The sequence below is a fragment of the Taudactylus pleione genome, unplaced genomic scaffold (genome assembly GCF_031769625.1).
Source record: "Taudactylus pleione unplaced genomic scaffold, aTauple2 ptg000906l, whole genome shotgun sequence".
In the NCBI taxonomy this organism is placed as follows: domain Eukaryota; kingdom Metazoa; phylum Chordata; class Amphibia; order Anura; family Myobatrachidae; genus Taudactylus; species Taudactylus pleione.
In genome coordinates, this window is record NW_028285307.1 from 1,248,269 (window position 1) to 1,320,357 (window position 72,089).

The following is a 72,089-nucleotide window of genomic DNA, read 5'->3' on the forward strand; positions in this document are numbered from 1 at the left end:
ATTGGGGTCACTTTTTTGGGAAAACAAATGTAAATTTATTTTATTGTACAGTACAAAGCTGGCTGCTCACATAACAATTCATCTGTCCTGGGAGGATAGAAGCCAGATAGAGGTGGTGGCATTCTAGGGGATTGCCCATCACTGTTGCCTGGGAGAGGGGAAGAGACTGGTGTAGGCGCAGCTGGGTAGGATCGCCGATCACAGCCAGTGACTGTGGCGCGGAGTACTGAGGGCGGCAGATGAACCCCTGGCAATAAATGGCAACTTGTTGCTTTTCAGAAGCCGGCCATGGATTTGTTGGATAGGTTTAAGATATATAGTCTAGACCAGTGGTTCCCAAACTTTTTTGAATCACGGCACCCTAGAGTATCAGCATTGTAGTCACGGCACTCCTTGTTTAAGTTTGTTATTGATAGATTAAGAAACATTTTTTATAAAGTAGTAAAGTGAATTCAATTGTGATTACCTGTCATCCTTAGGATCAGTTATGTGGTGGTGGACAGGTTTCCACTTCTTTTTGCCCACATATTTACATTAAACTGACCTTAAATAGTTTCATTTGGTTCTGCACCAGCAACCTCAGGCGCCCTTGCAAGTGTCCCGAGGCACTCCAGGGAGCCACGGCACACAGTTTGGGAACCACTGGTCTAGACTGTTAATTTATAATAAAGATTTGATATACATTTGATAAATGGGCTGCAAAATGCAGCAAGATTTTAAGTAAAACGTTACTTGCACTTCATGTCCTGCATGCGTGGGGCGGTGGTCTGGGAGCATGCAAGCGCGTGATGACATTTAGTGTTCAGTTATACAGAATCTGCTATAACCTGGGATAGTACACACTAAGGTAAGGGGACAAGAAGCACCAATTTCCACCTGTCATAGTGTCAGACTAGCCCCAGTCTGGTCTGCGTGAAGTAATAGGCAAACTAGGTCTCAAAATGAGTTGCATCTTCCTTCCCCTATTTGTTCAAGCAAGCTATGTGCTAGGCTGCTTAGCGCTGGGCTCTCCCTAACAAAGATGAGAGTTAAATACTGTTGTGGAACTATAAGTCTAAGCCAGCCTTGTCAGCAATTGCCTTTCTAAACATACTGTTATACATACAACCACAAGTGCCAGCTTGTCCATGGCTGCCACAAAATCTTATAGAACATGGAGCTATGAGCTCCACAAGTATGAAAAATGTCATACATGATCAGTGCCTTGCATCTGGTACACAGAAATTTATTGATTCGCCTAAGACTATTAAGTTCATTTGAGTTGACAGCTTAGCAGTTCCAAAATGCTCACCACTGTAGCCAAGTCGAAGGCCAATCTTGAGTTCCAATTGACATTCTCCAAAAGGGCCAGTTCCATCAAATGTTCATTATAACATTGAGTATTATACAAGATAATGTACTTCTCTTAGAAAACAGGGGGACCTTTCGTTGTGCATCTATGTGTCTCTCACTGATGAATGCTCAGGTACCACCATTACTCATCATTACTATTATTGTAATACTTTAGAAATGGTGAAATAAATAAAATTAACTAACATCTTTTCACACTGCGTAAACCTGGCATAGAAGCAACAAAAGCTGTCCGTCCAAACTTGTGTCAAGGAGAGCATACAGAAGTACACAGTCCATAGGTCACATCCGCTCTCCAAAAGGCAGATGATCATCCAGGGTAACAGTCTTCTCAGTATTCAACAGGTGACACTTTGGGAAGTATTGGAGAGAGACCTAGCTTCCTGCTGAGAAAGCCAATTGGCAAAACATGCACCAATGGAAGGGTAGGGGAATTAGCTGTGGATGGCTTATCTTCCACCCATGTCCAGAAGCATTTGGTGATCCCATGCCTGCACACAAAGCACCTACCCTCAGGCACTGCACTCCCTCTCTGTTGCTCTCTGATAGCACTAGTTATTATCTTGGTGGCACTGCATTGTTTAATACAACAGTGTACCCAAAACCACTCATGCAATAAAGCAGAAGCACCATCTTACCATTTCCGCAGATCCCACACCGATGTGCTGCTCTCTCATTTTGCAATCCAATTCATTGCAAATTGCAGGACAGTAGAAGTGGTGCATGGATTGTGTGACTGTTGTGTGACTGACAATTTTTATTAACAATGTGCAATGATACACTGAGCTCATTGAAGTGATATTTAGTGCATACAGTACACTTGTGTCAATTGATAGGCACAACCATTACATAAGCTATTAGCCATATGAAGAGAGAGGCTACTTAGCCATGATGTGGCAGACTGTGTTTAGCACTGTTAATTATCTGCTGTCTGCACCTTTTCGAATTCTGGGGAAAAAATGGGTATTGTTTCAAGCATAGGGTAAATTATCTGTATGTGATGTATTTTACACATTGCCAACTAATTGATTGCACTCTCCCAATGGCCTAAACAGATATTAATGCATATGTCAGGTAGCTTCAACAAGAATACCCATCTAGGTAACTGTTCTGTGTAGAATTGAGAGATTATACAGAATTTTGGTGAGGGGCTACTCAACTTTGATGTGACAAACTGGGATTAAATATGGTTAATTATCTGCATTACATAACTATCCCATTCCTGATCAAAAAAGGTATTACAGTATTCCAAGTACCGGGTACCTTTACCACAGTATGTGCTGTGTACTGTACATATTCCCAATTATCCATTGTACACTCTAATCACCCCAAACAGACATCAAAGTATGCGCCAGGTAACTACAACAGTCATATCCATGTAGGCTATCACTCTGTGTAGAACTGATTACTGAGACTTTACAGAGTTTGAGAGTGATCCCCAAATGTAAGGTGCTATATTATATTATTTCAATGGTGTGTGCAAATTAATTAGTATGATTTACAATCTAATTATATGCTTCCATTAGAAACAAAAACAATACATTTCTAGTGGAAACCAGCATTATTTTCTAAATGTATATGTGAAGCCTACATAAAATATGACTTGATATATGCAAATGTAGAAATTGGGATAAAAAACAAATATATTTTGACTGAATTATCTCAGTAATATATCTGAGCATATCCATATTTCACCACCACCTCTCCGATAATTGTTCACTGTCTAGTAGCTCGTTTTTAATAATTTAATACTTGCTTTAAAATGACTATACATTAAGGACACACATAGTTTCGCCTAACTTATAAAGCCTTATAGTTTTGTGTACAATTACAATTCTCCATTTTTATGTGCAGATAAAAATAAAACTTATGTTTTAATGAACTAACTATCTGTATAACAGTAAGAGTGCCCCTAAGCAAAGAGTTGTCTTCTCTACCTTCCTTTTCAAGATAGACTTTTTGTTTTATGTTTGGGCTACATATCTGCTGGGGAGTACCACCAACAGCTTATCTTGAAGGGATATCATCATAAATATTAGAAACAATGTTGGTATAAATAAATATTTTTTCCAGGAATTATTTAGTCCTTTTCAGAATTCCTCATTCCTTTTGTAATATTCTTAAAGACCTGGGAGTTTGGTCCTCAAAGATGGGGAAAATAAATATTTTGAAAATTAACATACTCTAAAAGGTGGTCTGCATAATCCAGATGGTCTTGTGAGAGTCTTTTTCAATGTATTTGCTGTACACCTGAAGATTGTCTATCCCTTTATCTTAAGTGGTAATAGGTCCAGGTTGAAACAAAAGATTTGCTTTAGGCACAAAGATCAAGGGGTGTTGCAGCAGTCCATGATACCACCACATTATTTTGGAGTAGTTTTGGAGGGATGTGTCAAAACAACAACCCCCCGGCTCACCGTCCTCCACAGAGGAACACTTGCACCGGATCATGACACTCTGGCAGGTATGGACTCTCTCCTTTATTCCAAATATTCTCAACACAAACTTCATCCATTCTTCATCAGAAGATGTTTAGATAGACATTGTGATAAGGGTGGGACAACTTGTGGTCAATGGAAGATTAGCATATTTCCACTAACTACAAAAAACAAATCTTTCTTCAAAGACAGGAAATGCGAAGTTTCAAACAACTACAATGTTTATTGGGCTCTATAGGAAGCCTGAAAGTCATAGACAGTAGTTTGAAACTTTGAATACTCAAAAGTTACACATGACCCTTTAGAGAGTAATTTTAAACTTATTACTCCATGTTACAGAACCTTGGGACAGAGACCTAACAACAGGGACAATTGCCCTGGTCCAAAGTGTATCAGACAACACATGGTTGCTCCTTGAATATTTTTATCAAAGTGACCCACTACAAACTTCTAAATTGGCCATTCATATAGTTTTCCAAACGCTCCCCCCCCTCCCCCAATGGGTCCCCTTTAAAAATGTGGTGTTTACATTACCCCCTTCACCAAATTTATCAGACACTCCAAGGAGAATTCTAGGGAACATTTTTCTGGCTGACTTTGGTTTCTAGCCTCTCACCCTCATTGACATACCTATATCCAAATCTTAGCTCTTTACCAAAGCATTTACATAACATTGCCAGAGAGATGGTTTACAGTAAGTTGACTCCTGAATTGCACCCTGATGAAAATTGAGTAATGGTGGACAATGGACAATATAACCCTGTAAGCAATGGAAAATTCTGAGACTTTCTCACAACCTGGTTTGGTTAGATGGACTTCAATGATCCCCAAGACCTTGCAAAGGTGATCCATGGAGTCTATTTTAGAAAATAATACTCAGCATCTATTTTAATATGTTATGAACACAACTTTTGTAGGTGAACAAAGGGTAAATCTGTTTTTAATAACTGAAAAATCCTGCCTACTTATATGATAGTACTATTTGTGATAGTCTTAAATGATAAAATTGATACCTGCATTTTTTATCTATTCTTCTGTACATTAACAGATTAAGTAAAACATTATTTCTAAAGAACATTTAATTGATTGAATACTGGACGTGTGAATTATTTTTTTCTAGATGAATTTTAACAACACAACTGATTAATGCAACGTTATTGAGCCCAGGAATTTATATGCACCTTATTGTCTAACTTTAAATTTTCTGGACATAATTAATATAAAACATAAAACAAACAGATAGATAGTTTAAGTAGATTGTTTAATTCTGGAAAGGAAAAATAAGAACACATTTTTATAATTTATCAATTGTGTTTGTCTACTTTCAATGAATTAATCAGTTGGGGTTTTGCCTCTATGTTCCCAACTAAAATAATTAATTATACAATTGTTATCCAACTTTAATTTGCTTCAATTAATCCTTTTCATTATTCAACTATTCTAATGATGATGCCTTCCCTTAAAATGAGATTTATGTCTACCACCAATGTGATTTTCCTTGCTGTCATGTTCTGATTTCATTCCAATGTGTTTTCCTTGGTGACCATGTACTTGGAATGACTTCCCACCGATATGGTGTTCCCGGCTGTCATGTTCATGGGATGACTTTCCTCCAATTAGTATTTTCTGGTGACCATGTACTTGGAATGACTTCCCACCGATATGGTGTTCCCAGCTGCCATGTTCATGGGATGACTTTCCTCCATTTAGTATTTTCTGGTGACCATGTACTGGAAAGCCTGTGGCAGAAAGATGGATAGTTGTTTTATAATCATTTTTTCATATTTTTATTAAAATTGAATACACAAATCTAATAAGGTCTGGCAGCTGAAACAATGGAATTATAGATAAAGGGTAGACAGGATTCTAGAAAGTAACTCTAATTAAGGTTTATGTTTCTTTTAACACCTTAGAGGTACCTTGAACATTGCAAAGCCATTATGGCATCTCTGTGACATCTAAGGGAGTGAGGAGGAAGAGAGAGATGGAGGGAAAGTAAGGATAAAACATGTGTCTTTTGAGTATATTTGTGCATGGGTCATGCCACTAGAGAGGATTCAGTAAGTTAAGTGTGGTAGCAAGGGAGGTGGAAGAGAACGGGGCAAACTGTGAATTACAAAAACAAAGTATGATGTGGGAGTAAAGAGTTCAATTGGGATTAATGTTCCAAGAGCTTTGGCTTCTTGTTACCCACCTGGCTAGGCTTACAAAATAATATTTTATAGTAGTAAAAAGCTTTGTTTTGTATAATGACATTATTATTATTATTATTATTATTATTATTATTATTATTATTATTATTATTATTATTATTATTATTATTATTATTATTATTATTTCTTCACTAATGGTGTTTATGAAGATGAACCAATTATCTTTTGTTTACATTTGCTGCTAACTCACAAATTAATAGCACCTATTTTTGCTCTTGGTATATACAGTACTGTATGTATAAAACAGCATTGCTTTCTTTCAGAAAAATCATCATGGTTTCCTAATAGTGGCAGTTTGATTTCTCTTGTCTCAAGCAGTCAGTAATTTCCTGGCATATTCTAAATACTTAAGACATAAGAAAAGTAACCTCTTATTTTAAATGAAGACTTGGTTATAATTTCATTGGTTTCTCTTATTGCTAGAAAAATATTATCATTGATTATTTATTAAAAAATGTACATTTATTTGATATTGGTTGGATGCTGATTTGGAAATTGTATTTGTTCAGATTTTATACAAAAATGTTTCAACACTATGTACTACCAATGCATAAACACAGAACTTGTGTCTTGGTCCCCCATCCCTATAAAGTGAACAGAGCTCCTTCTGTGTGCATAATGTGTTTCTCCTCACATGGAGGCCTTCTCATCCAAGTGAGGAGAAACTCATTTAGGACACAGAAGGAGCGGCCATTGCTCTCACCATTGATTGGAGACGCCGGAGAGCTATTGGATTGCGCCAGGTCTCCTGACAGAGAGCCGCACAGTGTGGTTGCAACAGACAGCAAGCGCCTTCGATACTTTTACTCACCAGTTCTGTGATTATGCTTATGGAGGAGTCCAACTATATTTAAACGTTGATTTGGGACTGTGAGTATATGGATTCCAGATAAAGTCTGAACTATTACTATGTATTTGGAAGAGCCTTAAAACATCATCAAATATATATTTTGCTACATATATAGCACACTGCAGTATTGCCAGAGTTACTGCTCTAAATCTACTGAACTGTAGCAGATTATAATTCAATATAATTTTTTGGATTTCTTTGGAACTATCTTTCCAAAACCAAGTGGTTCATTCTCATGTTCCTTGAGAGTTTTTATTTTATATTGTTTATTTGTATTATTATGTGCATGTATTATGTTTAAGGAAATGTATTTTAATATGATTGTCGTATGGTAATTAAAAAGGAATATTGTATCTCTATATCATGGTGTGTCTCAATAGCTCCAATACATATATTTATTTTTGTCGCATTTTGTGCTGAGAGGATTGGCCAACTCCTCTCGTAGAGGTGTGCAGCATTTGACACTTAGTTTTTATACACCACTGCTGGCTCCAGGTCGCTATTACTTTGTTGTTGTACTACCTTTTATCCATCCTACAGCCTAGGAGGGACTTGTTATACTCTAAGTGCAACTGCTTGGGAATTTCCTACCACTGCATGTGAATGGTCAAACACAATTGTCTTCATTTAGCTAAAGACTGTTAGTTCTATAACCAAATACATTATTTATTTATTTATCAACAGATATATATATATATATATATATATATATATATAAATATAATAATAATAATAATAATAATAATAATAATAATAATAATAATAATTATTATTATTATTATTATTATTATTATTATTATTATTATTATTATTATTATTATTATTATCATTATCCTTTATATATATATATATATATATATATATATTATATATATATATATATATATATATATATATATATATATTTGTTAAACCTACTGTACAAGTCCAATTACACTGGGAATTACTGTCTACATGCTTGAAGTAATCCATGAAATATGTTCTTATTTTTTATGTTTAATAATAACTTACAAATGGCTCATTGCTTTTAAAATGAATTCTGAGTCACCCTGTAAACTGAGGAGGTTTTATAATTCATACTCATAGGCTATCGTCTTTCAACTGACAACTCTAATAGAACTGTAAGCTAAATGAAATAATGACAGTCTTATTAAAATTGTCTTTTACCACATGCTCAAGTGAGAGCTGGCTTCGCTGAGCATATACTAAAAAGTCCTATAAGCATGTAAGGGTTTGTGCACACAGCCCACTCTGCATGGTGAGCGCACTATACCATGACCTCAGAATAGTGCTGTATTGATCACCATGAGCATTGCTTTATCTATGCTCACTTGACAGCTGGACAGACCAAAAATAGAGGCTGCCCAGTGAATACATCATCAATAGATTTTTCCAGGCAGCTAAACTTGCAGCGCAAGGCAACGCACTTCAGGTAAATGTGTAATTGCCAGTATGTTCTTTAGGGCACACTTACCCACTCTATACACAGTATTTACTGAAGGTTCTTCTTCATCTTCATCTAGAAATTCTAAATATAACAAACATACAGAAATGTTTACAAAAATGCTATTTTGCATTATGTCATTCTAAAATCTCATTCCCAACAACATGATTTCACTGTGGTTATCCTGTCTGAAGGGTCTTGACATTAAAACAATATACAAATTGAATAGAAAATGTTTCCTTCTATGACTCTGGGCCTGATTCAGACCCGGTCGCAAGCACTGAGTGCTCGCAACTGGGTCGATGTTTGCCCACTGGGCATGCGCACAACGGAGCCGGCTCCAGCATGCGCATGAGCGAGACCCAGCTAGCGACTTGTGCTCCAATGCTCTGGGTCTCGCACCAAAGGGGGTGAGCTGTCGATGGTGAGTGACAGCACACCCCCTTTGGTGGGCAGGCCGGGGGGTGGCTTCACGAATGGAGGCGTTCCCAAGCGAATGCCTGCCATTTGTGGGCAGCTCCACTGACATCACAAGTGATGTCAGTGGGAGAGCTTCCAGCTCTATTAGAGCCAGAAGCTCTCTGGGGCTTGTGGCCACGAGTCCCTACCACAAGGGTCTCATCACAAGCCCGATGGTCGCAATGGTCTTGACCATCGCGACCATCATTCTGGCCACTCGCAATAACTGTGGGTGGTCACCCACAGCTATGCAAGCGGCCAGGAGGCCAGCCAAAAAAAACTGAAAAAAAAAAACGCCCAGATTCAGAGCGAGCACTCTTTCAGAGCGTTCGGCTCTGAATCAGGGCCTCTGTTCTAACCTTCATCGTATAATAAGAAATGCTCAAATTTCTTTGAGAACTGATCTCTGCAGAAATTTTAGAAAATTTGAGGTAAACTCTCAAACTTTAGATAAACTTAACAAATATATTGCCCCTCCCTTTTAGAATGTTAGCTCTTTTGAGCAGGGCCCTCTACCCTCTTGTGTTTCTCCCTACTCTATTTTCATTTATCTCTTACTCCCCACTAGGGCAACTAACACTTGGCTGCTTATGTGGATGTAAAGGTCGCTACTATATAGCTATGTTTATTATCCATGTCCGTGTCCTGCATTGTATTGTATTGTACTGTAAGTTGCTGGTTACTTATTTGTTTATGTACTTTGTAAGGCGCTGCAGAACAATTGTGGCTCCATATAAATAAATGATAATAACAATATCTAATTTCCATAGTTTATGGCAACCTTTGGTAAGGATGGAGACTTATGCTGGCTAATATACAGATGGATTTATGTTTATATGAGGAGGTCTCTAGGATTGTGAACAGCTGTGCTGCTATGAATTTATGGTATTCTGGAGGTAAAAACATTTGTGCCTGATTGAAGCGAGATAAGGTTTAGGAGCGTGAGAAACTTGCTGGTAATTTTTGGTTTGGATTGAGGTTTTCATCTGTGGGGGTGTCCCGCTAAGGATTCAGTTTAAGGAAGGTGGGAAAAAGTACTGAAAACTTGTTGCATGCAAGTGGTGTATACCGCTAATTACTGACTTTCATTCATACATTTTAACAAGTAGTATTATCCACCTATGTATTACACCATAATATGATATAAAGAGAGCTAATGATACTAATGAGAATTAAATCATTAACAAGATACTTTGTGGGAGATGTACTAAGACTTAGTGGTACATTTACTAAAGTAAGAGTTTTTAGAAGTGAGTTTTAAAAGAGATGTTGCCCATAGCAACCAACCAGATTCTACCTAACATTTAGCTAGCACGTTCTAGAAGATAATAGCTAGAATCTGATTGGTTGCTATGGGCAACTTCTCTTCTAAAACTCACTTCTATAAACTCTCACTTTAGTAAATTTACCCCTTAGAGTTTGATAAATTGGAGAGTGATAAAGTACCAACCAATCAGCGCCTAACTTTTATTTTAACCAGGGGAAACCAACAAATATATCAGCAAAGGAATAGTTGAATAACAGTGCTTGTATATATTAACCATATGGAAAGTGTACAGTAGTTTACTAATAACTGGAAGAAATGATGCAGCATACACTAATAGCAATCAACCATTATTTCAGCTGCAGAATCATTGAAATAATAGTACATATGAATTAGAGATGTGCGGGTTCGGATTTACTCGGTTCTTATCGCCATTCTACCGCAAGTTCGGATTAGTTCGGATTTATTTTATTGGCTATCCAAAACACGTGATAGCCGATAGCCAATAAAATGCCATTTTGAGATCTGAGTAAATCCGAACCCGCTCATCTCTAATATGAATATATAAATTAGAATACATGGACTATCTACATTAAGCTACTAAGGGCATGAATTTTTCAACAAGTTTTATTAATCACAGTGAGTGATAAAATGCGCTGTGAATAATAATGGTGCTCCAACCAATCAGCTCCCAACTGTCATGTTTGAAAAATTACAGTTGTGAGCTTATTGGCTGGAGCACCAATTTATAATGCACAATGAGTTTTCTCACTCTCTGTGAGTGATAAAACTCATTGGTAAATCAGGCCCTAAGTATGAAAGACACGATGGTAACAATTTAAAAGTGCAACAGGATCACCATTACATAATACTTTTTTTTTGTAGAGCACCAACCAATAGAATAGAACTAGCAAGTTGCCATAACAACAGACAGCTTGCTATATAGGAATTACAAGCCAGACACTGATCACATGACCCTGAGGAAGCTCTGTGATGGAGAGGAACTAGTTGGTCAGAGAAGCACACACAGACTGGGACACAGAAGGAGCATGAGCCAGCAGTTACCGGTAGCCACAACACACCTCTGTATCCCATCTCGCCAATGGCACCAGGCTAAAGAGAGGATGCACAGGCTGCTAGTCACAGAGCACTGTGACTCACCAAGCTGAGCCTAAAACTGAAGTCTTCAGCTAGACCAGATTTTACCTTATTCATGCACACTGTAATAAGCAACGTAAAGAGACATCACTTTGCGACAAGACTATTTAGAAGTGAACGGTGTCCATATATTTTTTTTATATTTTTTAAATTGATGAATAAAAATCTATTTTTGCACCTTCAAGGAACGGCAGTTCATTCAAACTTGATGCAGCAAGAAAGCCACTGAAGATTTGCCAAAGACTACAATTAAGGCTGCACAATATATAAAAAGCACTTTTCCTTACACGGATTTAAGAACCTTCATACAGCAATATCTAATAGATTTACCAACTCTGCACAAATGTTTTAAAGAATCATTGCTTATTTAAATTAACCATTGCATGATTGCCTTAATTGTGTATTGTTTTAGTTGTTTTGCTAATGCACAATATTGGCATGTCATTTAAAGAAATTTTTTTGTTGTAAAATACTCCAGAGTAATATTACTAATTTTGATTAGCACCAGGAGAATGAGGAGAGAGAGTACTTTATGTACAGGAACGTAGCTTAAACCCCTAGGGATTTGAGTGCACAGATAGGAATCAGTATAGTGGTATTGATAGGGTTAAATTTGGTAAGTTTTTGTCAGCCTATTAGGATAGTGTAGGTCATACTGGTGGGAGGAGTTTAGTGATTTAGTTCAGTGTTAGGCAGGGCTCTGCATCTTCTTTTTCTTGGACTTTCAGGCAAGTACAGGATATTTGGGCTGTGATAAAGCCTTTCTTTATACTTTAGCTTCCTACTTTCTTACTTTCTCTATTCTGCCTTTCTGCTCTGCCTTTCCCTCTCTCTATCCTAAGTGTGCTGCCTGCAGTAGTATAGTAATAAAATTCAACCCCCCCCACCTCCTCACCTTAGTGCTTGCCGAGATGTCCAGGCCCCGGCACTCTGCACCTATACCAGCACGTTATGCAGAGTCCCTAGGGACTCTCACGCGCAGGCAGGCCTCCTCTTGTCCGGCCGGGGAGAGGGAGCTGAGGGTGTCTTTCGGCCTCCCCCCCCCCCGCAGACGCTCCCCCTCCATCACCAGTCACCGCAGCTCCAGCTCCAGAGTCTGTGGATGGCTCCGGGGTTCAGGGCCAGCGGGGGCGTGGGCGCACGCTGGCGTCCTCTCCCAGCGATAGCGGCAGCTCTATTCAAGCTGCCCGCAGGCAGGGTAGGCGCCGGCGGGCTCCCGCCTCCTCCCCCGATAGCAGCTGGAGCACCGCTGCTGTACCACATGGTAGGGGAGGCCGCCGGCGGGCTCCAGCCTCCCCACCCAGTAGCGCGGCGGCTAGCGCCAATAATAAGGGGTCCCGGTTGCTCGTGGGTGTGCGCCCACGGGCATATGAACGGCCCCGTCAAGGCAGCAGTTTGGCGGCCAGGTCCTCTAGGGACGCCGGCGCCATTTTATAGGCAGAGGGCGGTGGCCATTTTGGCTTACAGAGGTCAGGGTCAGAATTAGGAGGATCTCCTGATCCTTCAGGATCCAGTCAGGGTGAGGAAGGTGCTGTGTTCCCGCAACGACCATATGCCAGGCGGGGTGATAGGCAGGTTAATATGCGCGTGCATGGTTTAAGGGATTGGGGGTCCTCCCGTCCCTATGCTGCCAGCCGCACAAGTGCCCCTCAGGCCATTAGTACCCCTGCTCCTACGCCCTCCCCAGAGTTAGGTGCACTGACAGGAGTGTTGGTGGCTCTGGTAGGTGCACTTACGCCTCTATTACATAATGCGAACAGGTCCGGCGGAGGGGATCAGACTCCTGCGTTACAGCAATTGACGCCACTTGTTGCGCAGTTGTCTGCGATGTGTAGCCTACCTGCACCTGTGACAACCACCATTTCTCCTTCTCCTCTGTCTCCTCCGTCTCTCTCTTCCTTGCCGGTTGGTACCAGGCCCTCAAGGTCTGGTCCCACCACACGGGGTGGGAATGAAGGGAATGTGAACACGTTGTCGCTGGCCTCCTCCTCTGTTGTTGCAGGTCTCTCCGGAAGAGGTGTGGAGGAATCCGCATCTTATAATTCCCGGAAGTCATTTCGGGTGGCGGATCCGGTCGTTCCTGAACAGTCTGGCGTTTCTGCATTGGGTTCGTTGGCCGAGGGTCACAGATCCAATGACACCCCACAGGATGAAGGGGCATCCACTTCGGGTGAGTCGGATAGTGAGTGGAGTGAGGGGCAAGTTAGCTCAGAATCTAGTGATACATCCACTTCTAGCGGAAGTCGTAGGCATCACCGTCGTAAAGCCAAGCGGCCGCGTCGCTCACGTGCATCTAGACGGTCACGTCGCCGCCATCGGCGTCGTCAGTCCTCCAGTGAAAGTGGGGAGTCGGATATCAGCCCAGGGGACATCGTCCGCTGTGCTAATACGGCAATTCTCCGTGGGCTAAGGCCACGTATGCATGAGAAAATTAATAAGGGCAAGTACGTTGATGTGTTTGCTCTTATGTCCAAATCTTGCAAAGCTTTAGCCGCTGCAAAAAAGAAAGGGGGCATCGGGGAGGATGTCCATCGTTCTTATATAAATTGGCTCAATGGCTTTTATGTTTTTGCGGGCTGTTACCTTAAAACCCATCCGGAAGAGGCCATGAACGTGATACGATACCTTCACCTGATTCAGGGGCTTTTCCGTATGTCACGCGGCCCTGTATGGCGATGGTATGATGAGGAGTTTCACCGCAAACAGTCAGGTGTAAAAATTATGGATTTGGGGTGGAAGGACGTGGAAGTCTGGTTGGAGGTAACACAGCCCGCTCGTCTGACCACTGAGGTATCTTCCTGACAGAAGTCCGGCGGCCAGGGAGCCGCCCAGAGTCGTTTCTCTAAGGTTCCGGCTGCCAAAGGCCGTTGTTTTGCTTTTAACAACGGCAATTGTGCAGCGGGAGCCCGGTGTCGTTTTCGACACCACTGTCTGCGTTGCGGTGCCCCCCATCCAGCCAAGGAATGCCCCAGATTGCCTGCCCCTTCTTCTTCCGCTGGCTCCAGACCTACTGGGTCCGGTGCCGCTCCATAAAGCTCCATCGCCAGTCTGCGTGGAGGCAATCCGTAAGTGGTTGTTTAAGTACCCATTGCGCGAGACGGCGTTCTTTTTGCTTGATGGCTTCACCAAGGGGTTTCAGCTCCCGGTGGTGGGTAATGTGCTGTTAGGAGAACCCAAAAACTTCTGTTCAGCTTACCTATTGCCGGGTATTCTGAAAGACAAAGTGGCCAAGGAGGTGCAGCTGGGGCGCATGGCTGGGCCTTTTGCTGCCGTCCTTTGCACAATTTAGTTCTCTCTCCAGTCAGAGTGGTGCCCAAGAAGGCCCCTGGGAAGTTCAGGTTGATACAACATCTATCCTTTCCAGCTGGGGGGTCGGTGAACGATGCCATACCCGAATCGCTAGCTCGGGTTTGTTATCAGTCATTCGAAGATGCCCTTAGTTTAGTGAAATTAGAGGGTACGGGGGCCTTGTTGGGTAAGGTCGATGTGGAGTCTGCCTTTCGCCTATTGCCTTTGCACCCCGACTCGTTTCGGTTCATGGGCTTTAGGTTGGAGGATGGCTTTTACTTTGACAAGTGTCTCCCCATGGGATGCTCCGTGTCGTGTTCTTATTTTGAAGCCTTTAGTTCTTTCCTGCATTGGTGTGTTTGCGTTGGCACTGGGGAGTCCGGGGTGGCCCACTACCTCGATGACTTCCTATGTGTTGGGCCAGCTGGTTCCCTTCGTTGTGCGGAGCTTATGTTTTCTCTGCAGGCTTTGTTTAGTGACTTTAGGGTCCCAATTGCTTCCGATAAAACAGAGGGGCCTTGCACTCATCTATCGTACCTGGATATCGAGATCGATATGGCTGCCGATTGTTGCCGTTTGCCTGCAGAGAAGATAGCGAAGCTTCGCGATGCCATTACGCTTGCATTGTCACTAGGTAGGATTACCTTGAGGCAAGGGCAATCCTTACTAGGGCTCTTCAATTTTGCATGCAGGGTAATCCCCATGGGGTGGGTTTTCTGTCATAAATTAGAGAGAGCGACCACAGGAACACGCCGACCCCATCATTTCATACGATTGTCTTCTGAAATTAGGAGAGATCTTCGAGTTTGGGATGTGTTTTTGGAAACATACAATGGCATTAGTTTTTGGTTGCATCCCCCAGCTGCCAGTGCACAGCTGCAGCTTTTCACAGATGCTGCCGGTGCTACTGGTTTTGGAGCCTACCTGGAGGGCTCTTTGTCCGCTTCCCAGTGGCCTTCATCTTGGGTTGCTGGGGGGCTGACCAAGAATCTTCTTTTACTCGAGCTGTTTCCCATAGTTGTTGCCCTGTAGTTGTGGGGTGATCGGCTCCGCAACCGGCATGTCATATTTTGGGGCGACAACTTGGGTTAGTTTATGCTATTAACCGGCAGAAGTCTACATCCTTGCCAGTTCTCAGGCTCCTTGCACAGCTTGTTTTGCGCTGTCTGGCATGTAATGTTCACTTCGAAGCAAGGCATGTTCCTGGCGTAGACAATTCCATTGCAGATGCGCTATCCCGCTTTCAATGGGTTAGATTTAGGGAACTTGCACCTTCTGCGGCAGCGATTGGTGATATCTGCCCCCCTCATTGTAGGCAGGTTATTTGTCCGGAATGGAGGGGTTAGCGCGGCACTCGCTCGCCCCCAGCACGTTGAGGTCCTACCAGTCTGCTTGGAACCAGTGGGAGTCCTTTTTCTCCCGCAAGTGTGACGGAGGTAAGCGGATTTACCAAGTCTTTTAATCTTTTATATGGGGTCTATATTCTGCTGGTAAGTCCAGGGCGGTGGTGGCGAGAATCATTTGCGGCGTTTCGTTTTTCTTGCGCTTGCAGGGGCGTCGGGATTTTACCAAGGGATTCTTAGTACAAAGGGCTGTTAAAGGTTGGGCAAGAATGGCCCCGGTTCAGGATGACCCCAGAAGACCAGTTACTTTTTTGTTACTTGTTGAGTTTGTGATTGTATTGTCTGATGTTTGCACGTCCCCTTATGAAACGATACTTTTCCGGCTTGCTTTTGTGATGGCCTTTCACGGGGCTTTTCGCATCAGCGAGTTGGTAGCTGCTTCTCGTCGGGCCCCTCCTGCTTTACTTTATTCACACATTATCATCGCCCGGTCTCTGATGTATAAGCTGCAGCGATCCAAAACAGATCAATTGGGTAGAGGTCGCTGGGTGTATTTGGTGGCATGTTCAGATGCACGCGTTTGCCCGGTTGCGCTGGCCAGACAGTATTTGCGCCTTCGGCCCAACTTGCCAGGTGCGTGGTTGATCCATGGTGATGGTTCCCCCTTGACCATGTATCAATTCCGATCTGTACTTCAGTGGTGTACCCAGTCCCTCGGCTTGCCTCAAGGGGTATACGGTTCCCATTCCTTTCGGATTGGGGCGGCTACAGTTGCAGCCCGTGCTGGATGGTCGGTTTCAGAAATTAAAGCGCTAGGGCGATGGAAATCGAACGCTTATAAACGCTATGTTCGGCACTGATATGTTTGCTTCTGCATTGTATATTGTCTTACTATTGTATTATTATAACTTGGAATTTTTCTGTTACCGCTCGTCACCATTATCGGTGGGGGCCCTGAGGGATTTTGCCCTGTTTTTGCCCTGAACCACGGAAACTGATTGGCTATTTGTTATCCGGGCAGGTTTTTTCAGGTTTTCACCTCGGGCCAAGTTAGTTTTTTTTCCCCCCTTTGCTCCCCCTCCTCCTCCCCCCTGTCTTTTATCTTCTCTACCTTTCTTTCTCTCTTTTGATGCCGACATTTCGTTTGTGCTAAGTTTTGGCTTCCATTTGGTAACCTTGTTACATTGTGTTTTTTCTTACAGTAGCTAATTTGGACCCTCACCCCATATGGGTCGTGGGTCACTCATTTATCCATTGGGCAGCTACATCGCCCTTGGCCCGTGACCCTCAGTCATTTGTAGCAGTAGACAGCATTCGCTGGTTAGGCAGGAGAGGTATGCGCTGGGACGCGCTGCTAGGTTTGCTGTTAGAGATGGCGTCGCGTTTTGGGGCTCCTGGTGTTCTAGTCTTGCATTTGGGGGGCAATGATCTGGGGTCTCAGTCATCCTTAGATTTGAGTTACAAGGTAGTTAAGGATCTTGAGACCATTTGTTCCTGGTGGCCATGGTGTAATCTGGTTTGGTCGGCTATCATTCCCAGGCAGTGTTGGAGGAGCGCGAGGCCTGGGGTGTTAGTCGACAAGGCAAGACGCAAGGTTAATTCCCTAGTGGCAAAAAGAGTGGTAGCTTTATGTGGCCTGGTGATAAATCATCCTTTGATACGCTTTAGAGATTCTCACCTGTTCCGTTCGGATGGAGTTCACCTTACTGAAGATGGGACGTCGCTGTTCTTGGAAAGTATCTTTAGGGGATTAGGTAGTTTAGTTTAGACTGGTGGCGTGCAATCGGCATCAATACACTGTTGACGTTAACCTTCTGGGGTCAGCTGCACTGGCTTACTGGCCGGGCCTTTTAATGAGTGCATTGGTGCCTGATTTGGAGACCTTAAAGATTACTTGCTTAAAGGGCAATTGGCCCTGCAAGTATGGTGGAGGATAGTGGAAATTGCTTAAAGTGACTTTGGACCATTGGCTTATGACGCTCTTTCTTTTCGTCACCAGTAGTTGTTTGTATTTAGAATAAAGGCTGATCTTATTTTTATAGCAATAAAGTTGTCTGTGTCTTTATTTTAGATAAGTTATGTAAGGTTGGTTAAGCTGTACTGGTTTGGATTTGTGTTCACATATACCGATAGGGCGTTTATACATACAACATTTGAGTTATTTTTCAAACACATCGAAAAAGGAGAAGAGGATTCTGCATAGAACATTATTCAATATTTATTATAAACCAACATTATTTCGTTTTTTTTGTACAATACGTAATACAGTATGTCACGGTTGGTGGAGCTCCCAAGGCACAAGACTAATATTTAGATATATACACCAAAAGAGGGAAAGAAGGGCTCTTTCCTGGGACACACTTAAACAGAAAATTGCATTCAATATATACGATTAAAATCAAGGGGTTCCCAGACTACACATAACAGAATGATGTTCCCCCTGTTATATCTTCATGTACCTTTCTTCATAGCAATGAATCATCAAGTATGCTGTTTATGTAGTTTATTTATTATCAGTAATACTTGCATTAGTAAAGGTAGATAAAGACATCATCTCATCATGGCTGTTCTCCTTTCTCTTACTTTCTCCTATATCTCTCCACTTCCTGATCACATGTCCTTCTATGCTGCAAGATCCTTAAATGTACACTACCTCATTTTACTATTACATGACAATGCACATAAACTATCTTTATAGATACTACTCCCCCCATAATATAATTATTTTGAATAAAATATCAAAAGTTTCTTCAGAGGATCTGTATTATAGTATTCATAGTATCTCAGTTTGGTATTCATTATATGATTGTTAATTGCTCTACTTTATGCATATAAGCAGAGATTTGCCAATGCTATGTTATTTACCATAGTGTTTCAGTCCTTCTCATGGGCATAACAGTGTGTTGGCATATGGGCCATTGCAGTGTAGGGGCATATGGGGCATTAAAGGGTAGAAACATATTACTTGAAGAATCACTGTGGTGGCATATTATTAACTGGAGCAATACTGTGGGGTACACTTCTTTGAGGGCATATTTATTACTGTGGCACTACTGAAGGGGCATATTATTAATTATGGGTACATTTATGGGGCATATTTTTACATGTGGCACTAATTTGGGGGTATACAATTAACTGGGACACTACTGTGTGTGCATATTATTAACTAGCACTACAGTGGGACATTTTATTAACTTGAGCACTACAGTACGTGCATATCATTACCTGGGGCATTATTGTAACGAGGATATTTTTAACTGGGGCAATACTGTGGGGCATATAATTAACTGAGAAACTAGGGAACTGCTGTGGATGCATATAATTAACTGAGACACTAGGGCACTGCTGTGCATGCATATTATTAACTGAGACACTAGGGCACTGCTGTGGATGCATATAATTAACTGAGAAACTAGGGCACTGCTGTGGATGCATATAATTAAGTGAGACACTAGGGCACTGCTGCGGGTGCATATTATTAACTGAGACACTAGGGCACTGCTGTGGATGCATATTATTAACTGAGACACTAGGGCACTGCTGCGGGTGCATATTATTAACTGAGACACTAGGGCACTGCTGTGGATGCATATTATTAACTGAGAAACTAGGGCACTGCTGTGGATGCATATTATTAACTGAGACACTAGGGCACTGCTGTAGATGCATATTATTAACTGAGACACTAGGGCACTGCTGCAGATGCATATTATTAACTGAGACACTAGGGCACTGCTGTGGATGCATATTATTAACTGAGACACTAGGGCACTGCTGTGGATGCATATTATTAACTGAGACACTAGGGCACTGCTGTAGATGCATATTATTAACTGAGACACTAGGGCACTGCTGCGGATGCATATTATTAACTGAGACACTAGTGCACTGCTGCGGATGCATAGTATTAACTGAGACAATACTGTGGGAGCATTTAATTAGTTAGTAGAATAATGTAGGTGCATATCATTAACTGTGGCACTAATATAGGGGCATATTATTAACTGAGGTACTATTGTGGGGGCATATATTTTACTGTGGCTCTACTGTGTTGGCATAATAAGAACTGGCACTACAGTGGGACATTTTATTAACTTGCGCACTAATGTAGGTGCATTTCATTAACTGTGGCACTACTGTGGGGAGCCTAGTATTAACTAGGGCAATCCTGTTGGGCATATTATTAAGTGAGACACTAAAGTGGGGGGATTTAATTAACTGGTAGAATAGTGTAAGTTTGTAACATTTACTGTGATACTATTGTGGGGGCATATTATTAACTGATGTACTATTGTGGGGGCATTTTTTTTAACCGTGTGTGCATATTACTTTGGGTAAATTGTTAACTGGTAATACAGTGGGATATTTAATTAACTGGTGTAATACTGTGAGGGCTAATAATTAACTAGGACAATACTTGGGGCAAATTATTATCTGAAGTAGGAGGCACTCCAAACCATTTCAGAAAGAGTGCTAGTAGACCTGGAGCTGACCCTGCAGATGGCCGGTAATTGTGAGGTATTTTGCAGCATACGGATAGTAATTGTGAGGTAACTGTGCATCATATGGATGATAATTGTGAGGTAACTGTGCATCATATGGATAGTAATTGTGAGGTAACTGCATCATATGGATGGTAATTGTGAGGTAACTGTGCATCATTTGGATGGTAATTGTAAGGTAACTGTGCATCATATGGCCGGTAATTGTGTATCAAATGGATGATACTTGTGAGGTAACTGTGCATCATATGGCCAGTAATTGTGAATTATCCATGCAGCATATGGATGGTAATTGTGAGGTACTGTATCTCTGCAGTATATTGATAATAATCATGAGGTATCTGTGTACCATATGGCCATTAGTTGAGAGATTCAGTGATGCCCACAACTAGTAATATTGCATGTTTTTTGTCAGTAAATATAACTATGTCAATTTTTGGTTACCAGAAAGATATGAAATATTTTAAGAAATTTGAGAGGACATTGGTCACATGTGCATGAAAATATTAAGGGTTTTTTCAATATAAAGGTGTTCAAAATGTGCAAGGGATCTACAGATGCTCCCTCAAACTAACATTGTGCACAGGCAGGTGAAGAGGCAGAAACATAGCAAAGCATTCAATGTGCAAAATTATAAATGTCCAATCACTTTACAATCACCACTTTTATTCAATAAACCTCTCAGCTCTTCTCCTAAGATCCTGCCCTGTTCATCCTTCTATATGAATCATGATAGCGAGAAGACAATGGGACTGGCTGTATTACAGGATATACATCCATATTTAATTTGCATTGCATGTTAAGCTTGGCCACACACACTGTGGTATCATGCCCGATGTCGAGCAATTGGCTTGGTGAAAGAGCCCCATTGGGTGAATTATTTATAATTACAATAAAAAAATCTCCAATTCACTGATCTAAGGGCCTGATTCAGACTCGGTCGCAAGTGCTGAGCACTCATAACCAGGTCGATGGTGGCCCAGAGCGCATGCGCACGACGGAGCCAGCTCCGTCATGTGAATGCGCGAGACCTGGATAGCGTTGGGCAAACTGTCATTCCAGGTCTTGTACCAAAGGGGGCGTGCTGTTGATGTTGAGTGACAGCACGACCCCTTTGGTGGGTGGGCAGGTGGGGTGGCTGCCCAAATGGAGGCATTCCCATGTGAACACATACAGTTTGGGGCCAGCCCCACTGACATCACAAGTGATGTCAGTGGAGAGATTCTGGCTCTGTTAGAGCCGAAATCTCTCTGGGACTTGCGGCAATGACACCCTACTACAAGGGTCTCGTTGCAAGCCCAACGGTCGCAATGGTCTTAACCATCACAACCATCTTCCTGGCCGCTTGCTATAGCTATGGGTGGTCACCCACAACTATGTGACCGGCAAGGAGGCCCTTCTAAAAAATAAAAGACCGGCCCTGATTCAGAGCAAGCGCTCTGTCAGAGCATCCGGCACTGTATCAGGGCCTCAGTAACAACAAACCAGCAGGAAAAGCATACTATTTTTCAGTTTAGATTGATTTGCATTGGGTATTTTTGCATTTATATTATAACCATTCAGAATATACTCACTTGCTTTAAATTCTTCATTATTCTTGTCTTTAGTTGGAAGTAGCTCTGAAAGTAGGAAACATAATTTTAATTTAGGTTTAATTTACTGTATGTCAAATACCAAATAAGGTCACTTTACCAGAATGGTCATTAAAGAGCAATTAAAAATGTCCTATGTCCTACCTAAATGGATTTCAGTAAATATTTCCTTCAACCAATCTCAACTAACTACTGTGGTGCCAATAAAGAACATACAATGTTATATATGCTAGAAAAATGGCCACGTACATACAGCCTCATCCAAAAGAAATAAACATTCATTCTAATCATCTCTATTTATCCAACCATGTACTACATCCTCTTCCTTCCAACTTGTCATTTATTTAATCTCTTTATCTTAAACATCTGGCCAGCCTAAGGATACTGATCTTCCATGATATAGAGAAATGTGACATGAGAGTGGGGTCAAGAAGGTCCATTTTACTTATCCGTTTAGACCTTTATCAGCCTGGACCTGATCTTAGTTGTCCATTTAGTGTAATTTTCATCATTATAACAATATTCTTGACAGGATCACTAATGAAATGTGTTTTGTCTTGTCCAGTCATGACAATTTAGTCAACTAATAAAATGACTTAATATCCATTTAAAATTACATGGTAGATCGGCAACCTGACAACGCAATTACAACATTTCTTAACTGGAGATGTGATTTGCCTTGGAAATGACGTATTAGTATAATTACATACATACAATATGTAAAAGTTTCATGTATCTAGTAGATCTGAATTTTATTTCTTCTTGTTTCCCTGTTAGTAAGAAATTTTCTGTACAATAAGAATATATCAAAGGATATATTGTATACAGCATTCAATAGTTTTTTCTTAAGTGGACATACTATAAAGAAACAATAAGTGACACATGATGGGCAGTGAAATTAGTATTTTAAAATAAGAAAATGTGACGTGGGGCTGATGTAGATATTGATGTAAGTGTACACACAGACTCTTGGGCTGATTCAGCAAGGATCGCAGTTGCTTATACGTACACAATCGGCTGATTTTTGCATACTGCACATACGTATGCATCTCAGTGAGCATGCATGAGCCACTCGCTGCGTTTGGGACTGCGATCGCAGAGTGATTGACAGGAAGTTCCATGTTGTGGGTAGTGATGGGGGTGTTGGGCAAACGCAGGCGTGCCAGTGCATTGGGATGTCATTGCTTGGTTGTGCATAAATAGGCCACTGCGATACCAGATGCCTCCTGAGGCCTCATACCGTGCGCTGAAGGTAGAAATTCCTGAGTGAGGTCTGAAACTGCCTTAACTGTGTGTTTGGGTCCGATGTTACTTGATGTTACTGATTGTTTTGCTATGTTGCCCAAATATATGGATGTGAGTAAAGGAAAGTGGGCGTCCTAATGTTAGGCTGTGATCGTAATGCGAATGCAAACACTTACATATCAACGCTGATAATAGCAACCACGTTCCATGCGTATAAGCAAAATAGCGATCCTTGCTAAATCAGGCCCTCTATCCATTTGTAACATTTTGCAATAACACCTGCTTACTTTACCTTGTGCTTAGACGGCCTGATTCAGTAGTGAACGCAAATACGATTATGGACGCACATTGAGTGATTGTTTTATCATCGTACATGCGTATAAGATACACTGTGCATGTGCAGCAGTTACATTGTGATTATGGACGCACAGGGGACTGTCACCATTTATGGGTGGTGATGGGGGCTGGACAGAATAACGTATGTTTGTCTGTTTGCTTGAACGCTGTTTCATGGGAATGTATAAATTAGGCACTGCGATTGCATACACAGCATCAGAGCTCTCTGCATGCCAGGAGACTTGCAGTGTCAGACATGCTATAAATGCTGCATGACTGCCCGATGTGCATCGATGGTACCAATGTTTACACAACAAAGCAACATATGTACCTTTAAGGAGCTGTATTTTATAACTTGAAGGACCTGAAATCCTAGTGCAAAATATGCATGCTGATAATAGCAATTGGCATCTGCTTTTGATTGGCTGAGTGAGTCTTGTTCCATCCCACTGCTAATGTTAATGTTATTAGTGTGGGATCTATATAGTTTTCATTCTAACACCCTGCACCTGGCACAACCTGTGCAGTTCCTATTTCCTGCCTGGGGTGTTGCTCTCTGCTCTGGTGCTTCTAGCACAAACTGGCCTTATATCAGATGTTTGTTTTATCAGTTGAGTGTGCTAGAAGCACCAGAGCAGAGACTGTCACCCCAGGCAGGAAAAAGGCGTAGCGCCCACATAGTGACTGATGGCGTAGCTCCCACATAGCGACTGACGGCGTAGCTCCCACATAGTGACTGACGGCGTAGCTCCCACATAGTGACTGATGGCGTAGCTCCCACATAGTGACTGACGGCGTAGCTCCCACATAGTGACTGATGGCGTAGCTCCCACATAGTGACTGACGGCGTAGCTCCCACATAGTGACTGATGGCGCAGCTCCCACATAGTGACTGACGGTGTAGCGCCCACATAGTGACTGATGGCGTAGCTCCCACATAGTGACTGACGGCGTAGCTCCCACATAGTGACTGACGGTGTAGTTCCCACGTAGTGACTGATGGCGTAGCTCCCACATAGTGACTGACGGTGTAGCTCCCACATAGTGACTGACGGTGTAGCTCAAACATAGTGACTGACGGTGTAGCTCCCACATAGTGACTGACGGTGTAGCTCCCACATAGAGACTGACGGCGTAGCTCCCACATAGTGACTGATGGCGTAGCTCCCACATAGTGACTGATGGCGTAGCTCCCACATAGCGACTGACGGCGTAGCTCCCACATAGTGACTGACGGCGTAGCTTCCACATAATGAATGATGGCGTAGCTCCCACATAGTGACTGATGGCATAGCTCCCACATAGTGACTGATGGCGTAGCTCCCACATAGTGACTGATGGCGTAGCTCCCACATAGTGACTGATGGCGTAGCTCCCACATAGTGACTGATGGCGTAGCTCCCAAATAGTGACAGAGACACAGTGTTATTAGCTTTCTGTCAGATCATTTTAGATGATTGTTCATCTTTTTTTTTTACATTAAACCTTGGGGAAGCTGTATTTTTATACCTCTGTTTTTAGTAGTGTTATGTTTGTCCTCCACATTATTTTTAAATTTTCACTTTATTACTACCTCTGCCAGGAAACAGTTCTGTGGTTCTATCAGTCTTTGTCTATTAATAAATAAATATATATAATATATATTATTATTATTATTATCATTTATTTATATGGCGCCACAAGTGTTCGACAGCACCTTACATAGTACATAAACAAATTGTAGACAAGCGACTTACAGAACAATACAATACAGGACATGGATAATATATATTGCTACATTAGCGACCATGGCCCTCATTCAGAGCCACTCGCTAGCGGCAGTACGCTCGTTCCGAGCGATGTTCGCACATCTGCGCATGCGTACGGTTTTTAGTACGCATGCGCGAACCAGTCAGTGCGGCCGAAAATCGTTGGTACGCAATATAGCGAGTGCCTGCTATTTTGAGTGACAGAATGAGGCATATGTGGGTGGTAACAGGGGAAGGTGCTTGAAAACGGGGAGTGGAGATCCGAACGCAGGCGTGCTTAAAGGTCAAAACGGGCGTTTTTAAGGAGTGCATAATTAATACAGGAGCGTCATTGACCACGTCACTTGGTTTTTTTTAACTCAGAACTGCTCGCAAAATAGCGGTTGAAAACACCAACCACAAGAATAGCGAGCAGTTCATACGCTGTACGATGTACTCGATTAATCTAATAAATAGCGGACATGACGTATGGTGCGTGCGGCCAGGGGGCGTTTTTATCAAAAAAACGAGCGTATGTTTTGCTCGCTCGTTCAGACTTAGAGGTGGGAACAGACTGCAATTTGCGAACGGATCATTTGAATAGCCACCCCTTGTTTTTGAACGAACGACCACAAATAGCGAACGGCTCTGAATGAGGGCCCATATCACCCAGATAAGCAACAGAGAATAATCAGCCAAGTGTTAGGTGCCCTAGTGGTGAGTAAGAAGTAAATGACACTATAGTAAGGAGAAGCACAAGAGGCTAGATGGCCCTGCTCGTGAGAGCTTACATTCTAAAAAGGTGGGGGAAGACAAACTGGGGTGACACAGATGGGGTAGATGGTGAGGAATGAGCAGGGAGTTAGAATGATAGCTGGAAGGCTATGATGAAATAATGGGTCTTGAGAGCCCGTTTGAAGGATTGCAAAGAGGTGGGGAGCATATATATATATATATATATATATATAACAATTTACAGTCTTTTACCTCTGCTCTCCGCCAGCTATGGCAAAGTATCTCTGGGACTTTTGTGCATTAGCGATGCCCGGGTCACCTGTGTGTATCCATCCTGTAAGTGATCTATTGTTGTACTGCCAACTGGGGGCTTCTGCTCAGTAACCCCATCATCCGTCAGTCATGGCAGACGGACCGCAGAGGTGAGCACTGAGTGCAGGAAGCTGAGAGTATCACCAAGAACTAGATTATATAGAGACCAGGCAGCGTCTAAGTATAATTTTCTGTTTCCCACCAAATATTAAATCAGCTGGAACATTGACTTATTTGGATCACCCCTTTCACGTGTACAGGTAACCTAAACCGTGCAAGCAGCAATTTGTCTGTGCTGTGTGTATTCCAGAAAATGCAACTTCGAATCTAATGGCGGAGTTTGTCTGTCTTATGCCATGTCTCAGTGATGTCACCTGGTGACTGGATAGGCGGCATTCTCAGTGATGTCACCTTCTGACTGGATAGGCGGCATTCTCAGTGATGTCACCTGGTGACTGGATAGGCGGCATTCTCAGTGATGTCACCTGGTGACTGGATAGGCGGCATTCTCAGTGATGTCACCTGGTGACAGGATAGGCTGCATTCTCAGTGATGTCACTGGGTCCTAGTGAATGGATAGGCTGCATTCTCAGTGATGTCACTGGGTCCTAGTGAATGGATAGTTTTCATTCTCAGTGATGTCACTGGGTCCTAGTGAATGGATAGTTTGCATTCTCAGTGATGTCACTGGGTCTTAGTGATTGGATAGGCTACATTCTCAGTGATGTCACTAGGTCTTAGTGATTGGATAGGCTACATTCTCAGTGATGTCACTAGGTCTTAGTGATTGGATAGGCTACATTCTCAGTGATGTCACTAGATATTAGTGACTTGATAAGTTGCAGTCTCTGGATACATTGGTTCAGCCTGCAAAATTGCTATCTCCGTATGAACACTCTTGATATGTTTGTTCTCATCTCTCTATACTGTTGAACTTATGCTTTTTGTCACAAGAAACAAAAAAGGATTTAAAAAAATATTTTTTTTCTGTTTGATTTAGAGGCCCATTTTGGATCTGTCTTTTTAATGCTGTGTCCTTTCTTTTAGGGTGTCCTCCGAGATCTGTTACAGGAAACAGCCCTGGAGTCTTGTACGAAGCTTCATCGAGAAGAACTCCTGGAACGGGATGGAGGAGCACTTTAGACAGTTGGGTATGTTCAGTTCTGTCTATTAGAAAAAGAAACAAAACAAAAAACAGCAGCAGACAAAAAGCAAAACAAATCATTTAAAGGCACACATATACAGTACACTGACACACATATACAGTACACTGACACACATATACAGTACACTGACACACATATATAGTACACTGACACATATATATAGTATACTGACATATACAGTACACTGACACACATATACAGTACACTGACACATATATATAGTACACTGACACATATATATAGTACACTGACATATACAGTACACTGACACACATATACAGTACACTGACACATATATATAGTACACTGACACATATATATAGTACACTGACATATACAGTACACTGACACACACATACAGTACACTGACACATATACAGTACACTGACACATATACAGTACACTGACACACATATATAGTACACTGACACACATATACAGTACACTGACACACATATACAGTACACTGACATATACAGTAAACTGATACACATATACAGTACACTGACACATATATACATACACACTGTCACATATAGAGTACACTGACACATACACACTGACATACAGTACACTGACACACATATACAGTACACTGACACACATATACAGTACACTGACATATACAGTATACTGACACATACATACATACATACACACTGACACATATACAGTGACAAATACAGTACACTGACACATACACACTGACACATATACAGTACACTGACATATACTGTACACTGACATATACACACTGACACATATACAGTACACTGACACATACACACTGACCTATACACACTGACATATATATACACTGACACATATACAGTACACTGACACATATACACTGATATATACAGTACACTGACACATATATACAGTACACTGACATATACACACTGACATATATACAGTACACTGACATATACACACTGACAAATACAGTACACTAACACATATATACAGTACACTGACATATACAGTACACTGACACATATATACACTGACATATACAGTACACTGACATATACAGTACACTGACACATATATACATACACACTGACACATATACAGTACACTGACACATATATACATGCACTGACATATACAGTACACTGACACATATATACATTATCTGACATATACAGTACACTGACACATACACACTGACATATACAGTACACTGACACATATATACATACGCACTGACACATATACAGTACACTGACACATATATACATACACTGACATACAGTACACTGACATACACACTGACATATACAGTATACTGACACATATATACACTGACATATACAGTACACTGACACATATATACAGTACACTGACATATACAGTACACTGACACATATATACATACACACTGACACATTTACAGTACACTGACACATATATACATACACTTACATATACAGTACACTGACACATATATACATACACACTGACACATATACAGTACACTGACACATATTTACATACACTGACATATACAGTACACTGACACATACACACTGACATATACAGTATACTGACACATATGTACATACACTGACATATACAGTACACTGACACATATATACATACACACTGACACATATACATACACACTGACACATATATACAGTACTCTGACATATATACATACACACTGACACATATATACAGTACACTGACACATATATACAGTACACCGACACATATATACATACACACTGACACATATACAGTACACTGACACATACACACTGACATATACAGTACACTGACACACATATACATACACTGACACACATATACAGTACACTGACATATACAGTACACTGACACATATATACATGCACACACTGACCTATACAGTACACTGACACACATATACAGTACACTGACACATATATACATACACACTGACATATACAGTACACTGACATATACAGTACACTGACACACACTGACATATACAGTACACTGATACATATATACATACACTGACACACATATACAGCATCAACAAGAGACCAAGAAAAAAGAAGACTTTTTGTTGGGGGCACTCATATGGTAATTAAGATAATTAAAATATTACTTTTAATATAGTATTACTAAAACAAGGTAATCTACACAAACAAACATACATACATACATACAACATATATCTAATTAATCCTTGTAATTAAGGAAGCCAGCTCATATACAAGGGTCTCTTGTATATCCAGGATTTATGATGTAATGTCCCCTGTATATTAGTGAGCACAGAAAGTGCATATTGTATCATATCATTGTTAGATAGGAAGGAACCCTGGGTGTTTGAATATGAACATTATGACCCTACCTCCCTGTATAATTATATAGTGTATGGTATTAATTATGTAATCCTGTCTATACCAACCCTGTACCTTCTGAGTCGGAATTAATTATAATATACATTCTATTAGAATTAGCTAGACAATATTGAAGCAGGCTTTATAAATCATATGCACCAACAGTAGCTACTAGATATCGGGATATACCAATTACCTCATGTATTACAATGCCTCCTTTTGGATCTCCTCTATTCTGTTTTACATTATACATTTTTCTTTTTTCCAAATAATAGGTTGAAATATGTTTAATAATGTATGTCTCTCCGTTCTGTTCCTAATCAACACTATTCAATTTTTCCCTCATCTCTAGTCCTGCTTTTATTGGACAGACAATCTGTCAATCATTTGCACATAGGCCTAGGATTGGCTGGCAGGCCGTTTTAGAAAGGGGTTCCCCAGGCATGCATCACTCTGATGTGATCAAGCCCCGTCCCCGGCGAAACGTACGTCATCCTACTTTGAGTCATAGCAGGCTGTTGGAGCAGGAGGGCACCAGCCCGTGCGGCAGCGAGCTAGGATTTCCCCGCATCTGCCGCCGAACCTGCACGAGACGGCCAGGTATCTCCCTGGGGAAGCCGCGTGGAAGGAGATTCCCACTGCCGCTACCGTCTCCTCCAAAGCCTGCGCGATCTGTGCATGTTCACAGTCACCTCTCCCTCGTGGATCAGCGGCACACGTTAAGGATTTCCTTATACTATTTTACCAAGCTAAGTAAACACATCCATGCAGATATACTTATTATATGCCCTAGTCTCCTAGTCCAAGTACACTGTCACTTGCTATTTAAGTAATATCCTTCCGATATAAACACTTCCAACAGCATTTATGGTGATATATTTTTTGATTAATAATTGGGCATTGCGGATATGGACACCTATAGATTGTATATCATGATGTATTAACTGGGACTCCCTCTACCCACTGCAGTGTTACGATCTGGTTATAACCTATTAGTTTAACCATTACAGGGATATGCCGCAGTTTAGGACTTTGTATACACATGATCGCACATTTTAAAAAGAATTACAATCTGTTGTTAAGATGTATTATATCTTTTAGATTATACTATTGTGTTACTAAAGCGTGAGTGACAGCCATTACCTGCCGTTGCTTGCGGTGTGGCATTATTCCTACCATATGTACTTGTGCTCTGTGATTGGAGCTAAATTTGAGACAACTACAATGTGCTGTAAAGATGTACTATACCTGCTAAAATGTACTATTGTATTACTAAATTGTGAGTGACAGCCATTACTTGCTGCTCCTTGTGGTGTGGTATTATCCTTATCATATGCATTTGTGCTCTGAGATTGGAGCTAAATTTGAGACAATTACTATGTGTTGTTAAGATGTATGATATCTGTTAAAATGTACTATTGTGTCACTATATTGTGAGTGACAGCTATTTTCTGCTGCTGCTCGTGGTGTGGTACTATTCTTATCAGATTAAAAATATTGGCATCTTGGTGGTACATTAGTGTTTTGCACAGAGGGTTCACTCTGTTAATCTAATGTCGCTCAATCCATTCTTTTTGAATTAATAGAGGGTAAACCCCTCTGTATATGAGCTGGCATCCTTAATTACAAGGATTAATTAGATATATGTTGTATGTATGTATGTTCGTTTGTGTAGATTATGTTTTATGTTTTTGCAGGCTGTTACCTTAAAACCCGTCCGGAAGAGGCCATGAACATAATAAGATACCTTCACCTGATTCAGGGGCTTTTCCGTACGTCACGCGGCCCTGTATGGCGACGGTACAATGAGGAGTTTCGCTGCAAACAGTCAGGCATAAAAATTATGGATTTGGGGTGGAAGGACGTGGAAGTCTGGTTGGAGGTAACACAGCCTGCTCCTCTGACCACTGAGGTATCTTCCAGACAGAAGTCCGGTGGCCAGGGAGCCGCCCAGAGTTGTTTCTCTAAGGTTCCGGCTGCCAAAGGCCGTTGTTTTGCTTTTAACAACGGCAATTGTGCAGCGGGAGCCCGGTGTCGTTTTCGACACCACTGTCTGCGTTGCGGTGCCCCCATCCAGCCAAGGAATGCCCCAGATTGCCTGCCCCTTCTTCTTCCGCTGGCTCCAGACCTACTGGGTCCGGTCCCGCTCCATAAAGCTCCATCGCCAGTCGTTGTTTTTGCTTGATGGCTTCACCGAGGGGTTTCAGCTCCCGGTGGTGGGTAATGTGCTGTTAGGGGAACCCAAAAACTTATGTTCAGCTTACCTATTGCCGGGTATTCTGAAAGACAAAGTGGCCAAGGAGGTGCAGCTGGGGCGCATGGCTGGGCCTTTTGCTGCCGTCCTTTGCACAATTTAGTTCTCTCTCCAGTCAGAGTGGTGCCCAAGAAGGCCCCCGGGAAGTTCAGGTTGATACAACATCTATCCTTTCCAGCTGGGGGGTCGGTGAACGATGCCATACCCGAATCGCTAGCTCGGGTTTGTTATCAGTCATTCGAAGATGCCCTTAGTTTAGTGAAATTGGAGGGTACGGGGGCCTTGTTGGGTAAGGTCGATGTGGAGTCTGCCTTTCGCCTATTGCCTTTGCACCCCGACTCATTTCGGTTCATGGGCTTTAGGTTGGAGGATGGCTTTTACTTTGACAAGTGTCTCCCCATGGGATGCTCCGTGTCGTGTTCTTATTTTGAAGCCTTTAGTTCTTTCCTGCATTGGTGTGTTTGCGTTGGCACTGGGGAGTCCGGGGTGGCCCACTACCTCGATGACTTCCTATGTGTTGGGCCGGCTGGTTCCCTTCGTTGTGCGGAGCTTATGTTTTCTCTGCAGGCTTTGTTTAGTGAGTTCGGGGTCCCAATTGCTTCCGATAAAATGGAGGGGCCTTGCACTCGTCTATCGTACCTGGGTATCGAGATCGATACGGCTGCCGGTTGTTACCGTTTGCCTGCAGAGAAGATAGCGAAGCTTCGCGACGCCATTACGCTTGCATTGTCACTAGGTAGGATTACCTTGAGGCAAGGGCAATCCTTACTAGGGCTCTTCAATTTTGCATGCAGGGTAATCCCCATGGGGCAGGTTTTCTGTCGTAAATTAGAGAGAGCGACCACAGGAACACACCGACCCCATCATTTCATACGATTGTCTTCCGAATTAGGAGAGATCTTCGAGTTTGGGATGTGTTTTTGGAAACATACAATGGCATTAGTTTTTGGTTGCATCCCCCAGCTGCTAATGCACAGCTGCAGCTTTTCACGGATGCTGCCGGTGCTACTGGTTTTGGAGCCTACCTGGAGGGCTCTTGGTCCGCTTCCCAGTGCCCTTCATCTTGGGTTGCTGGGGGGCTGACCAAGAATCTTCTTTTACTCAAGCTGTTTCCCATAGTTGTTGCCCTGGAGTTGTGGGGTGATCGGCTCCGCAACCGGCATGTCATATTTTGGTGCGACAACTTGGGGGTAGTTTATGCTATTAACCGGCAGAAGTCTACATCCTTGCTGGTTCTCAGGCTCCTTGCACAGCTTGTTTTGTGCTGTCTGGCATGTAATGTTCACTTCGAAGCAAGGCATGTTCCCGGCGTATACAATTCCATTGCAGATGCGCTATCCCGCTTTCAATGGGTTAGATTTAGGGAACTTGCACCTTCTGCGGCAGCGATTGGTGATATCTGCCCCCCTCATTGTTGGCAGGTTATTTGTCCGGAATGGAGGGGTTAGCGCAGCACTCGCTCGCCCCCAGCACGTTGTGGTCCTACCAGTCTGCTTGGATCCAGTGGGAGTCCCTTTTCTCCCGCAAGCGTGACGGAGGTAAGCGGATTTACCAAGTCTTTTTATCTTTTATATGAGGTCTATATTCTGCTGGTAAGTCCAGGGCGGTGGTGGCGAGAATCATTTGTGGCGTTTCGTTTTTCTTGCGCTTGCAGGGGCGTCGGGATTTTACCAAGGGATTCTTAGTACAAAGGGCTGTTAAAGGTTGGGCAAGAATGGCCCCGGTTCAGGATGACCCCAGAAGACCAGTTACTTTTTTGTTACTTGTTGAGTTTGTGATTGTATTGTCTGATGTTTGCACGTCCCCTTATGAAACGATACTTTTCCAGCTTACTTTTGTGATGGCCTTTTACAGGGCTTTTCGCATCAGCGAGTTGGTAGCTGCTTCTCGTCGGGCCCCTCCTGCTTTACTTTATTCACACATTATCATCGCCCGGTCTCTGATGTATAAGCTGCAGCGATCCAAAACAGATAAATTGGGTAGAGGTCGCTGGGTGTATTTGGCGGCATGTTCGGATGCACGCGTTTGCCCGGTTGCGCTGGCCAGACAGTATTTGTGCCTTCGGCCCAACTTGCCAGGTGCGTGGTTGATCCATGGTGATGGTTCCCCCTTGACCATGTATCAATTCCGATCTGTACTTCAGTGGTGTACCCAGTCCCTCGGCTTACCTCAAGGGGTATACGGTTCCCATTCCTTTCGGATTGGGGCGGCTACAGCTGCAGCCCGTGCTGGATGGTCGGTTTCAGAAATTAAAGCGCTAGGGCGATGGAAATCGAACGCTTATAAACGCTATGTTCGGCACTGATATGTTTGCTTCTGCATTGTATATTGTCTTACTATTGTATTATTATAACTTGGAATTTTTCTGTTACCGCTCGTCACCATTATCGGTGGGGGCCCTGAGGGATTTTGCCCTGTTTTTGCCCTGAACCACGGAAACTGATTGGCTATGTGATATCCGGGCAGGTTTTTTCAGGTTTTCACCTCGGGCCAAGTTAGTTTTTTTTCCCCCCCTTTGCTCCCCCTCCTCCTCCCCTGTCTTTTATTTTCTCTACCTTTCTTTCTCTCTTTTGATGCCGACATTTCGTTTGTGCTAAGTTTTGGCTTCCATTTGGTAACCTTGTTACATTGTGTTTTTTCTTACAGGAGCTAATTTGGACCCTCGCCCCATATGGGTCGTGGGTCACTCATTTATCCATTGGGCAGCTACATCGCCCTTGGCCCGTGACCCTCAGTCATTTGTAGCAGTAGACAGCATTCGCTGCTTAGGCAGGAGAGGTATGCGCTGGGACGCGCTGCTAGGTTTGCTGTTAGAGATGGCGTCGCGTTTTGGGGCTCCTGGTGTTCTAGTCTTGCATTTGGGGGGCAATGATCTGGGGTCTCAGTCATCCTTAGATTTGAGGTACAAGGTAGTTAAGGATCTTGAGACCATTTGTTCCTGGTGGCCATGGTGTAATCTGGTTTGGTCGGCTATCATTCCCAGGCAGTGTTGGAGGAGCGCGAGGCCTGGGGTGTTAGTCGACAAGGCAAGACACAAGGTTAATTCCCTAGTGGCAAAAAGAGTGGTAGCTTTAGGTGGCCTGGTGATAAATCATCCTTGGATACGCTTTAGAGATTCTCACCTGTTCCGTTTGGATGGAGTTCACCTTACTGAAGATGGGACGTCACTGTTCTTGGAAAGTATCTTTAGGGGATTAGGTAGTTTAGTTTAGACTGGTGGCGTGCAATCGGCATCAATACACTGTTGACGTTAACCTTCTGGGGTCAGCTGCACTGGCTTACTGGCCGGGCCTTTTAATGAGTGTATTGGTGCCTGATTTGGAGACCTTAAAGATTACTTGCTTAAAGGGCAATTGGCCCTGCAAGTATGGTGGAGGATAGAGGAAATTGCTTAAAGTGACTTTGAACCATTGGCTTATGACGCTCTTTCTTTCCGTCACCAGTAGTTGTTTGTATTTAGAATAAAGGCTGATCTTATTTTTATAGCAATAAAGTTGTCTGTGTCTTTATTTTAGATAAGTTATGTAAGGTTGGTTAAGCTGTACTGGTTTGGATTTGTGTTCACATATACCGATAGGGCGTTTATACATACAACATTTGAGTTATTTTTCAAACACATCGAAAAAGGAGAAGAGGATTCTGCATAGAACATTATTCAATATTTATTATAAACCAACATTATTTAGTTTTTTTTGTACAATATGTAATACAGTATGTCACGGTTGGTGGAGCTCCCAAGGCACAAGACTAATATTTAGATATATACACCAAAAGAGGGAAAGAAGGGCTCTTTCCTGGGACACACTTAAACAGAAAATTGCATTCAATATATACGATTAAAATCAAGGGGTTCCCAGACTACACATAACAGAATGATGTTCCCCCTGTTATATCTTCATGTACCTTTCTTCATAGCAATGAATCATCAAGTATGCTGTTTATGTAGTTTATTTATTATCAGTAATACTTGCATTAGTAAAGGTAGATAAAGACATCATCTCATCATGGCTGTTCTCCTTTCTCTTACTTTCTCCTATATCTCTCCACTTCCTGATCACATGTCCTTCTATGCTGCAAGATCCTTAAATGTACACTACCTCATTTTACTATTACATGACAATGCACATAAACTATCTTTATAGATACTACTCCCCCCATAATATAATTATTTTGAATAAAATATCAAAAGTTTCTTCAGAGGATCTGTATTATAGTATTCATAGTATCTCAGTTTGGTATTCATTATATGATGGTTAATTGCTCTACTTTATGCATATAAGCAGAGCTTTGCCAATGCTATGTTATTTACCACTGTGTTTCAGTCCTTCTCATGGGCATAACAGTGTGTTGGCATATGGGCCATTGCAGTGTAGGGGCATATGGGGCATTAAAGTGTAGGGGCATATGGGGCATTAAAGTGTAGAAACATATTACTTGAAGAATCACTGTGGTGGCACATTATTAACTGGAGCAATACTGTGGGGTACACTACTATGAGGGCATATTTATTACTGTGGCACTACTGAAGGGGCATATTATTAATTATGGGTACATTTATGGGCATATTTTTACATGTGGCACTACTTTGGGGGTTTACAATTAACTGGGACACTACTATGTGTGCATATTATTAACTAGCACTACAGTGGGACATTTTATTAACTTGAGCACTACTGTAAGTGCATATCATTACCTGGGGCATTATTGTAACGAGGATATTTTTAACTGGGGCAATACTGTGGGGCATATTATTAACTGAGACACTAGGGCACTGCTGTGGATGCATATAATTAACTGAGAAACAAGGGCACTGCTGTGGATGCATATAATTAACTGAGACACTAGGGCACTGCTGCGGATGCATATTATTAACTGAGACACTAGGGCACTGCTGTAGATGCATATTATTAACTGAGACACTAGGGCACTGCTGCAGATGCATATTATTAACTGAGACACTAGGGCACTGCTGTGGATGCATATTATTAACTGAGACACTAGGGCACTGCTGTGGATGCTTATTATTAACTGAGACACTAGGGCACTGCTGTGGATGCATATTAATAACTGAGACAATACTGTGGGAGCATTTAATTAGCTAGTAGAATAATGTAGGTGCATATCATTAACTGTGGCACTAATGTGGGGGAATATTATTAACTGAGACAATACTGTGGGGGCATTTAATTAACTAGTAGAATAATGTAGGTGCATATTATTAACTGAGGTACTATTGTGGGGGCATATATTTTACTGTGGCTCTACTGTGGGGGCATATTAAGAACTGGCACTACAGTGGGACATTATATTAACTTGCGCACTAATGTAGGTGCATTTCATTAACTGTGGCACTACTGTGGGGAGCCTAGTATTAACTAGGGCAATCCTGTTGGGCATATTATTAAGTGAGACACTAAAGTGGGGGGATTTAATTAACTGGTAGAATAGTGTAAGTTTGTAACATTTACTGTGATACTATTGTGGGGGCATATTATTAACAGATGTACTATTGTGGGGGCATTTTTTTTAACCGTGTGTGCATATTACTTTGGGTAAATTGTTAACTGGTAATACAGTGGGATATTTAATTAACTGGTGTAATACTGTGAGGGCTAATAATTAACTAGGACAATACTTGGGGCAAATTATTATCTGAAGTAGGAGGCACTCCAAACCATTTCAGAAAGAGTGCTAGTAGACCTGGAGCTGACCCTGCAGATGGCCGGTAATTGTGAGGTATTTTGCAGCATACGGATAGTAATTGTGAGGTAACTGTGCATCATATGGATGATAATTGTGAGGTAACTGTGCATCATATGGATAGTAATTGTGAGGTAACTGCATCATATGGATGGTAATTGTGAGGTAACTGTGCATCATTTGGATGGTAATTGTAAGGTAACTGTGCATCATATGGCCGGTAATTGTGTATCAAATGGATGATACTTGTGAGGTAACTGTGCATCATATGGCCAGTAATTGTGAATTATCCATGCAGCATATGGATGGTAATTGTGAGGTACTGTATCTCTGCAGTATATTGATAATAATCATGAGGTATCTGTGTACCATATGGCCATTAGTTGAGAGATTCAGTGATGCCCACAACTAGTAATATTGCATGTTTTTTGTCAGAAAATATAACTATGTCAATTTTTGGTTACCAGAAAGATATGAAATATTTTAAGAAATTTGAGAGGACATTGGTCACATGTGTATGAAAATATTAAGGGTTTTTTCAATATAAAGGTGTTCAAAATGTGCAAGGGATCTACAGATGCTCCCTCAAACTAACATTGTGCACAGGCAGGTGAAGAGGCAGAAACATAGCAAAGCATTCAATGTGCAAAATTATAAATGTCCAATCACTTTACAATCACCACTTTTATTCAATAAACCTCTCAGCTCTTCTCCTAAGATCCTGCCCTGTTCATCCTTCTATATGAATGATGATAGTGAGAAGACAATGGGACTTGCTGTATTACAGGATATACATCCATACTTAATTTGCATTGCATGTTAAGCTTGGCCACACACACTGTGGTATCATGCCCGATGTCGAGCAATTGGCTTATTGGCTTGGTGAAAGAGCCCCATTGGGTGAATTATTTATAATTACAATAAAACAAATCTCCAATTCACTGATCTAAGGGCCTGATTCAGACTCGGTCGCAAGTGCTGAGCACTCACAACCAGGTCGATGGTGGCCCAGAGCGCATGCGCACGACGGAGCCAGCTCCGTCATGTGAATGCGCGAGACCTGGATAGCGTCGGGCAATCCGTCATTCCGGGTCTTGTACCAAAGGGGGCGTGCTGTTGATGTTGAGTGACAGCACACCCCCTTTGGTGGGTGGGCAGGTGGGGTGGCTGCCCAAATGGAGGCATTCCCATGTGAACACCTACAGTTTGGGGCCAGCCCCACTGACATCACAAGTGATGTCAGTGGAGAGATTCTGGCTCTGTTAGAGCCGAAATCTCTCTGGGACTTGCGGCAATGACACCCTACTACAAGGGTCTCGTTGCAAGCCCAACGGTCGCAATGGTCTTAACCATCACAACCATCTTCCTGGCCGCTTGCTATAGCTATGGGTGGTCACCCACAACTATGTGACCGGCAAGGAGGCCCTTCTAAAAAATAAAAGACCGGCCCTGATTCAGAGCAAGCGCTCTGTCAGAGCATCCGGCACTGTATCAGGGCCTCAGTAACAACAAACCAGCAGGAAAAGCATACTATTTTTCAGTTTAGATTGATTTGCATTGGGTATTTTTGCATTTATATTATAACCATTCAGAATATACTCACTTGCTTTAAATTCTTCATTATTCTTGTCTTTAGTTGGAAGTAGCTCTGAAAGTAGGAAACATAATTTTAATTTAGGTTTAATTTACTGTATGTCAAATACCAAATAAGGTCACTTTACCAGAATGGTCATTAAAGAGCAATTAAAAATGTCCTATGTCCTACCTAAATGGATTTCAGTAAATATTTCCTTCAACCAATCTCAACTAACTACTGTGGTGCCAATAAAGAACATACAATGTTATATATGCTAGAAAAATGGCCACGTACATACAGCCTCATCCAAAAGAAATAAACATTCATTCTAATTATCTCTATTTATCCAACCATGTACTACATCCTCTTCCTTCCAACTTGTCATTTATTTAATCTCTTTATCTTAAACATCTGGCCAGCCTAAGGATACTGATCTTCCATGACATAGAGAAATGTGACATGAGAGTGGGGTCAAGAAGGTCCATTTTACTTATCCGTTTAGACCTTTATCAGCCTGGACCTGATCTTAGTTGTCCATTTAGTGTAATTTTCATCATTATAACAATATTCTTGACAGGATCACTAATGAAATGTGTTTTGTCTTGTCCAGTCATGACAATTTAGTCAACTAATAAAATGACTTAATATCCATTTAAAATTACATGGTAGATCGGCAACCTGACAACGCAATTACAACATTTCTTAACTGGAGATGTGATTTGCCTTGGAAATGACGTATTAGTATAATTACATACATACAATATGTAAAAGTTTCATGTATCTAGTAGATCTGAATTTTATTTCTTCTTGTTTCCCTGTTAGTAAGAAATTTTCTGTACAATAAGAATATATCAAAGGATATATTGTATACAGCATTCAATAGTTTTTTCTTAAGTGGACATACTATAAAGAAACAATAAGTGACACATGATGGGCAGTGAAATTAGTATTTTAAAATAAGAAAATGTGACGTGGGGCTGATGTAGATATTGATGTAAGTGTACACACAGACTCTTGGGCTGATTCAGCAAGGATCGCAGTTGCTTATACGTACACAATCGGCTGATTTTTGCATACTGCACATACGTATGCATCTCAGTGAGCATGCATGAGCCACCTGCTGCATTTGGGACTGCAATCGCAGAGTGATTGACAGGAAGTTCCATGTTGTGGGTAGTGATGGGGGTGTTGGGCAAACGCAGGCGTGCCAGTGCATTGGGATGTCATTGCTTGGTTGTGCATAAATAGGCCACTGCGATACCAGATGCCTCCTGAGGCCTCATACCGTGCGCTGAAGGTAGAAATTCCTGAGTGAGGTCTGAAACTGCCTTAACTGTGTGTTTGGGTCCGATGTTACTTGATGTTACTGATTGTTTTGCTATGTTGCCCAAATATATGGATGTGAGTAAAGGAAAGTGGGCGTCCTAATGTTAGGCTGTGATCGTAATGCGAATGCAAACACTTACATATCAACGCTGATAATAGCAACCACGTTCCATGCGTATAAGCAAAATAGCGATCCTTGCTAAATCAGGCCCTCTATCCATTTGTAACATTTTGCAATTACACCTGCTTACTTTACCTTGTGCTTAGACGGCCTGATTCAGTAGTGAACGCAAATACGATTATGGACGCACATTGAGTGATTGTTTTATCATCGTACATGCGTATAAGATACACTGTGCATGTGCAGCAGTTACATTGTGATTATGGACGCACAGGGGACTGTCACCATTTATGGGTGGTGATGGGGGCTGGACAGAATAACGTATGTGTGTCTGATTGCTTGAACGCTGTTTCATGGGAATGTATAAATTAGGCACTGCGATTGCATACACAGCATCAGAGCTCTCTGCATGCCAGGAGACTTGCAGTGTCAGACATGCTATAAATGCTGCATGACTGCCTGATGTGCATCGATGGTACCAATGTTTACACAACAAAGCAACATATGTACCTTTAAGGAGCTGTATTTTATAACTTGAAGGACCTGAAATCCTAGTGCAAAATATGCATGCTGATAATAGCAATTGGCATCTGCTTTTGATTGGCTGAGTGAGTCTTGTTCCATCCCACTGCTAATGTTAATGTTATTAGTGTGGGATCTATATAGTTTTCATTCTAACACCCTGCACCTGGCACAACCTGTGCAGTTTCTATTTCCTGCCTGGGGTGTCGCTCTCTGCTCTGGTGCTTCTAGCACAAACTGGCCTTATATCAGATGTTTGTTTTATCAGTTGAGTGTGCTAGAAGCACCAGAGCAGAGACTGTCACCCCAGGCAGGAAAAAGGAACTGCACAGGTTGTAAGAGGTGCAGGGTGCTAGAATGCAGACTATCTATACATATTCACAGTGCTGGGATCTATTTGTCTTATTTATCTCATATTTTAAACAGGTCCATGGCAAGAAATCAGATTTAATTTAAATTGTTTCAGGGTGAAAACAACATATTTTTCAATTTAATTGAACTTAAAAATTACTTTATTTTTGTTTTTGCATCTGTATTAAAATATATCTTACATGGTGCATGCAACTTTATTAATTATTTATAATATTGGTCAGACATAGATTATATTGTGTTAAAACATCATTAAAGTACTATATTGGGTATGAATTGTGTACTGTGTCTTTAGCATTTATTAGCTAAACCTGTTGAGCCAAATCTCCTGATGTAAAAGTGCTTATTATTCTGTTCTGTCCTGGTCTAATTCTGGTGCATATACCACTGTTTTCTCATGGTCTTAAACAGGCGCGTATGCTACCCTTACAAAGATGGATGCATCATGGGATGTCTGCAGTTCTGCAACTGAAGCAAAAAAAGTGTTTGCTTTTTATTATGCACAACTTACAAAAGCATTTTTATGCAAAATGAATCAAACTCTACATCAGTCCCATGGTAAGACTACTAAACTCAGTCTATTCACAATTTTCTGACCCTTTTTAACAATAGTTTTAAATTTAAATTAAATTTGGGAAAATGTACCTTTTATACTGGGTGCCACAGATCCATAGGCCATATTCACGGAGTAGCCGATGGTTAAGAGACCAAAGGAGGCTGTAGAGTGTTCAACCACATTGGAAGTGGCACCGGAACCATAACTGTATTCTGACCAGGAGTATTCAGATCCAGGAAATACATTCCATTCAATATTTGTTAGAACATTCTTATTAAAAGTGATCCCAGAAATATCTGAGGTTTTGATTGTAATAATAGCCAAATTATTATCAAAACCCAACTGTCCAACGATGTTATATCCAGAGGCAAATAAATTAATATTGGGTATTTTGGTAAGGAATGAGCCAAATTGTTTGTTGTTGTTGATTCCACCTGTGCCAAAGAGTAAGACCTGAATTTTATTTGTGCTTTGGATAGACAGTGGTGATGATAAAGTTAGATTAACCTGAATCAGTTCTCCAGCTTTCACATTAGTCTTTACTTTGTTTTCACCAGACTGGTACTGAATGGAAGTGACTTGGGAAGCCAAAATGTAAACAATATCATATTTAGCCTGGAAGGACATTGCTGGGACAAAGAATGTAGTTCCCCAACAAGGAACAGGTTGGAGCTGTTCGTAGACATGGCTGCAACCTCCGTTATTCTGAGCACATGTGTGCCCTGTTATGACACCAACAGGATAGTCAGAAACCACTCTGGTGCCTGAGAGATCATTGTTACTCTGAATTTGCACCGATTGGAAAGGCTGTAGGTTCAATGTCATCTTGTCTCCCTTTTTATAACTCTTTCCTTTCAGTGTTACTTCTCCTTCTAGGTAGATGTTAACTGTTGTTGCGCTTTTATGTGAAACCACAGAGAACTGCTTATATTGATTGACAGGTCCATTTGGAGGGGTAATGATATAATACTCCCGTCCCCACTGATGACTGGGATAAATCAAAGCCAGATCACCACTATTTTTTTTATAATTACGAGTCATTACAGTGACCTCTGCATTAGCTGTAATGACCACAGCATTTTGGAACAATCCTGATCCTTTTGGTTCTACAGGGTTTGTTATAGTAACTGTTATTGTTGTTCCTTTTGAAACTGTCACATTCTTCTTAAAATCAGACTTGAGTACAGTAACAGAAACCACGGTGTCAGGAACAGTTCCAGAAATGAGAATTTGCTGCTCAGGGATCTCATCAGAGTTTTGATTCTGCAAGAATACTGTGACAAAGTCTCTTCCAAGTGAAATAACCTTCGAACCTGCAATAAAAGTAATTCTTCAATTTGTATCTATATGTCTTTTATCTGACTGCATTTTAATTGGGTCAAGTGATGCATTATGTAATATCCCAAAACAAAAATCATTAGTAAAATATTAGTTATAAAAAGAAGCAATGATAAATTCAGAGTTGTGCAAATAAACAGCAAAGTAATTTGTTATAATTATAATAAATTGTGATAACATTTTTAAACAACTCCTGTGATTTCTATAACATGTTTCCAGCACCATGAACAAATGTACAACAAACAGTGCAATATAAATAATTTCCAGTGGCTTCACTAACATGAATTCATACAAATTACAACTTAATAAACCTCTACTGAAACTTGACTTATGAAATGTAATTTAGTTAACTTTAGTGTGTTACGTATATTTGTAAAACTTTCTGCTATCAGCTCAGAAATCGTTTTTTTAGTTTATTTTTTTCTACAATCAGTTATTTATCAGTAGAGGTGGAGATGGGCAATTCACAAACTTCATAAAAATGCATTTTTTGGATGATTGTTTTAAGAAAATAATTAAATTGCCCTTTTTGTATTTTTCTTTCAACTCTGATTATGTATTAATAAATGCCTTGTTTTATTTAACTTTCTTCTGAAACAACACTAGTAGAACTACTAGTAGAAAGAAATTAGCAGCTTAATGAATATTTATTTCCTCCCCCCCACTAAAATCTAGTTAACTGAACTAAAATTTGCTAGTCTTCAGTGACAATCACCCCCCAGGTAGACTATTTATGTTTAAAACATTTCACTAAGATAAAGTAAAAACATCTAATTTAGAAATTGATTGCATTAATTAGGTTTTATTCAATTATTAAATTATTATGGAGATACAGCTCAGGACCCTTAGAGCTGACTGGCATGCATAGGAAATGAGGTGGCTTGATGACACTTTGACTCATGGGTATGAACAAGAGCTTAGGTACACTAGTGACAATGTAGGAACCACAGACTGGTAATATGCATGGGTATTGACTGAAACCAGAGTAAACAGAACAGAACCACTGAGAAACACCTCATCTATCATCTAATGACCTAGTAAATCCTAATTAGTTACTGAAGGCCAGTAAAGACAGGAATATACTCCAGGGACAAGGGTGACCTCCAGGACACAGAACAGTATAGTACTGGTAGATAGGAACTTAAACCTGTGAAGAACTCAAAAACTGAGAGTCACGATAGGTAATACAGTTTAACACAAAATCCTAGCCCTGGAACCAGCACCCGTCTCTGTACAAGCCCAAGACAATAGCACACAGTGCAGGGAAACCAATACAAGGTCCTTGACCACCACTAAGCAAAGAGTAAAACCACATAGGCAACTTGCATGCACTTTCCAAGTGGTATGATGGAATGAATACTGAGGATGAACTTGCTGTTTCAAGTAACAAGTTGGTATGCAGTGTAAGAGCTATCCCACTGACAGATGATGGTACACAGTGGTAGATGGAAAGTGGTGTACCTGCTGGCTCAGACAAAGTGGTTGAAGCAGGTCTGCATGCAGCATGAAACACAGCGGCAGATGGAAACAGTATACTTGCTGGCTGAAACAAAGTGGTTTGGAGCAGGTCTGTATGGATCATGGATGCTGTGATGCTGACAGGTAATGGAGCACAGCAGCAAATGGAAGGCAGATCTGTATAAAGATTGGAAGTTGCGGTGTCTGGCAGGTGATGATACTCAGCAAAGATGGTAAATAGTGAGAATCCATGAAGTAGCATATAGAGTCACAGAGGACATGATCAAAGGATACATGAGTATGCCTGGAGCTTAGAACTATCCTGGGTAGAAATACATTGTTCAGTGAATGAGTTGCTCACAGAAACTTGTTTAAATATGAGGTGGCCATTGGTCTAGGGTTGGTTATATTTCCCCTTCAACTTAAAGACATGGACATGATGTAGAGTGAGGACGGAAGTGTGGTTGCATGCCATCACAGTGCTGTTATCTCATCTCAGCTGGAATACCTGCACCACGATGGTGGAAATTTGCACCCTGATACTTATGTCTATCTATTAAGGGACATCCAATGTACACACAGAAATAGTTAATTTATGTGAACATTTTGTAAATAACTTATTGGATTGTCACTTATATATAACCACTGTAAAAAACCATTAGTCCTAGGTCCAAATGTCACGCAATGATGCCCTGGTGCCTTCCCAATCCATAAGTACAGAAACACATGTCCATCATAAGAAAGACGCAGGTGGCACTCTGGGACTTGTTTAATGCAAAAGTTTCTTCAAGTCCCTTAATATACATATTAAGGGACATCCAATGTATACACATAAATAGTTCATTTATGTGAACACCATGTAAAGAAAAATGATTCAATTTACTATTTACTACTTACAGTACTGTTACCAGTGGGATTTGTATATCTTTATAAAGCACTAATATTCCCAAAATATATTTGTGGCCCCAGATTCTTCATATACACTCCAATATTTGATTGTATCCAACTAATTCAGTTTACTAACAACTTCTGTTCTGTGCATAATATATGTTGTATTTCATATTCAGTAATATTCACTTAGTATTCAGAACACTGTTTCATAAATAATTTAAATTAGTAACATCTGCCAGCACCTCTATGATCTTTTTTATCTTCATTGTAGATGACTACAATACTATATTTGAAAAAGTGGTTTATTTTATTCACCGACACATAGGAAAATTGTGTTATTGTTCAACAGCCCTTAGATATCAGATTAGTGTTGGCTCTATACTTCAAAATATGAATCTGTCTATGTCAGAAAGCTACAGATAATAATTATTCATTAATGTTATAAACTATAAAATTACCACTAGAAGAGAGAGCTCTGCAGAGCCACTGTGGACCATATTGGGAATTTAAAGTACTGATTTTATTATTCTTGCAGAGTAATTTCTGTGTATTTTTATATCAATGAATTATGCAATTTTTACCTAAATTTTATTTAACTAAATCAGCTCTAGTGAGTAATTCTTTATTTTTATTCATAATAAAGTTATACCTAACAACATAAATGTCCTGATATTTTTGTTTTTTCAGTCAAAGGAACATTGCCACTTGGATTTGGAAAACAGAGTTGGCACATAATTTAACAATTTAATAAAACCTAATTAATGCAATCAATTTCTAAAATAGATGTTTTTACTTTATCTTAGTGAAATGTTTTAAACATAAATAGTCTACCTGGGGGGCGATTTTCACTGAAAACTAGCAAATTTTAGTTCAGTTAACTAGACAGCGGAATCCCGATCGTCGAGAGGTAAGTATTCACTGACCTATTCTCCCCCCTAACCCTAACCCTCCCTTAGGGGTGCCTAACACTAACCTCCTCCCAAGTGCCTAACCCTAATCTACCCTCTAAGTGCCTAAACCTAACCTCCCCTTCCCCACTTCCTGAACCTAAATCCCCCGGGGGGTGCCTAACTATAACCTCCCCCCTGGGGTGCCTAACCCTAACCCTCCCTTCCTCTAGCTTAACCCTAAACTCCCAAGGGGGTGCCTAACCCTAAGTCCCCCCCAGGAACCCTAATGCAAACCCTCCCCCCCACCGGCAATGTGCGCCTGGCGCCCGGCTTACCTTCAATCGGTAAGCCGGGTGTCGGGATCCCAGCATAGGTAAAATGACAGGCATCGGGATATCGATGCCTGTCATTTAGCCCTTGCCGGTATTAGACAGTCAGGAAGCCAATGGTCGGGATTCTGTCCATCGGCTTCCTGACTGCTTCCCGATTAAAAGACAGTGAGTTGGTTTGGATAGTGGCGAGATAAGCAAATTTGCTACATTACTACAATATTGAACTATGACTGAACTATTTGCTACAATATCACTAAACCTTACTGCTGGGCTATTTATGCTCATAAGAGACTGTTTGGACAATATACGGATACATAATAACAACAACACATACAAATTACTAAACCATGCATAACAACAAGATGATCCTGTATGTGTAAATAGACAGTCTTATTGTTATTATTAATGTGAAGGCATGTTACATTTTGCATGCAATAGATAGCCTGAATAATACTATTACTACAAATAAGTTTAAGAATTGAGATTAAGTAGAAATTTATAGCAAAAATAAAGCTGCATATTTACTCTACATTACCAAGTGAATTACAATCTTGTGTTGAATTTAAATATAGATATGGATTATATGTAAGAACTTGTAGAGTGCAGTCTGTCAATGGTCATTTATTTAATATATTTTTTTATTATTGTCTTTCTTTAAATAAATTTGCTCTGACAAATCAGCACTTCTTTTCATGTTTATTGAGTTGTTTGTTTTTGGGGATTGGTAATCTCCCCAATATAGAGGCTGCAGATTGTCAGGAAATATTAGTGTATCAGTCAAGTGCCAGCTGTTAACTTTCTTTCTTCTTGCATACAGATCTGCTTTCCATCTACTGTGGTGCTCTGTTACCTCTTAGGGCCACAGCACCCACACTGCATACAGTCTTGCTCCAAACCACTTAGTTTCAGCCAGCAAGTATACTGCTTACCATCTACCGCTATGTTATGTTACTTGTCAGTGCCGCAGCATCCACGCAGCATACAGACCTGCTTTAACCACTTTGTCTAAGCCAGCAAGTATACTGCTTTCCATCTACCAAATGTACCATCACCTATCAATGGGATAGCTTCCATACTCCATACCAACTTGTTACGTCTCAGTACAGTGAGAGCAAAGTCAGCTGCGGTCTTCATTCCATCATAGTGCTGGGACAGTGCATGCAAGTTACTTATGATTTTTTGCTCTATTCTCTGTGGTTGTCTAGGTTATCAGGTTATACTATTGTGCTGACCTTGTACTGGTTTCCCTGCACTGTGTGCTATTATATTGGGCTGGCATAGAGAATGGTGCTGGTTCCATGGCTACGGTTCACTGTGCAGTCTATGGTCTGTACACTGAGGTGTACACTAAACTGTTTTACCTATCCTGACTTTCAGTTTCTGAGTTCCTACTGATTCCAGTTCCAGGTCTTGCATTAGAGTTGTACGTAAGTTACAGCTTCTGCAAGTTGTATCTGACTACATAAGACTCTGGGCCTGATTCAGACCCGGACGCTATTTGCGGACGGTCGTTCCAAAAAAGGGGCCGGCTATTTAAATTGAGCGCTTGCTCTTTGCGGTTTGTTGATTCACATCACATGTCATCTCCGGTATTTATTACATTAATCGGGAACATCGAAATGCATCTGAACTGCTCGCAGTGCTTGTGGTAGGTTTTTCTTTCCCCTAATACTGCGAGCAGTTCAGGCTAAAAGACAACCAAGTGACGTGGTCGATGACGCTCCTTTACTAATTATGCACTCCCATTAAACGCCCTTTTGACCGTTAGGCATGCCTGCGTTCGGAACTCCACTCCCCCATTTTCAAGCACCTTCCCCTGTTACCACCCACAAACGGTACATTCTGTCAATCAAATTAGCAGCCGCTCGCTGTTTTGCGAGCACACAATATCCGACCGCAATGACTGGTTTCATTACGACCCATATGCATGCGCAGTTGTGCGAACATCGCTCAGAGCAAACAAGCGGCTGCTTACGAGTGGCTCTGAATCAGGCCCTCTGACTCCTGGCTTTAGTTCTGAGTTCCTATCTACCGGTACCATACTGTTATGAATCTTGGAGGTCATTCTTGTCCTTGGAGTATATGCCTGGCCTTACTGGCCTTTACAGGTTACTAGATGAGGGGTTGCCTAATGGATCTGGTCTGTTCACTCCAGTTCCAGTGCATTATCTATGCATATCAGAAGTCTGTGGTTCCTACACTGTCACTACTGTACCTAAGTTCCTGTTCATACCCATGAGCCAAAGTATCCTCAAAACACCTCTTTTCCTATGCACATGAGTCCAAGAGTCCAAGCCACAAGAGTCCAAGCTGGATCTACATAATACCCAGACCATGACACATTAAAAATATCAGCCTACAGTACATAAACTAATATTAAAAATAATACAAATTAATTATTTCACTTTTTTATTTCATTTAAAATTTAGAAACCATGACTTGAAAGTAAAAGAAGGCAATAAAAAATATTTACTAAAAAAGATGATCACCTGTTCCTTTTTGAATCATCCCTGTTATTATGCCTTTTCCTTGCAGTCCTATTTTATACAGCAATTAAAACATCTATTTGTTTGTTTACTAATAGACATACCGTAGACTTAAAAGTACTACAAGAAGATAAACAAACAGCTGCTAAACATTACTTGCCTTCATTTAGAATGGAAATAGGATAGTATTTATTTAATACATTTCTGCTATTCTGACATGAAAACTCCAAAATCTAAATGATATCTAGAAAATGTCATATGACATAACCTTCTAATAACTAGAGTGTAGTGCTGTTCACCAATATCCAGACTTGATTTAGGATGGTAAAATGTATAATAAATTACCAATAAACTTTTTCACTTTCTTCATAATTCATTAAAGCAAAATAAAGTACCTGTATAAAATAGACATGCACTTTAAAGATCTTTAAAATGTAAATTATAATAACGCCTTTAGCTTTATTTAGTTTACGAGTAGTAATACATATTTTTTATTTAGGACTTAGGGCCTGATTCAGAGCTGGACACTCTGACCAGAGCGCTCGCTCTGAATCAGGGCCCTCCTCCATGAAAATGAAGCGGCCTCCTGGCCGCTCGCATAGCTGTGGGTGACCACCCACAGCATATGTGAGCGGCCAAAAAGATGGTCGCGATGGTCTTGACCATCGCAACCATCGGACTTGCGACGGAGACCCTGCGGTAGGGTCTCCCTGCCACAAGCCCTGGAGTGATTTTGGCTCTATCAGAGCCAAAATCACTCCCACTGACATCACTAGTGATGTCAGTGGGGCCGGCTTCAGACGGTAGGCATTCCCATGGGAATTCCTCCATCTGGCAGGCACGCCCCTGGCACACCCACCAAAGGGGGCGTGCTGTCAATCAACATCGACAGCACGCCCCCTTTGGTGTGAGACCCAGAGCGATGGAAAGCCCGTCGCTCCCCGGGTCTCGCGCATGCGCACGACGGAGCACCCTCCACCATACGCATGCGCAGTGGGGAACATCGACCCGCTTGTGAGCGTACTTCCGCTCGCGAGCGGGTCTGAATGACCCCCTTAATGCACTTGACAGAAACCATGAAAAGGATAAATCAGCCATTTTGAGCCATCAATTCCAAGTTCTATTTACTGTATAATACAAATTAGGGTACCAAATGAGGCAGCCATCATGGGAAATACTTCATACACACTGGATAGAATGGCAATGCCTGGCAGAGGTAACATGTAATGGGGGAATTATAGAATACTAAAGCAAGACACACAATCTTTACAAAATATAAATCAAAGAGATCAATTATTTATTCATCATACCCATGAGAGTAACAGATAAGGCCAAATGGTCCCACTATATGAGTTACAATCTAGGTAACATATTGTGAAATTATAAGAAGACATACAGTAAATAATTTATTGCTTTTATTATAGAGATACTCACTGATACCATGTTGAATTGTCCCCGTTATTGTTCCTATTCCGGGCAATCCTCCTTAAACAAAAATAATAACATTATTTACAGTTGTTTGATTCACAAATTATATCTTATAAATGAAAATTAAATATTTATACAATATTTAAAACAATTAGTTTGTTATAGAACTAACCCTTCAGTTCAAGTACTCTGAGGAGATATGGAAACAGCCACATTATAGACTTTTCTGCGCCTTTATGTTCTTTACACATTTCTCTTATTGAAGATTGTTTTGTAATTTGCTCTATTTTACAGTAAGCCATTATATCATACTTTTTTTCTTGTATTTATTTGTGTTAAGGAAGTAGGGACACTTCCTGTGGGAGCAGCTAGTGACAATTATTTTCCCCTCTCTGAGAGCGCTGACTGCTATTCCTATACTGTTAAATTATATCATACTAATTATCATCTAGTTATACTTTAAATCACTGCTTGGTTGCAGGCATTATTAAAAACTGTCTCAAAACACTGTATTTTTCAGTTAATTTAGTATCAGTTCATTTAATATACAGTGTATATATATATATATATATACAGGTTGAGTTTCCCATAACCAAAATGCTTGGGACCAGGGGTATTTTGGATATCGGAATATTCCGTATTTTGGAATATTTGCATAATATAATGAAATATCTTGGGAAAGAGACCCAAATCTAATCACTGAATCCTTTTATATTCTATATACACCTTATACACAAAGCCTGCAGGTAATTTATACGATATTTTTAATAATTTGTGCTTTAAACAAGGTTTATGCACATTGAACCATCGAAAAGCAAAAATTTCATTATCTCAGTCATGCTAAAATAATTCTGTATTTCAGAATATTCCGTATTTCGGAATATTTGGATATAGAGGACTCAACCTATATATATATATATATATATATATATATATATATATACATATATATATATATATATACGGGTATGTCCTGTTTCACGTGTGGTGTCCTGAAGAAGACCGAGTTTGTGCAGTTGAAACATCGACCTCCTGACATTTTAGCTATGTTGTGAACATTAAAGTAGGTTTATTAAACTTTTTGAAACCTGAAGAGAAGTCCTGGTGAGTGCATCCTTTATGATTCATATTGTATTTTGGTACCTCTCAAGCACCATTGAATGGTCACCCCAGGCAGTACTATTTGTCCACTTAAAGAGTGTACTGACCTTCCTTGGATATATATATATATATATATATATATATGATACTTGGAAGGACCTGCACTTGTTGCTGCAAATAGAAAGTGGTTGGGTGTTCTCAGCACAAATAAAGTACACCAAAGAACAAAGCTGCGGCACTCCAAAGAAGTTGCTGTAAAAAAAGGTATGTATTTGGCAATACTCTTGCCGATGTATCAGAGCTATATTTGTCACCAGAGGATACGATCTGGGTATGTTGAAATGTCTGAAAGATGAGGTTCTTCAGATTCCTAGAGAAGAACTATTACACCCATCGACTAAACCCCATAGGGACATAATTCCCTGGAAACAACGATTGCAGACTTCCAGCCCTGTAGTTCAACATGCTTGCTGAGCCCTTTGGCCGATCATAACAATGGATAAAGATCTACCAAGCCTTTGTAATAAAAAACCGATGGCATGCTACACTAGGGGACGTAATATACGAGACATAGTGGTACACACAGACATCACTGGATTTTCTACCCCAGATAGACCACCAACCTCATTTTTACAGAAGCAACCAGGATGTTATAAATGCTTACATTGCACTACATGCCAGAACATGCTAACTGGTAACTACCTTAAACATCCACATAAGGATAAAAAGTACCTCATTCATTTCGTGTTGAATTGTCTGTCTTCATTTGCCATCTATGTGATTATGTGTCCATGCGGACTTTATTACATCGGAAAAACGATCAGAACCATCAGAGAAAGAATGGCACTGCACCGATCTGCTATTAAACTAGTGTTGAATAGAGGCTCTTCAGATCAACCAGTAGCCCGACATTTCATTGGAAGCATGGCCTCCATTGTCCTCACTTAAACATATGGCAATCGACCATGTACCTGGCTCCATCAGAGGAGGTGATCGCGAAAACAACCTATTGCGTCTGGAGGCACGGTGAATTTATCAGTTAGGGACTATTGCCCCTCAGGGTCTTAATGAGAAAATCAATTGGAACACCCTGTAGTTGGTCCTTGATGCCTCCGATTAAGACCTTCAGATTAAGGATTTATCTTCATATTATCCTATTGATACATGCAGTCTAGTTTTTACATGCTGTGCATTATCTAGTGTGTTTATGTGTATGGCATTATTCATATGTATAGCTCAGTGCCATGGTGCTTTATTGGAGGTGCCTGATTTGCATACATTGGAATCTACCTCTATTCATTTATCTTCCTGGTATCTATATCTATTTGCATTGACCCTTATGCAGGGCCGGATTGAGGGCTACATGGGCCTGGAGCTGAAAATGACCAAGGGCCTAGTATGAGAAGCAGAGGAGGTGTGACCAGTGCTGTGTGGGTGTGGCCAGTGCCATGTGGGCGTGTACATCCCTATACTCTCAGCCCCAATGTCTCCTTAAATATGTAAAGGAAAAAAAATGCTTAATTTTGTGAGGTAAATAGAAATACCATTTCACTACTTATGAGTTATGGCTGACCATGTGGAGAGCAGATGGCCAGTCATCATCATGTTGTCATGACAATGGGCCTATTTTTATGTGGAGGCCTGGAGCTGGAGCTCCATCCGCCCCATTGTTAATCTGGCCCTGCCCTTATGTACTTATTCAGAGTCTAGCTACATGTATATACAGTGGTGCGCAGATATATATTCAATGCACCAGTTATGTGAACAGCAATGTTTTGCCTGACCCTTGACATGGATGTATCTAGGGCACCCTCTATTGATAGTAATATGGCATTTTTTTTAAAGTTTGTGATCACTTTGGTCTGTGTTGCAGACTGGTGAGACGCTATTTTGTCCCAACGTGGTTGCTTGGTAACTCTGTCACGGCGGACAGACGTCATCGCGATGAGACCTGGCCCTCGAAGTTAGGTGTAGTTGCTAGGCAACCTCGTCGCGGCAGACGGTCGAGTATATAGGTCGAGTTTCCTATATACAAATGTTCTGAGATATGGAATATTTTGAAATATGGAACATTTTTAGCATGACTAAGAAAGTGAATCTTTTGCTTTTTGATGGTTCAATGTACACATACTTTGTTTAATGCACAAAATTATTACAAACATTTTATAAATTGCCTTCAGGCTTTGTGTTTATGGTGTATATAATACATAAAAGCATTCTATGTTTAGAGGTATATATGAAACATAAATTAATTTCATGTATATACACAAACTCTGCTTTAGCCACAATATTATGAAAATATTGTATAAAATGACCAGCAGGCTGTGTGTATAAGGTGTATATAATATATAAAAGCATTATGTGTTTAGAATTGGGTCCCTTTCTCAAGATATTTCACTATGGTATGTATTCAAATATTACAAAATCTGGAACATTTTGATATCCAAAATACCCCTGTTACCAAGTATTTTGGATATGGGAGACTTGACCTGTATATAGATTTTTGGCATTTTTACCAGAATCCTTGAGAAACCTTGCTTTTAGAAACCTCACCTAAGAAGTTCAATAACACCTTATATTATTATAAAATCTATACTATAAATAATAAAAAAGATACTGTATTTACTAAAAGTTAGTTTGTGCTGTGGTTTTGAACTACAAATCACAAATTACTATTTAGCTGTTTTGAGCATAATTCTCAAACTGCATTTGATGTCTGCTGTTTAGAAAAGGCCTAACATCCAGCTCATTTAGCCAAACTAGCACGAATCTGTTGGAAAATCACCAGAAAGCCCAGTGTTAGTAGTATGTATTGAATATGATGGAAAGAAATATTTAACATTAGTATTAATTAACTTATATGAGCAGTATAATTTAAGTTAATGATATGTTTGAGGCTCTCATCCTAACCCACTTCATGCTCTTTCCTCCCTATCTTCCCCTCTTGAGTCAAACCTGTCTGTCTGCCGCTCCCCTTTAGAATGTAAGGTCTCTCGAGCAGAGACCTCTTCCCTCATGTGCTTCTCTCTACATTTTCTTCTACTCCTTACTCCCCATAAGGGCACCTAACACTTGACTGCCAACTTCCTGCTGCTTATTGTGAGTGCTTTAATCTCTATTGCAGCAATGTATATAAATTGTATCCTTGACCTGCACTGTAATGTACTGTAAGTTACTTGTTTCTTGTTCACTTACTAGCTTTATGTACCATATAAGGTGCTGCAGAACTCTTGTGGTGCCATATAAAGGATAATAATAATAATAATAATAATAATAATAATAATAATAATAATAATAATAATAATAATAATAATAATAATTATTATTATTATTATTATTATTATTATTGAGTAATTAGATTAATAGACCTATATTATTAATTATTTTATGTTTCCAATACAATTTTCATTTATTTATTTCACTATAAATAGTACACACATCATAAAATATTAATTGTTTCCCCCATCAAAAACACATACAAATGTGTCCACATATATCTATCCTATGTGCGCTACAAGTCATGTTACACATAACATGTGAGTGCCATGTGACTCGATACTGACAAGTGTCTTTTCATGCAACTTTTGTGGATAGGATGTACAGGCTGCTTCAGCTGATTAAAATGATATGTGGCATGTCTATATTCTATATGCGACTGCAGTTATATCTGCATATGTTACAGTGTCAGGGGCTGTGACAATGTAATATAGCATTTGTATGAAGATACAGCTGCAGTTGCACAAAGAATATTGGCATGCTGCATATCATTTTAATCAGCAGAAGCTGATTGGGCATCCTATTCACATTGCTTTGCAAAAAAGGCACACTTTAAGGGAGACATTCTGTGTATAACTGTGGTTATATATGCATGCAAAATGCTATGTAACAGTGTCAGTTGTTGTGACACTGTATCATTTTGCATGCAGATACAGCACAGTCACATGCAGAATATATGCATGCTGCATATTATTTTAATTAGCAGAAGCTACTTGTGCATCCTATTCACATTGCTTTGCGGATAAGACACATTTTAAGGGGAAAAGTAACAAGAAAATACACTTGCTGCTACCAAGTTGCACCACAGCATGGTTCGGCTAGAAGGGCTGTTTCATGTGTGAGGATACTAGATGTATTTGGACACACCTGTATGTATTGGCCCTATTAGCAATAATTTAATTTTACAAATTTAATACAACTAATGAATCATATTTGTATATTAATTTTATTCCTCAATATTTTGGTTCATAATAAATTAAATAAATAATATTGTCCACACAATATAAGAAATAAGGTTTCATCAATCTGATTCTATAGATAATTATTTCCCAGATATCTAAAACACCATATTTTTTGGAGTTCTCATCTGTCACAACAATATAATTTTTAAGATGTTTTTTGCCATTTTTTGATGGGTTTTTATAGTTTTTATAAATGCCAATTGTTTTATATATATTGTAATATGATTGGGATAAGAGGTTCCTCTCCTGAGGTAGTTGGACACCTCCTTACACACAGCAGCCAGGAAACAGCACACCAGTCCAGGGTTTTTGTGCAAGCTGGCTGGAGACAATTTTTTATTGTGCAGTAATAAAATAAATGAAAATCATAAAAATAAATCCTAGTCCATTTAGGCACTAACTAAACAAATAACTCCCTTTCTCAAAGCAATGGGCCTACTGCTCTCACCACATACATAGGCACATGCACTGCATTTACTGTACATATACATCACAGTGTATGCAAACAAACCTCACTGTCTGTTCTCCCTAGGTAAATGAGACCCAGAACTGAACCATCACACAGCTTATATGAGCCTCCCAGAGCTGCAGGTACTAATCAGACTGTTCTCATGCTGAAAGCCAGAAAGGCCAAAGTGGCCTTGTGGATAGAGCCTGCCTTCACTCCTACATCCACACTCCCAGGACCCATTATCCAGCTTTTACCAAAAAAATTACACTCTAATCTGTTTAGCATAGCAGTTTTTTCTTGGGGGTTTAAACCACATAAACCAAAAACCTAGGACAAACATATCTGCCATTAACCACTTTACCAGTGTATAAAATCTTCCTCTATTCAAACTTGTTTCATGGACAGCCCCAACTTCAGGGCGCTTGTCCCTGAAGACAGGTGTGTCCCTGAAGCATGTTGGAATAAAGGACATTTTTATGCTTTAAAACAAGACTGCTGAGTGCTGTCTATTTTGCTTCTTGATTATATGGTTTCTACTCATGGATTCAAGGAGGGCACCACAGTACTACTTATGCAAAAACCTATCTCACCTCAGAGTGCCAGGCTATCTGCAGTATATGACTGCACTCACTGGACTTTCAGTTAATAAATCACACTAGAACAATGTGTATTTTGGACAAACACACATTGTGTTAATGGAATTTATTGACTGGAAGTCCCGTGAGTGCTGCCTGCCTGCATTTATGTATATATATTGAACCTGGGACAGCACCTGGGCATTATTACATGCTATATAACAGCTGGAGTGCCAGAAGTTTGTGGAAATATATATAATATAATGGACGACATGAGTTCCAATCTACCAAATGCATTAGTCCTATGGATTGTCCCATTATAATAAGATAATAAATCAGACTTCTGCAGGGGCCGGCATCTATAGCCACATTGTGTATGACACATAATCAGCCTGAATATGGCTTAAAAATATAAATTTATTTTTAAGCAGAATGTTTTTTTTTAATTTTTCACAGTGAAATGTTAACATATTGATTATAATTTTTTGTTCTTAAAATCACTGCTTGGTTAGATGCATTATTTATGTATATAATATATTATACATTCAAGTGACTGAAAAAAATACTTATATTTTAGATTTTTTTTACATACAGTATAGTGGTTTTATAAATATCACACAACATGACTGTATACAATTAATGAAATCAGTAAATAGTCTACATTTTCAAGATAGGTCATTTCAGTGCCACAGTTTTGATTGTTGATAAAATAATTTCTAGCATAAATAAAAAACAGATCTCTATTGCTTCAAAAAATATGCAAACTATAAATTACAATAATGATGACAAAAAGTATAAAAACATGCTATTTCCTGTATTGCTTTCAACTAAAAATTTCAGTCTACAAACTATGAAACACTGATGGCCACAAACATATCAAACTATTAGCAACAGTAATACGAGTACATAAAGTATTATGGTGACATTGAGCTGAGCAGGACTTGAATTTAATTAATGCATTTCTGCTGTGGACACATGAAAATCCTAAATGTAAATGGTAATAAAGAATGTTGTTTGGCCTGAAAAGCATTATTCTAACTCAGGCAAAAGGCTATGGTCTGTATTCAATATACTTTGCAGCCGTGATACTTTTTTTGCCTGCCGGACTTATCGCCTATAACGCATGTTTTTGCTGCAATATGAAAGTAAGCAAAAATGTCACCCAGCGATACCTCAACAGGAGGAAAGTCCTCTCCAAAATGGGGTAATCAGCCTGGAACTCCCCAAAAGATGCACTGACATGGGGGATCACTATGGATACCCCCGTATTGGACAGATGAAGGTATTGGTGTATTTAAATAGGTGCTGTTTTGCACATTAGCATAAGTGGTGAAGAATAGCATTTTGTTGTATATTCAGAAGAAATAACTAGTCCCAGCAAATTTTGGGTACCTGAAAATGGGGGGTAGCATATTTAAAATTTTCTAAAGTATAGTTTTACAAAATAAATCCAGCTACTGCAAGCACCTACAATAAAAAAACACACCTGGGGCATACTTGGGGATCCCCCTTGAGTCTATTTTGCTAGTTTTTAACTTTGTCCCCCAACTGTTTTGTTTTGCCCCCAAAATGAAAGTAATTGTTTGGGGTGTTCTTAAGTCTTTTTTTAAAAAAAATTGATGCAGTTTACCTTTGAGGAAGTGTTTTAAGGCTGCACGGGGATTCCCGCAAAGTTGCACCCCAAAACCACAATTCTGCACTTTTTTCCACCTGCTATTCATAGCCAAAACATTTCCGCCAGGTCCATTGCATTGACTTTCTGCCTAGGTGAAAAGTCTCAGAAATTGAATACGGCATAAAGTTTCCGCCTGGCGAAATTATGTCACCCGTGATATTTTTCACCGAAACTGACTTTTCACCTCAAATTGAATATGGCCCTTTATCACCAAAATACAGGCTGTTCTTGAGGCTCAAATAAACATGAATTAAAAATATTTCTGTAATTTTCTGCATAATTCATAATAGTAAAATACTTAAAAATTGTATTTAAAAATATAATAATGATGTCTATCCAGTCACTTTTAAATTTAGAAACATATTTTTAAATTCTAAGAAGATCTTACAAATAATTAATTGATTTCAGAACTGAGATGCTCACCTATTCCTTTTTGAATCAACCCTGTTATCATTCATTTTCCTGTAAATCCTATTTTATACATTTATAAAAACATAAATTAGTGTGGAAAATTTTTACTTCTTAAAGTTTAAAGTACTACAAGTAGAAATCCATTCTCTCTAAATATTATGTGATTTATTTTGTTTTCCACCAATTTATGTTTTAGTTTGGCATCTTTTTTCCCATTGTGTAATTTTATCATATTGATTATAACTTAGCTATTATTCAAAACACTACCTAGATACATGCTTTATTTGTGACTGTCTCAAAGCACTATATCCTTCAGTATATTTAGAAAACTTTAAAAATACCTGTATTCAATGGAAGTTCACCCGCAAAATCAAAAACATAAAAATGAATTACAATGGTTATGAAGGTCTTTTAAAAAAAATATTGGTTTGAATTTTAATTTCAAACTTTGATAAACTATGGTTTTTGAAACATCAACCTAAACTGTCACTGTATATTATTACATATAATTAATAAATCAGTACTGTAAGAATTCAAAATATTCAACACTGGTCATGCCAGTCACTCAATTTGACTTGGTTATAATACATTTTCTAGAACAAAGGAAAAACAAATGTACAGTGTAAAGCTTCTAGAAATATATAACATGAATATAAAATGATAAAAAATGAAGAAAAGACTAAAAGCATTGTAATTCCTGTGCTCAACTACAAATATCAATATTTATAAAGAACTTTTCAGGCTGACAGGATCTTTTTGCCATGGTTACAATAGAATATCAAAAATATAACATTAATAAAATCAGCACTTTGAATATTCAAAATGCTCAATGTTAGCTAATCAGTTTCTAGTGATGAAATTTTGTTTTCTATTTCAAGAAATCTACAAAATGTATATTACAATTATTGGAATAATTTGATAACAAAAAATAAAGGCATCTCATTTATAGACCTACACTCAACTTCAAATGACAACCTACAAAAATGAAACACATCCAAGAATATCTCGGGCTGACAGTAAATTCTTGACCAAGATACCATTAAAGCTTCACTAAAGTAAGTTTAACAAATTAAGCACATTGAGCTGAAGAATACACTTCTTCTTCAGAAACATGAAAATCCAAAATGGTAGTAGCTAAGGTATGTGAAATGAATACCTCATTTCACCAAAATGCTGGGTTGTATTAAAATACTAAAATATACAGTGAATTAACAATAAAATTTTGAATTTTCTGTATAAATTATTCATGTAAAATAGTACCAAGACATTCATCTGTCATATCTTTAAAATACACAGTATAATAAAGTTGTTTTCATTTATTTAAAATATTTGGACAACATATTCTGAACTTGTAAATTTAGATTATAAACAATTGATTGATTGATTTTATAATAAAGGCACTCACCTATTCCTATCTGAAACATCCCTGGTATCCTTCCTGTTATGGAGAATCCTCCTATTTAATAAAATAATTAAAACATAAATTACCATAGATTGTTTTACAAACTACCCCTTCTTAAGGAAAACTGTTAATAGTAAATGGAGAAGTTCATACAGCTGCTAAACATGAATTGGCTTAATTTTTTATTTGTTTCTCTTATAGCAGATTGTAATGGAACCTTTTTTTAAAAATTTCTTATGTTAAATTGTATTATATTAATTATAATTTAGTTATTTTTCATATCACTGCTTGTTTACAGTGCATGCATAGTTACTGTAAATCTATCTCCATACAATTCAATCTTCAACCAAAGTGCAGTACTGCTTTTCAAAATTACCTGTATTTGATGGTAGCTCATCTGTAAAATAAAAAAAACATAAAAAAATTATTATCACTATAATAGATTTTAAATATAAATATTTCTTAGAATCTGAACTTTAAAATTTAGCAAACTGTGGTTATTGAAACATACTGTAATACAATGACATTATCATACAGTATATGCAGTAACTGGTTCTGGCTTATAGAAGTTGCTCTAGTGCCACAGAAGACCAGGTAGATGAAAATTTCTCCAAATCCACCAGATGTATCCCATTGATTGGATACAGTATACCAGACCAGCAGGGATGGAGATTATGGTACTGTATAATATATGATACGGCCCAACTTGGCACTATGACAGCCTGCAACTTACTTTTGTTTTAATGTTCATGTGCATCTTTTTGTGATGCAGGGAGTGGGAAAGGGATTTGATGGACATGTGCAGTATTTGTGACCAAAATACAGTAAAGTATGCTCATGTAAAATAAGCCCAAGATGGTCACCTAAAGGTGCAAATGTCCCTGTTTGGAAAGAGATGTCTTGCAGGTTCTTAAACCCTGATACAAATTGAAATCTGATGTTAATAACATCTGATTCACTAAACATGCCTGAAACAAACCAGATTATGCAATTGTAGTCAAATTACTGTTACTGCAATCTAATAGCAGAATTATAGTATACTGAACACTCTTTTTTAATGTACATAAAGCATATTTCCCACACAATGTTTGGGGGAAGGCTGCAGATATGTTTATTAGTGATAACTTGGCATCCTGTTTAATTTGCATTTTATTGGCTTCATGTGACTTGTGTACATATTATATAAACTACAGTATCTGCCAATTTTCCATAATGTGTATAAATAATATACTGTGTTTTTCAGCATCATTTATACTCACAGTGTAGACACTAACCTTCTTATTCCAGTTTCATCTGTTCGTGTTACTTGCATGGAGAGGGTGGCAAATTTGCTACTATGTGTAGAGATGGTCACATCTCACATTTTTGACAAACTCTACATAGGTAGCAAAATGCAACTTTTTGACTCTGTTTTCTCTTTCTTTCCCATCACTTGGCCCCTCTCCAAATCCTCAAATTTCTATCTGTAGCATTTTCAGGATTGGATCCTTTCTCGGCCTATAAGCCACTAAAAACTGAAACCATTCCCTTATCTTATCTTACTGCTTTGACATCTATAATCTACTCCTCACTGGTCTTTCTGTTGACTGTTTCTCTTTGAACTATTCTTATCTCTGCTGTCCACCTCACCTACTTTTCCTCTACCTTTGCTGACTCCCACTATCAGTAAGTTCACTGTCTCATGTCCACACTCAGAATCAAAGTTAGACTCCTCTCACTAACCGTCAAAGCCCTCAAACTCCTCTCTATATCTCCAAACTCATTCCTGTTCAAACTCATTCATTACTCTATCTATTAATGGTGCTTCTCCTCCTCACTGATCATCTCTCCCCATTCCTATCTATGCAATTTGTTCTGTTCTCCTCCAATCCTCTGGAATACTCTCCCATTCTCTATCAGACATTAACTAAGTCTCCCTGCCAACAAATGTTTTTAGAAAACTCATTTCTTCACCCAGGACTACCACCCTTCTTCCTACAGTATCTCTCTTGCATCTACAATACCCATTGCATCTGCCTTATTCATTTATGTGTCCACCTATTGATTCTTTAGAATGTAAGCTGGGAGATCTGTCTCTAGAAGTAATTATATATTCTGTGAATTTTAGTTATGCAAAGTTTTCTATAACATTCCTGTTTAATCACCTGTCTATTAGATGATTTACTTTATGGATAATTCATTATATATTGTTCTAAAGTACTCTTGTATAGTGTGCTAAGCAGGATAGTCAATTCCACTTAATGAATACATTTTGTCTGTGGACACATGAAAAATCCTAAATATAAATGGTATCTAAAAATTCAGCCTTTTTTCAAAAGGTTAAAAGGCCTAATGAAATAACAAATAACCTTTGCACATGAAAAATTAATTAACACAAAATTACTCAATAGATATTCACCACAAATATTTTTTAAAGATATATATTTGCCGTCAGTTTAAAATTTAGTTAACATACACTTTTTTAAATTATAACAAAACATGTCAATCTATTGTCTAATTTTATAATACAGATACTCACCCATAGTTTCCTGAATTGTCACCATTATCTTCCCTTTTCTTAACAATCCTCCTATTGTATACAATAATTCAAACATCATTTCATTTTCTAAAAACTTTGACTTCTTAAAGAAAACAGTTGAAAGTGCTACAAAGAGAAATCTAAACAGTAGAAGTGCTACAAGTAGAAATATATACCCTCTAAATACTATGTGTCTCTAAATATTATGTGACTTAAGTTGTTATGCAATAATAAAAAAACAGCAATCAGTTTTGCTTAGAAACTATTACTTCTTACACATTGTGTCAATTTTCAACTTTTTGGACTTGAGAAAACTAATATGGTTTTTATGAGTCCCAACACAATATATATATATATATATATATATATATATATATATATATAAAACAAAAAGCACTAATCCACAGCACTCACCATTCCTAGATTTGGGTGCAACATGGTATGTGACCACATTGGCACTCTTTCTCCAAATCACCATTTTTACTGTTTCACTGTTTTTACTGTTTCAAGTAATCATATACTGTACATAGGCACATTGCTTAGCAGCATGTATAGGTACCCTGATGATGGTACTAACCAAAACAGCTGTTGGGATCATGCACTAGGAATGACATGGGACCCCAGTTAAGCTTACACATATGAGATATGTAATGTATGATATGCTGAAGTAATTGCTATACATGCTGCTAAGCAATGTGCCTATGTACATGATCACTTGAAACAGTAAAAATTATGATTTGGAGAAAGAGTGCTGGCCTCCTCTTTACTTGAGCCCCTGGTGGAGCATCAAACAGTGGATGGATATGGATATGCTATGAACTGGCCTTGCACCTACATTTAATTTTTTACATTAAAGCCTTTCAGCTCTCATCCTAATTTGCTGCTATGTCCTCCTTCCTCCCCATCTACCAGGTCTGTGTCACACCTGTTTGTCTGCACTTCACTTTCAGAATGTAAGCTTTTATGAGCAGGGTCCTCTTCTCTCTTGTGCTTCTCCCTACTTTACTTTCATCTATTTCTTAATCACCAATAGGGCACCTAACACTTGGTTGCTCAAACTCTGCTGCTTATGTGGGTGTTATGGTCGCTAATGTAGCAATTTATATTGTCCATGTCCTTGTCCTGCATTGTATTGTATTGTACTGTAAGTCTTTGGTCACCTATTTGGTTACATACTTTGTAATGTGCTGCAGAACACTTGTGGCTCCATATAAATAAATTATAATATATATATATATATATATATATATATACAAGGGCTAACTGAAAAGTAACAAGACTGCCTCTGTTTTTTATCTATCCCATAGGTAGATGTGGTAATGCTATGCTGGTTACTGTGAGGCTGATACATCTATGTGTCTGAACCTGTGGTTGGACTACAGTAGACTTCTTTGTTTGGTCGTCAGTTGAAGATCTTCATACATTTCATCATGGTGGATAAGGAAGACATGTCTGTGAGATTACGTCAAAGATGTGTGAATTAATTTTGTGTTAAACTTGGAAAAAGCAGAAATGAAACTCATGAAATGTTACAGCAAGCATACAGTGGAGAAACAATTAGCCATGCTGCAATATTTGGTGGTGGAAGCACTTCAAAGAGGGTAATATATGAGTGACTGACAAAGCGCATTCTGAGAGACCATCCACCACAGTTACAGGTATCAACATTGCAAAAACTGTGGAGATGTTGCAAAATGACAGAAGTTTAACCTCATACAAATTTTTGGCTTCACTGTAAACCTCATTCATGTCACAACAAAAATGTAAAATGCTTTGTGTGTGTGCCAGGTGGGTACCCATAAATTTAACAGAAAATCAGATGTGATGACAAATTGAATCGTGCAAGAACACCATTTGAATGTCAAAGAGTATACCCGATATCCTGACATCGATTGTGATATGTGATGATTCTGACATCGATTGTAACATGTGATGATTTGGAACCCAAAAAACATTCCAGTGTATGGAAACATGTGTGTTCGCCTCCATCAAAAAAATTCAGTGTGATTCCTTTGGCATATAAAGTCATGCTTCTGCTGTTCTTTGATGCACATGGTATGATTCTACAACACTGGGTTCACCGTTCACAGACAATTAATGGTGACTACTATGCAAACATCCTGAAAACCCATTTGCATGGAGCCATAAGGAAGAAAATACCACATTTGCTGAAGAAACAGTGGTTTTTGCTCTAAGATAATGCCCAACCACATGTTGCTGCTGTTGCATTGGCAGCAGAGACTGAAATTAATGGGACAGTACTGGAACACCCTCCATATAGCCCAGACTTAGCACCCTGTGAATTCAGGGCTTTCTCAACCCTGAAAAAACAACTGTGCAGGAAGATGTTCTCAACATATGATGAAGTGAAAAATGTCACAGCTGCAACACTAAAAGTGATGTCACAAAACAGTCTACTACATGTCTTTGAATCATTGTTGAAATGCTGCAATAAATGTATTGAATGTGAAGGATGCTACTATGAAAATGATAAAATGTTAAGATCCTCTGAAGACTTCTGATTCTGAATAAAAAATCAGTCTCATTACTTTTCAATCAGCCCTCATGTATATATGTATACATTATACTGAAACATTGTGGCAATGTTTAACTTGTGGATTTGATCAAATCAGAATCACACTTGCACATTTCTGGTCTGTGTGAGTCCCACCACAATGCTATTTTAAATATATATATATATATATATATATATATATATTAGTTCAACCTAGAATTCAAGGCCATTGGTATGTTATATGGGATGTTACATGTAGCAACATGTGCATTTGGACAGAGTTTAATTTTACAATGTTAAATTTAATGAAATAGTTATATAAAATGAAAATAAGTTTTGTCAATTGAGTTTAAGCACCTAGATAATATATATAATTATCATGTTTAATCATCAATCATAGTTAAGCCACAGATCAACCCTGAACTAAACTAAACTACACTGCATTTACATTAAGTCATCAAAAGAAATGTAATTTACTTTTAATACAGGGTGCAATGGATCCATAGGCCATGTTCATTGAGTAGCCAATGCTGAGAAGTCCAAAAGATTCTGTAGAGTGTTGAACCATATGAGTGCTGATGCCACTTCCATAGTTATATTCTGCCCAGGAGTATTCAGATCCAGGGAATATTTTCCACTTAATGTCTTTTGGAGCCTTCTCATCAAAAGTAATACCAGGAATACTCCATGTCTTTGTTATAATAACAGCCAAATTAGTATCAAACTTCTCCTGTCCAATGAGGTTATATGAAAGGCCAAATGAAAAAGTGCTGAGTATGCTACTTAGAAATGAACCAACATTTGTATTTTTATTTACCCCACCAGTGCCAAAGAGCATAACTTGAATTTCACTCCCACTGTGTATAGACAGTGGTGAAGACTGAGAGACATTAATCTGTATCAATTCTCCAGCTTCTACCTGTTTCACCATTTTTTTTTCACCAGACTGGTACTCAATGGATGTTTTTTGAAAAGCCATAACAAGCACAACATCATACTTAGTCTGGAAGGACAATCCTGGGATAAAGAATGAGGTTCCCCAACTTCCAACAGGTCTGAGCTGCTCATAGACATGAGAACAGCCAATGTTATTTGCAGCACAGGTGTGCCCAGCTATAACAGCAACAGGTTGACTAGAATTCACCTTAGTGCCTGAGAGATCATCTTTACTCTGAATTTGGATAGCTTGGAATGGCTCAAGCTTAATTGTCATCTTGTCACCCTTTAAGTACTTCTTTTCTTTAAAATTTACCGAGCCCTTTAGATAGATGTCAACAGTTGCTTTATTTTCATATGAAACCACAAGGAATTCTTTGTATTGATTTTCTGGTCCTTTCTGAGGGGTAATTATATAATATACATGTCCAAGCTGATGTAAAGGGTAAATTAAACTCACATCACCACTATTGTTTCTATAATTACGAGACATCACAGTGACATCAGCATTAGCTGTAATCACCATAGGATGAGGACATGTTACTGTTCCTTTCAGCTCCTTAGACATTATGATTGGAATTCTTACAGTTTCCCCTTTCCCAACCATCACAACTTTACTAAAATTATATTTGTTAATAACAATAGAGACAGTGGTATTAGGTGAGGTGCCAGTCACTAGAACTTCTCGTTGTGGAAGCTCAGTAGAGATCTGATTCTGTAGAAATGCTGTGATAAACATTCTTCCAAGAGAAGTAACTTGGTCTTTAAAGCCTGCAATGAAAATCATATTTACATTTTACATATAAATATTCACCTTGCTAACATATGCCATTGTTCAAATTGACCCAATAAAGGACAATTATTATTTTGCATGTGTAATAAAAAAAACTATTGATTTTTATCAGTTTATATATTAATTGACAAAACATTTTCACTTAAAAAAAAAATCATCATTAAGCATGTGAACCACAATTAGTAGTTGAAAGTTTTAATTCTTTATAGTTAAAACATTTCTGGGAATTAATCATCAAACATTATTTAACATTTACACATTTTTCAATGGTAAAACATCTCCACTGATTGTAGCATTATTGTATTTGCTAAGTTTCACAGGTGAACATTAAACTTCTACTATGGTAAAATGTTGTAAAGAGTTGTAGTAATGTGGTAAAAATCTCCATCATTACTAAGAATGTCAATGCAATTCTGTCTCCAAACTTGTTGCCAGCTTTGCTAAACATTGTAGTATTTTCCTGATATGGGGCACATTTTACTGCATTTATTATACTTCTTCTCTTGTATATGTCCACCAATGAGTCCTAATATATATATATATATTAGTCATTAGTATGTTATTGTTATGTTATTAGCCAGTCATAAGACCAGACTGAGTAGTAACAACTGTACAAAGAGTTAGGAGTATCCTACTTTACGCATACAATCTATAGGGAAATAGACATTTCATCCATGAGGATAAGACAGACATATAGCAATGATTTAGACAGAATGCAGAGGTTCTTAGTGAGCTGTATGATTCAGTCACACAGCAAGGTTAGCCTTGGGTAAGTGGGTTGTGTGAGTGTAAGAAGAAAACGTATTTAAAGTTATGTTTGGACTTTTATAAAGAGAAGTTAATTGGATAGAATAGTCTGTTGAGGTTATGTGAGTGGTTCTGAAATATAATAAGCTGTCTGAAAAAAATGTTACAGGGAATGCAAGACGGTTTGGAAACTAGAAAAAAGTTATATTGTGTGAGGTAGGAAATTCCATAGAGTAGGTGCAGCTCAAAAGAAATGCTGTAACCATGAATGGGAGCAAGTAATGGGTGTGTGGGTGAGAGATGCAGATCTTGGGTAGAATGAAGGGGTCAAGCTGAGAGATATTTTCGAGATAAGAGAAGAGATGTACATCGGTGTAGTATTAGCAAATGTATTATATGTTGCAATATATAAGATACTGTACTGGCAGCCAATGTAAGGAATGACAAAGGGGTGCAGTAGCAGCAGAACACTTTGCAAGGAAAATCATACTAGCTTCTGCATTCAATATATATTGTTGGGATGAAAGTCTGTTTAGGGGAAGACCAGTAAGGAGGCTATTGCAATAGTCAATGCAGTAGGTAATGAATGCATAAATAAATGTTTTGCAGTGTCTTCTGTGATCTATGTGTGTATTCTGAAAATAGTTCTTAGAAGTATGTAAGAGGAATTGCAATCAGATTGAATGTGGAAAACAAAGGACAGATCAGAGTCAAGGATGACACCTAGGCAGCGAGCTTGACTAGTAAGTTTAATTCTGGGGGTTTTAACATAGATTTAGATATCAGAAAAGTAACATTTGTTGACTATTGGGAATTTTATTAGATTATTAGCTCTGTTTCTGAGACATTAAGTTTGAGGTGGTGAGAAGACATCCAAGATGAAATAGCAGAAAGACAGTGAGTGACACAGGCCAACACAAATTATGAAAGATTTTAAGAGGGTAAGTAAAGTTGGGTATTATCTGTATAGATGTAACTTGACTGTTTTTGCAGTGTGTAAATCATTTACCACATTGACAAGTTCAGTCTCAGTGAGGTATTGGGAACAAAAGCCTGACTGAAAATGATAGTGTAAGTTTTGTGAAGAAAGAAAGCATGTAAGGTGAGGGTAAGTCAGTTAAGGATTAGGAAAATTTGAGGAGACAGGAATTGACAGATTTGCGAGGGTATAGTACCAAGAGAATAAGTACTAAAATAGGGAAATAAGAAGGGAGAAGACATTTCATCTTCAATTGTGGGATTAACTAAAGTGAAGGTGCCAGGGTGTTACAGGAAGGAATTGAGAGGAATTGAGCATCTGGCTGTGGTAGAAGATTATATTTATTTTCTTAAAGTAGGAAGCAAGATTTTGGGTGCAGGTGAGAGTAAGTGGGTATGGTGTGGGAGGGATGAAAAATTATTTAAAAGTCTTAAATTCTATTTTTTTAATTTCTATAGTGATAGAGAACATTATATGTGAGGAAGCAATGCAAAGTATGGGATTTACGCCAATGATATTCTGCTTTTTGTGAGAGTTTCTGCAGATCTCACATTTCTTTAGTGTGTCATGGCTGTTGTCCAGGTTGATGTGTAGTATAAAGTGCAATTGTTACCACTTAATCTAGGGCTGTTTGTAGCGTTTGGATAAAATGTGTTAATACTATTTCAGGACAGTAGATGTAAAAATTAGGGAGAGGTGGAGAGTTTTTCATAATTATTAAATCTGATAATTTTGCAAGTATGAGGCAGCATGAAATCATTTTTCAGCAGTTAGTTTAAAGTAATAGAGGAGAGATTGCAGGTGATAAAGTGATGATCAGAGGGAAAAAAGACTGTCAAAGAGATCAAAAACTGAGCATAGTTTAGAAAATAATAAATCAAGGAATTGGTCACCCTAATGAGTAGAGGGGTAAATATATTGGGAGAGGCCAAGAGAGACTGTTAGAGTAATTTGTAGGCACAGGAGGAATATGGATTGCCATTGGAAATTGTTAAATTACCCTTGACTACAGTGGATAAGTCACAGGAGAATAAAGGCAGAGAAATGCTCATGGAAATTTTAATGTGTACCATGGAGACAATAGATCATTACAATATGCAGAGAAAATGGTTGCAAACCCTGATTGCATGTACCTCAAAATAAGTGAATTTGCTTGATGGGACATTTAGCAGGATTCCGAAAGTGCTATGTGGAGAGAGGAGCAATCCAATCCCTCCACCTTGTCTACCTCCAGATCTCAGGGTGTGGGCAGTGGAGACCACTATGAGAAAAGGCTGCATGAAAGACAGTGGCCTTCATTCAGAGGCACTCGCTAAATGTGAGCGGTCGCTCTAAATGAGGGCAGCCGCTTGGGGTTTGAAGTGCAGCCTCCTGGTCACTAGCTAAGCTGTGGGTTACCACCCACAGCTTTAGCGACCGACCAGGTTGATGGTCACGATGGTCAAGACCATTGCGACCAACGGGGCTTGTGATGAGACCCTAAGGTTGGGTCTCGGCAACCGCAAGCCCCAGGGAGTTTCCTGCTCTGATCAAGCAGGAAGCTCCCCACTGACATCACTGATGATGTCAGTGTGGCCGCCCACAAAACAGCAGGCATTCCTCTGTTTGTGAAACCACCCCCCTGCCACACCTACAAAATGGGTCGAGATGTCGGTCACCATCAACAGCCGCCCCTTTTGTAGTGAGCTCTGGAGCGAGAGACTTTTCTGTCTCATTACGGGGCTTGTGCACATGCAGTGCGGCCGCTGCATGTGTGCAGGGCCTAAACATTGACCCACTTGCGAGCGATCAATGCATGTGACTGGTTCTGAATGAGGTCCAGTGTCTTTTTGTGTGAGCCATGTTTCTGCTATTTTCAGAAGATTGAGGTTGTAAGAGATGAAGAGGTCATGGATGCAGATTCATTTATTACAAGAGAGCATGTATTCCAATTAGCACATTTAATGGATTTAGAGACTGTTGTTACACAGTTGATGTGTTTGAGGTTTGGTGGATTTCTTTAATGTTATAAATCATATGTGTGTGTAATGGAGATGTGTGGATGACCTGCATTGGCGATTTGGTATATATCACCAGCTAAAAGAAGCAAGAGGCAAGATAAATTAAAAAAGACAATTGTAGGATGTGTTCAATTTTACTTTCTGGTGACAGTTTAAGGATGTTAGAGTTTATGAACACAGATTTAAATAAAGTTTATAAGTGCTGATAAGAGTGTAGTGGATTAGTGAAGAGAAAATTTGGACAGATGGTTGTGATGCTAGGAGGGTGAAGGATGTTCTAGCCTATAAGCAGGCCCGGCCAACCTGTGGCTCTCCAGATTTTGTAAAACTACAAGTCCCAGCATGCTATGCAACAGTCTTAGCATTCCTTAATAAGAAAACTGTGGCAGGGTATGCTGGGACCTGTAGTTTCACAACAGCTGGAGAAAAACAAGTTGGCAAGGCTTACCTTAGAAATAATGCTATGTTAATAAAAGCAGTATCTCAAAAGTTATGGGTTTAAAACTGAAAAAAAGATATTAATACAATAAACTAAAAATATCAAAGTACATTGTTAAGAATAGTGAGATATGTTGAGCATTGTTAGGATGTAGCAGTTGATAATTTCTGTATGCTTGCAAATATTTTTCTCTGGTTGTTCAACTGTATTTTTCAACTTTGCTATTACCATCACAATTTCATCTAGCCCTATAAATTGCATTCCCTCTAGAGTGGCTTTAAGATATAGGGGCTGATTCTGAGTT

At 39.5% G+C, this 72,089-nt stretch overlaps 1 protein-coding gene and 1 pseudogene across 1 annotated transcript in view; both read right to left on the bottom strand.

The window, feature by feature from the left end:
• Positions 1-21,779: 21,779 nt before the first annotated feature.
• On the bottom strand, positions 21,780-51,072 carry LOC148473851 (peptidylaminoacyl-L/D-isomerase-like; annotated as a pseudogene).
• Positions 51,073-61,193: 10,121 nt separating this feature from the next.
• The window catches only part of LOC148473852 (peptidylaminoacyl-L/D-isomerase-like), a 13,148-nt gene continuing 2,252 nt past the window's right edge, over positions 61,194-72,089 (bottom strand). Inside the window, exons 2-4 of the mRNA XM_088459344.1 lie at positions 66,369-67,598; positions 63,377-63,427; positions 61,194-61,255 (exon numbers count right to left, since the gene is read on the bottom strand). Of these exons, the coding sequence (XP_088315470.1) occupies positions 61,194-61,255; positions 63,377-63,427; positions 66,369-67,598 (1,343 nt within the window). The remainder of the gene's footprint in view (positions 61,256-63,376; positions 63,428-66,368; positions 67,599-72,089) is intronic.